General features: G+C 34.6%; 5 protein-coding genes across 14 annotated transcripts in view; 1 reads left to right on the top strand and 4 right to left on the bottom strand.

The window, feature by feature from the left end:
* The window catches only part of LOC140179413 (uncharacterized), a 2587-nt gene extending 674 nt beyond the window's left edge, over positions 1-1913 (bottom strand). The window contains exons 1-3 of the mRNA XM_072218290.1: positions 1042-1913; positions 470-947; positions 1-370 (exon numbers count right to left, since the gene is read on the bottom strand). The exon at positions 1-370 is cut by the window's left edge and continues 674 nt beyond it. Coding sequence (XP_072074391.1) covers positions 1-370; positions 470-947; positions 1042-1913 — 1720 coding nt within the window. The remainder of the gene's footprint in view (positions 371-469; positions 948-1041) is intronic.
* A 22876-nt stretch (positions 1914-24789) lies between these two features.
* On the top strand, positions 24790-25585 carry LOC112751253 (lachrymatory-factor synthase). Its single transcript, XM_025800331.3, has one exon. It carries the CDS (start codon positions 24876-24878, stop codon positions 25389-25391), a length of 516 nt encoding a protein of 171 aa, XP_025656116.1. The 5' UTR covers positions 24790-24875; the 3' UTR covers positions 25392-25585.
* Positions 25586-26764: 1179 nt separating this feature from the next.
* LOC112751252 (SNW/SKI-interacting protein A) lies at positions 26765-31503 on the bottom strand. Its single transcript, XM_025800330.3, has 3 exons — positions 31136-31503; positions 29512-29610; positions 26765-28913 (listed from the first exon to the last, which is right to left on the bottom strand). The coding sequence occupies exon 3, from the start codon at positions 28907-28909 to the stop codon at positions 27083-27085; it is 1827 nt and encodes a 608-aa protein (XP_025656115.1). The 5' UTR covers positions 28910-28913; positions 29512-29610; positions 31136-31503; the 3' UTR covers positions 26765-27082.
* A 1576-nt stretch (positions 31504-33079) lies between these two features.
* LOC112751251 (protein unc-13 homolog) lies at positions 33080-38212 on the bottom strand. Of its 2 annotated transcripts, none has more exons than XM_025800325.3 (5): positions 37493-38212; positions 35626-36477; positions 34805-35260; positions 34427-34616; positions 33080-34335 (listed from the first exon to the last, which is right to left on the bottom strand). In XM_025800325.3, exons 1-5 carry the CDS (start codon positions 37910-37912, stop codon positions 33407-33409), a joined length of 2847 nt encoding a protein of 948 aa, XP_025656110.1. In that variant the 5' UTR covers positions 37913-38212; the 3' UTR covers positions 33080-33406. The 2 variants fall into 2 exon arrangements, with proteins under 2 accessions (XP_025656110.1, XP_025656112.1); XM_025800327.3 differs by having other exon boundaries at positions 35626-36496; positions 37493-38043.
* A 30087-nt stretch (positions 38213-68299) lies between these two features.
* LOC112751249 (cell division protein FtsY homolog, chloroplastic) overlaps positions 68300-72089 on the bottom strand; it is a 4021-nt gene continuing 231 nt past the window's right edge. Inside the window, exons 1-13 of one of the 9 annotated variants that reach the window (XM_072217214.1) lie at positions 72056-72089; positions 71584-71941; positions 71347-71451; positions 71133-71206; positions 70971-71029; positions 70624-70661; positions 70407-70527; positions 70168-70236; positions 69991-70073; positions 69572-69640; positions 69261-69323; positions 69003-69141; positions 68300-68589 (exon numbers count right to left, since the gene is read on the bottom strand). The exon at positions 72056-72089 is cut by the window's right edge and continues 216 nt beyond it. In XM_072217214.1, coding sequence (XP_072073315.1) covers positions 69028-69141; positions 69261-69323; positions 69572-69640; positions 69991-70073; positions 70168-70236; positions 70407-70527; positions 70624-70661; positions 70971-71029; positions 71133-71206; positions 71347-71451; positions 71584-71910 — 1122 coding nt within the window. In that variant the 5' untranslated portion in view covers positions 71911-71941; positions 72056-72089 and the 3' untranslated portion in view covers positions 68300-68589; positions 69003-69027. The other 8 variants (XM_072217212.1, XM_072217216.1, XM_072217213.1 and 5 more) reach the window with 8 other exon arrangements.

Genomic DNA, 72089 nt, shown 5'->3' with positions numbered 1-72089 from the left:
CAAATTTTCTGAGAAACGGATGAAGTACAGTGTTCATGAGAGCTTGAAAAGTGGATGGAGCGTTTGTGAGGCCAAAAGGCATTACAAGGAATTCGTAATGGCCGTCGTGGGTGCGAAAAGCTGTCTTATGAATATCCTCTTCCTTCATTCGAATTTGATGATATTCGGATTTGAGATCCAATTTCGAAAACACTGTTGCACCATCGAGCTCATCCAATAGCTCCTCTATAACAGGAATAGGAAATCTGTCCGGCACCGTGATCTTATTGAGGGCCCTATAGTCGAAGCAAAACCTCCACCCACCATCCTTTTTCTTTACCAGAATTACTGGGCTCGAGAAGGGACTTGTGCTGGGCCGAATAATCCCAATCTACAGCATTTCATCAATTATTTTTTTCATTTGTGCCTTCTGATAATGTGGATATCTGTAAGGTCTAATGTTTGGAATCTCTGCACTGTCTTTTAATACTATAGCATGATCGTGAGTTCTTTGTGGAGGAAGACCATATGGGAACTGAAAGATATCCTCAAATTGCTGCAAAATTGCCAAAGTTGCTGATGAAACAGATAGTTGGGCTTCTGTAGAATCGACAACGAACACAGGGGTTACGAGAAAGCCCTCTTCATTATTTCTCAGAGCATTTAAAGTCACTTTTGCACTAGCTCGACTTCTCCCTAAAGAGGGATCACCATGCAAAGTCACCTTCTTCCCATTCAACATCCAGCTCAAGGATAAGGCGTTATAATCCCCTTCAAATTTTCCAAAACTAGCAATCCACCCCGCACCCAAAACTACTTCAGAACGTCCCAATTCCATCACCAAGAAATCCTTCACAATAGAAAGTCCTTGTACCAATATTTCCACTTTTTCACAGCCACCTAACCCCTGCTCTATCGCTCTATTTCCAACCTCAATTCGGAAAGGAGGCAGGTGTACCAATGGCAAACTCAGTATGGAGACGAGAGAAGATGAGATAAAATTCGCCTCAGCCCCGGGTCAACCAACACGACCACCTCAACACCGTTTATAGTAGCTCGTACTTCAAAGTTTGGTGTGATGTAAGTCCCCAATAACTTAGAGAAGAGAGACGAAGAGAAAGACTGTTAATGGTTACTACAGGTTCCTCCGAGGCCAAATCTTCGCGATAATCCTCGGGTTGTTCCTCCTCCTCCCCCAAGAGAATGAGTTGTTGATGTCTGAACTTGCATGCGTGGCCAGGATTCCACTTGTCCCCGCATCGGAAATAGAGACCTTTGCGCTGTCTCTCACTCCATTCCTCATGTGAAATCCATCGTGATGAAGGCTTTGTTATATTAGTGGTGGAAGGAGCCGAGGAAGTATTGGATTCTGTTTTACTATGTGGGGTGGGTGTGGGCTGTTTAGTTATTGAGGGAGATTGTGAAGTGGGCCGAGCCCAATTATTGGATCTGGCACCGCTCCAGCCTAGACGGTTGGTATTTTCATTTCGTCTTCCTCCTGGGTGCTTTCCATCTTCACGCCACGCTTCATTCCTCGACTCTAACATCATGGCCCTATCCATCAGCGCCTTGAGGTTTTCAAACTCAGCAACTCTCATCTCCGCTTTAATTGACGGTTTGAGTCCTTCATGGAACATGCACAACAAAGTATCTCCGCCCAAATGTCTATGTGCCCTAGCCGCTATCTCAAAGTCTCTCCGATACTCCATAACCGACCCATGCTGTCTCACCTGCAATAATGGCGCAAGAGGATTCGCATCTGCACCTGGCTCAAATCGTTTGAGCAAATCTTGTTTAAAACGAATCCATGAAGGGAAGGTGGATTGAGACTCCCACCATTCAAACCACGTTAAAGCTTCCCCATGAAGTGCAAGCACCACGTACTCGAGTTTCTCTTCCACCTGAATCCTCGATATGCGAAAATAACGATCCATTCGAACTAACCACCCACTCGCATCTGAGCCATCAAAGGAAGGAATGTCCACTCTGCGATTGAGATCACCCCTGTTTGGAGTTGGATCTCGGTGACGCCCTCCACCCGGATTGTTGATGCGCGAGTTCCCACTGCTCGAATCCTGTTGTGGGATTCACATCACTAATTCATCCATCCTTTGCGTCATCGTTTCCATTATTCTGTTTTGTTCATATCGAAACTCATTCAACTGTTTCTCCAGACTCTCAACCCGATCCTCCATCGCACCTCCGCTGCGTGTGGAAACTATTCACAGGAAGAAGCCCAGATCGACCTTCTGTGTCAGTATCTGTACATCATAGATACAAATACATTTTTCTTTCTTCTTTTCTGCTTTAACCATTCGAATTTAGAAAAAATCAAATCTTATCAAATCCAAGTGGTTGCAAACTAGATACTGAAATAAACACAAGATAGTAGAATTCTAACAACAACTTCCACTAAATAAATAACTACTACTTATAATACTACAAGACTCATATGTCAAGTGTGTTTTCTAACCCTAACTAATACCTCAATTCAAGAGTAAGACATATCTAATTGAGCGTCAAATCTTTACATTTTACAATAGTATACACCTCATACCACACTACTTAATTAGAAGTTTGGAACTAGGCAAATTCTTTAGTGCTTTTTAATTTGGTACTGAATTTGTTGAAATTGTCTTTTAAAATAAATATTAAATATTTAGAAATTATTTATTTTTATATTTTAAAATTAAATATTTTTTTTGTAAATTAGATAATATCATTTAAGCGCCAATAATAACAATCATTTTGGAACTATCACATGGAGCAAAAGGATCAATGAGAGCCTTATACAATTATACAAATAAATACCATGCACTTATGCTAAGTTTTGATTATGACCAACAACACAACATGGTGACTTCTCTGGTGGCACAGCATAGCGTGCCTTACCATGGCCAAGTTTTGATCTGCAAATGGTGTCTTTACACGTAGCATAAAAAAAGTGGTATGTTAATGTGAAACGCAATAACATACATTTCTTGATGCAATGATATTTTAGAAAATTTGTCATTTAATAATTATTGTTTGTAACATGGGTTTAGGTTTTGGTTTGAAAAAAAAAATAAAACAAAAATTTTAGATTGTCCAAAAAAATTTACACAGACTTTTTTATATAAAACTCAATAATATCAAAATGGAGCAGACAATAAAAAAAAAGGTTAGCAGGTGTAAATTTAACTAACGTATAGGACTTATTTAAGTTTGATTAAAAAACAAAGATAAGGTTAAGTTTTTTTTTTTTTTTTGGTGACTAAGATAAGGTTAAGTTAAAAAAATACAACAAACGCAATTCATAATTAACATATTAATGAATTAGTTAATTATAGTCTTTATTAATTTAAAACTCTTAGAATTTGAGTTATATTTTTCAAATTAAATAGACGTGATAAAAAATGTTGGACTACAAATTAAAATTAAAATTTAATTTAACAGATATTAAAATACTGGCATATTACATTTCAAAAAAAAATTAGAACACATTATAAGCATTAATTTTAAATATTAGCGGCTCGTTGATAGTTATTAACGACTTTTCTACCATTTTAGGTATATTTTTTTAAAAATATTTATTTAAATAATTAATTTTTTTTTCAATAGTTATACAAGATAGATAAATTAAAGGAACAAAAGTTTATAAAAGATTAATAGAATTAGTATGTTTAATTTTAAGTGAATTTTTTACTCATCATATTACCGAACTATATCATTTTAGCTAAATAAATTTTATCTTTTTAATTAACTCAAATGTATTTAACCAAATTTTAATTTATCATTTTGTTAAGAATTTTAATTTATAGTAATTGTAATATAAGTAACAGAAATCCGATATTGTTTGGCTTTATTAGTAATTAAATATTTTAATTTTGAGATAATAGACTTAAAATATTCCATGTTTCTTTTTTGGAGTGGGCAGTTATGAATTTTTTTCTATAATTAAAAAAAATTAAAATATTTCACTAAAATTGCAATACTAATCTAAATTTGACAACGGAACAATGAAATATATATCAATGTAATTTTATAACCAAATTTTTCTCAATCAACAATACATAACGAATTTTGTTCTCAATTTCACCCCTATAATTAATCGACCTTAAATCTAGAGGTTGTTCCACTCTTTTTAAAATTCATTATAAAAGTATTTTTGGTCAAAATTTAAAAAGAGTATATTAGTATTCTAAAATAAACTAATATGGTATTTTAGTATCAAAAAATAAAATTTAAATTTCCAAATTCTAATATAATCAAATAATAGCAATTATTCATATAATAGTATTGTGAAAATTACTCATATAAAAAAAGGCCAAAATACTATTTAATTTGAAAAATATAACTCAATTTCTAAGAATTTTAAATTAATAACGACTATAATTAACTAATTATTGTGATAAAAATAGGATGTGGATGCCTATTTATTATGTGTACTTCATATTCTAAAAAATGAAGTACATTAAAAAAAGTATTAAAAAAATTTAAAAATATAAACATGTTAATTATACGTATATAAATAAGAAGTTAAAGTCCCAGAGAATATACACAACAATAAAACAATTTTCTCTCTTTCTTTATGTTACAACTATTTTAAATATTTCTCTCTCTCAATCTTTATAATATTAATAAATATATTATTTTTATTATATTAAGATAATAATTATAGTGAATCTTATTACTAGAGTTATCTAATTATATTTCTTTATTTTATATTTATCACTTCTTCTTTATTTATTTATTTTATAACACTAATTCATTAATACGTAAATTATGAATTACGTTTGTTGTATTTTTTTAACTTAACCTTATTTTTTCTTTTTGAAACTTAAATAAGCCTTATATGTTAATTAAATTTACACCTTCTAACCATTTATTTTCTTTTTTATTGTCTGCTCCATTTTGATATTATTTAGTTTTATATAAAAAAGCCCGTGTAATTTTTTTTTTGGACAATCTAAAATTTTTGTTTTATTCTTTTTTTTCCTCAAATCAAAACCTAAATCCATGTTACAAACTATAATTATTAAATGGCAAATTTCCTAAAATACTATTGCGTCAAGAAGTATAAGTTACCGCGTTTCACATTAACATACCACTTTCTTTATGCTACGTGTAAAGACATCATTTACAAATCAAAACTTGGCCATGGTAAGCCACCTTATACTGTGTTACCAGAGAAGTCACCAACATATTATACATAACATGTATATTCTAATTTTATTCTAATTATTTAACATCTAGAATATTTTTATACATGTCGATTGATATATCAATCGATGCAAAAGAATGAACACTTGATCGAGTTCTTGTTCATTTCACAAAAAATGAGGTGACTCTTAACTTAAACATTAAGACAATTCAATCGCCTTTCATATTATTAATTTGAGACAATGAAAATTCTCTATTAAAAAATATGCAAATACTAATAAAAATTAATTTTATAGTGAGTTTATTTATAATATGTGAGGTTTAATTATCATCATCATCATTATAACTTTTACTACTTCTATATATTGTGTTACCATATTTTATTACCATAATTATCTTATCTACCACCATTGCAACCATGACCACCACCACCACCATGCATCAACATTATCATTCTCTTATCTCATTAATTTCTTGTTCGACGCTATTTTTGAAAGTTTTTGTATTGCCTTACGGCATCATTTGTGACAATGATGATCATTTTCCACTAAACAATACCAATATAGTTTTTTTTTTTTTTTTTAATAAACTGATTAATAATTTATAAACTCCATATAAACCTCATATATTATAAATAAAACGACATAAAATCAAATTCTGTTAATATTTAACGAAATTTTTAACATAAAAATTGCGTGATCTCAAAATAATAAAATTAAGAGCGGTGTTATCCCTTTTTTTTTGGTTAAGGGTCATGTTATGTCTTTTGTGTGATGGACAAAAATGGAATTGAATGTTTACTCAATAAAAAACAATAAACATTAGTTGCTATATATTGTACACTCTTGAAAAGGATGAGCCTATTTATTTAAATGATTTAGATTAGCAAAAGTCAATTTGAAAGTCATAAGAAAATATTTTTAGTGAGATAATAAACAAATAGGTTAGTGTTGGCTTAGATATAAGAAAAGATAAATGTAAAAAGGGTTGATTATATATATATATATATATATATATATATATATATATATATATGTTCTAATTGATTTTTATGGTATGGTGTTTCTTAAGTTGTCAGGTTAATGATTAATTTGTTGTAGATTTGAATTCTATATAAAAATTTGTTGCTAATTAATATGTTGTTGTATGTATACACAAAGCAAGATTATTTTAATCTCCTGTCACTTATTTGAACAAGGGAGCGCGAGAATCACTTTATCAACTCAAGTAAATTAAGGCATTGACACGTTTATGGTTTGCTACCCTAAATCTCTTTTTTGGTCAAATTCTAAACTATTTTTTTTATCATACAACTTACATACACTCCAGGGCTCTCTTTTAATAAAGGTTCTCCACTGACGGGGTTTACGAGGCTAACAAATTTTCCACTAGCCTCGCCATCCTCCAAGAGACTCTCAGGGTCGTGGGTTAAGCCATCTTAATGCTCTAAGTATATTTTTAACGGTCTCCTCCTTTTGTTTAAGTCTTGGGCCAAACCCATAAACCCTACCCAAACCTGTACACCACCCCATCGGCTCGAACCTGAACCCGATTTCCTATCCTTCTTTATTACCTTCCTCAATTATTGGAAGTATTACTTTTTTTTTTTCAATTTCTCACTGAAAATTGTAGAAGGTTTAGAGAGGGGATTGACTCTATGACATTTTTTTATGTTACTGAATTAACTCTTTTAAGATAGACTTTCAATCTGAATCTATTTGAATTTAGCAGTAAAAAATTTATGAGATAATTTCATTTTGTCTCATGAATATCAGAAAATAGAACAGAACAGAGAAGAAAGAAGCTAACACCACCATGTATTCTGGTTCGTTTGTATTGTGCAGTACAACCTACATCCAGTCTCCACTACAACAGTGGTGGAATTTCCACTATAGTTAAAGTATTACATACACCAATTCATAGGATTGATACAATCCTTTCATACTCAAGTTCTAACCTAACTTGACTTGGCTATGCTAATACCTAACTCTTCACTCTTAGTGCTAACCCAACTAAGAAAGGAATACCTCACTGGTACAAGATACAAGACACTTAATCAACCTAAAAAAATCTGAAATAACTCTAGGCTTTTCACTCAGGTGTATCTCTTTGCCTTTTTCCACTCTTAGGCTCTTTCAATGACTCTCTCATTCAGCCTTTTACCTCAAGAAATTACAGAAAGATAAACATTGAAAAGTAAATTACAATCAATAAAACATGAAGGAGATTGACTTCTTCAACAGCCTCTTAGCTATGTGATAAACCAGATTTGTTAGCCTCTGATTCAGTTCTTCATTCTGGCGAAATGCTCCTTTGACTAGGAAGCACTGTCCAAGCAGATGAACTTCTTCAAAGAGCTTTTCTCAAAACATACACCTCAAGAACACTGGTTATCTCTCCTTGCTTCTGAATGGTGAACCAACTTCTTTTGTATCTCCTTGCATGTTGCTGAGTCACTCTCCCCTAGGTCAACCCTTGAGTTGTGTGCTTCACCAACCCAGCCGTTCACTTTCTTCTATTAATCCTCAATTTTGGTACTTTTGTTTTGACTTCCTTTGTTGACCGAAAGCCTCAAGACAGCAAACACAAAAAGTCTTTCAAAGGTGAACACATATCTTGGCCATTGAAAAAACTACTTGGTCCCTAAGACATAGTTTTAACCGTAGATGCACAGCAGTGAAGAACAGATATCAACTTTCCCATGTATCCCATTTTCGGATTGGCAGAGAGATGGAAAGAAGAGAAGAAGGCATAATGCATGCAATTGAAAATGGGTTACCTTTGACCTTTGCCTTAGCTTGATTTGGTTTGATATGGTTGATTAGACCTCAACCCCTTTTTGCTTAACCTTCTCTTTCTTGCTTCTTTAGTGAATAGCTTAGGGAAGAAGCTCTTTCTTACTTCTGTGGTTTCTGACCAAGATGAAAAGTGAACGTTGCTTTTGGTAAAAGCAAATGAGAGGGATCAGTTTGGAGTGATGGATACGGGCTTGGATTGGTTTTGATTCATGCAACCCGTTTGGCCCATCTGACTTCATTTCTTTGATTTCCTTGGGCTGTTGTTGTTTTTGTAGCCTACCAGCCTTGTTTATATTTTCCATTCACTTTGGGCTGCTGCTTTGTATATCAATTTTGGCCTGCAACATTTAATCATAAATAATTAACATTATTTAGATAATTGCCTAAAAATAATGTTTGTCATCATTAATTAATTTAGTTAATTTCTTAACTCAACAATCTCTCCCTTGATGACAAACATAATTAAAACAATGATCAAAGAAAAAAAATTATTTAAGTTAAGAAACTTCCCTTTGAATGATGTTACTTGCTTTTATGTTGCTCCCCTTTTCCTTTTCAAGAGTAGCTCTCCCTGGATTTATGCTCTCCCTTTTTGTTCTTATTTACATTGTACTGATAGAGAGCACAATAAAGAGCTACACAGCTTCATCTTGACTAAGGGAGTTTAAACAATCAGTACCATAAATTCAGCCGAATGCTGAACATATCATGTCCGCAACCAAAACAAAACATCAAGTTTAGTCAAAGGTAAACCAGCAACATATCATATATAGCAAGTTCCAATTTTCATGCCAAAAGAAAACACGGCAGTAGCAAAAAATTTCAAATCAATTTTTCATGCCCAAACCATTGTGGCACCAGCAATTAAATAACACAAAAAATCCAGTAGCAGCAATCAAAATAGCACAATTAAAATCACAAATTCACATGTTAATGCTATTCATGCTATTTATCATGCTATTTACTCCCCCTTTTGTCATCAAGGGCGGACAATAAGCAAGATCAATAAAAACAGCACCTTAAATCCTGCAAGAAAGTGTTAGAGTACAGTCCAAAATATCAAATAAAGTAAAATTAAGTGCAGCAGTAGTTAGAGTATTACAGTCATCCAAGACAACAAAAACTAGTTCAAAAGTAACAAAAAAACAGTTTTCATGAGACAAAAAGAGAGCAGACAGCAGCAGTTTCATGAGACAAATCTAGGCATCTAAACCATTCCCCTCCGAATCAGCTTCCTCATCAGCATTAGTGGCAGGATCTTCATCTTGTTGAAGATTATCAATGAACTTCATAAATACAGCCACTCTATCTCTTGATTTTCGGAGAAAATTTTCATGCTTGCTTACTAGCTTCCTTTGTTCCTTACTTATGGCAATCATGTGATTAGATTGGGAGACAAACTCCTGGACTACATCTTTGAAAACATTAAGCAGAGAAAATTTTTGTCCAGTAGAGATGGAAGTGCCCTCGATAGAAGGAGGAGGAGATTCCTCAGGAATGAACTCATCATCTTCATCATCTAGAACCACTCTCTCAGATCGAGTAGGTCCTTTTTGCTGTTTCACTGCACCACCTCCCTTTAGATATGAATGTCTATTTTCATAATCCTCATTGGACAAGTCAACATCAAAATGCTCAAAAATACAAGTTAGAAACATGCCATAAGGAAGGGCTTTCTCTTTCTCACTTCTAACAGAGTCAAACATGTATCTAACCATCAAATAAGTAAAAGAAATTTCCGTTTTAGTGAGCAGAGCATACAAACAAGTGTGTCTGTGTAAGAAACCCTTTGATATGAACCACTTTGAGGGAGAATGATGTAGTTGACAATACGGTACAACTGAGCACGTTCATATCCTAGGGCTTTGTGAGTGGGTGTAATGCCATCAATCAAGGAAATATGTTCACAAATATGAGCCAAAGCATTATTATAAGAAACACCAACTCCTTCATCCCACTTAACAGGAGTATAAGCACAAGACCCAACATCAGTATATTTCAATGAATCACTGATTGTTTCATTATTTAAAACCATGTCTCTGCCCTTAACATAAGAGTGAACAGTGCCCTCATGATATGTCATGTTTGCATAAAACTCTTTGACTAACAGAGGATAAACAGGTTTTTTTATATCAAAAAGGTGATTCCAATCTAAAAATTCCAAATTTTCAACATATGAAAAATCTTTTCTTTTCAGGTTAGGCAAATCAGCAAGAAAAGAGGGATACAGGATACGGTACTTGATAACTCCATCATAAAAGTAATTGTTCATGGCAGACCTAAATCTATAAGGATTATAGTTGGAGTGAGATGTCATGAAGTGGGATTTATGTGCAAAGGAATCAATGTCTGGTTCTCTAACTGATTTAAGGGGTATACGAGGATTACCTCTCTGTGAACGCAAGGGAACAGACCTTGTCATAGGTTGTGTAGGCTCAGAGGCAGGTTCAGGCGCTGCTGGTCGTTTCCCTTTCGATGAGCTCGGCTTTGATGACCCAGGCTTTGATTGAGGTTCCCTTGGAGGTGGCATTGCTTGGCTGAAGGTGGAACCCTGGAAGGATTCTTTGTGCGAGCCATAAGATCCAGATGAGGAGGTGGGGTTAGAGGAGAAGGAGAAGGAGTGAAGGTTCAGTCTTGGGAGCGAGATGAGGGTTTAGTAGGAAGCTTGTAAACCTTTTCACACAGAGGCCTTTTAGCTATGGTTTTCTTCCTCATTTGGTTGGTTTCAGGTTTTTGAGGGAAGAGAAGTAGTAAAGTTAGTGGGGGAGAAACCGAAAGGTTTGAGGAGGAGTTATGGAGGGAAGAGAAGGAGTGTTGGTAACCGTACCCAAAAGAAAGTTTCTCAAATCATGCAACTGCATCACCACTGATTTGACTTGAAGGGACTTGACATCATAAAAAGGAAAGATTTGATTTTATTTAAAAAAATAAAAAAAATTTAAAAAGAAAATCAATTTTAAAATTGAAAACTTTTGGACTAAATGACATAAAAGAAATAAACTAAAGCAAACAGGCCAACAAAAACAAAACAAAAAATATATATCATTCATATTGAGCCCAGAGATGGTTGGATTTAAGGAAACATATTGGACCACTCATGATCTGATATTTTTTTTAGGTTGGCCCAGATGATTTTGTTCAAGCAACAAGGCCTTAGAACGCTGATTAGAGGGAGGGTTCTTCACTTGTCCAGAATTGTCTCATACCTGTTTATGAGACAAAAACTCCAACAAACACATCAGTAATTTTCAAATAATGAATCATAACTTAAAATCCCTAGACTAGTCCTAAGCATGCAAAATTTATCCTCAACTAGTGGTTTAGTGAAAATATCAGCTAATTGCTCCTTTGATTTAACAAATTGAATGCTAATATCCCCTTTTTGAACATGTTCTCTTATTGAGTGAAATCTCACTTCAATATGTTTAGTCTTAGAGTGCAAAACTGAATTTTTAGAAATATTAATGGCACTCGTATTATCACATAACAAGAAAATATTTTCAGTATTTAATTTGTAATCGGCAAGCTGTGTTTTTAACCATAAAAGCTGAAAACAACAAGAAGAAGCAATTATATATTCAGCCTCTGCAATAGATAAAGCCACTGTTGGCTGCTTCTTACTTGACCAAACATTCAAGGACTTTCGAAGGAAGCAACATAAGCCTGATGTGCTTCTTCTATCAACTCTATCACCGGCAAAATCTGCATCACAATAACCAACTGAAGAAAAATCATCAATCTTAGGATATCAAAGACCAAAATTGGATGTGCCATGAACATATCTAATGATCCTCTTAATTGCAGAAAGATGAAACTCTTTTGGTTTAGATTGGAATCTTGAACACATTCTAACACTTTGCACAATATCGGGTCTAGAGGAAGTTAAGTACATAAGAGAGCCAATCATTCCTCTATACCTAGTCTCATCTACATCTTTCTCAGTTTCTCCTTTGTCTAATTTTGAATTAGGGTGCATGGGAGTTCCCATGGGTTTGACATTTTTCATACCAAATTTCTTAACTAGTTCCTTGGCATACTTCTTTTGATGAATGAAAATACCTTTTTCAATTTGTTTAATTTGTAGCCCAAGGAAAAAATTAAGTTCACCCATCATACTCATGTCAAATTTACTTGTCATGAGTTTTCCAAATTCAGTACAAAGAGATTCATTGGCTGATCCAAAAAAAATATCATCAACATATATTTGGACTAGAATGAAAGAATCATTAGAGTTCTTGATAAATAGAGTTGTGTCTGTGGTGCCTCTTTGAAAATCATTTTTCAAAAGAAAAATGCTAAGTCTCTTGTACCAAGCTCTAGGAGCTTGTCTTAAACCATAGAGAACTTTAGATAATTTGAAAACATGGTTGGAAAATTCTTTATTTTCAAAACCTGGTGGCTGCTCCACATACACTTCCCTATCTATCACACCGTTCAAAAATGCACATTTCACATCCATTTGATATAATTTAAAACCACAAAAGGCAGCATAAGCTAAGAGAAGTCTTATGGTTTCCATTCGGGCAACAGGGGCAAAGGATTCATCAAAGTCTATTCCTTCTTCTTGGCCATATCCTTGTGCCACTAGCCTTACTTTGTTTCTTGCAATGCTACCATCATCTCCTAACTTGTTCCAAAAAATTCACTTGGTGCCAGTCACTTTCTTTCCATTCGGCCTTGGAACCAATGTCCACACTTGGTTCTTCTCAAATTCAAGAAGCTCATCTTCCATTGCCTTTACCCAATAAGGGTCATTAAGGGCTTCTTTGACATTCTAAGGCTCTATTTGAGAGAGAAAGGCAATGTTTGTTCCTTCATTTGTCTTTCTAGTTGAGGACCGAGTTTTCATCCTATGAGAGACGTCCACAATAACAAATTCCTCATGATAATTCTTCAGAAATCTCTATTCACGAGGTCTGGTGAACTTTGAGGCAGATTTAGATACCAAGGGATTCTAGGTGCTGCTAGTTTTAGGGTCTCTTTCAGATTCATGAGACAAAATAGAATTGTCTCTTGAATTTTCAGGAGCTGTAGTTTCTGGTTCAACTTGTCCAGAATTTCCATTTTCATGATTTTGTGCAATCTCATCGTCCTTTTGAGCTTAATTCCCTGCATCACAATCTTCCAAAATACTTTGCACCAAGTTAGTATCACAAAATGTAACATGTATGGACTCCTCAATAATCCTAGCATCTTGATGATAAATTCTAAATACTTTACTAGTTGTGGAATATCCTACAAACAAGCACTCATACGCCTTTGGATCAAATTTATCCAAATTATCCTTGTTATTGATAACAAAATGTTTTCATCCAAAGATGTGCAAGTAGTCTAAGTTTGGTGGGTAGCCTTTCCAAAGTTCATAAGGGGTTTTCTTCAAAAATTTCCTTATGATAGTTCTATTCAAAATATGGCAAGCTGTGTTAGCCGCTTCAGCCCAAAGGAATTTTGGAACATTGCTTTCACAAAGTATAGCTCTTGTCATTTCTTGAATGCTTCTATTTCTTCTTTCCACAACACTATTTTGTTGTGGTGTCCTTGGACAAGAGAAGTTGTGAGATATTCCAAATTCCTCACAAAAGGATTCAAATAAATTGTTTTCAAATTCGGTTCCATGATCACTTCTTATAGAAGAGATCTTTAAATCCTTTTCATTTTGAATTTTCTTGCAAAAGATTTTAAAGGCCGAAAAAGTTTCATTTTTGTGTGTAAGAAATAAAACCCAACCAAACCTAAAATAGTCATCCACAATCACTAAACCATAATGTTTACCACCTAGGCTTTGAGTTCTTGTTGGACCAAATAAATTAATGTGGAGCAATTCAAGTGGCCTTTTAGTAGAGATGTCTTCCTTTGGTTTAAATGAACTTTTTGTTTGTTTTCCCATTTGGCAAGCATCGCAAGTGATGTCTTTGTCAAACCTTATCAAAGGAAGACCTCTTACTAATCCTTTCTTTACAAGTTTGTTTATTTGAAATATACTCGCATGGCCTAATCTCTTGTGCCATAGCCACTTTTCAGATTCTTTAGAATGAAAGCAAGTTACATTTTGATTCTTTAGTTCATCAAGGGTAAGTCCATACACATTATTACAACGCTTGGCAACAAAAAGCACTTCATTAGTCTTTTCATTTACAACACAGCATTCAAGTCTTTTGAAAGTCACTAAATATCCTAAATCACACAACTAACTTATACTCAAAAGATTGTGCTTCAATCCACATACCAAAAATACATCATCAATGAAAGTATAGTGTTCATTACCTACTTTTCCAACAGCAACTATTTTACCTTTACCATCATCTCCAAAAGTCACAAAACCTCCATCATACTTATTTAGTTTGATGAAGTAAGTTGACCTTCCAGTCATGTGCCTTGAGCATCCACTATCCAAGTACCACATATCCTTTTTGTTCTTGGATGCTAGGCAAATCTGCATGAAAAACTTCAAGTAACCTTAGGTATCCAAATTAATTTAGATCCTTTGAGGTTAATCCATCTTGGTTTCCCAAGTGCATTGAAATCACACACAACATTGTAAATTTGGTTTCCTATAATTCTTTTTTCAATGAAACATTGTGAATATGAATGACCAAATTTTTTGCAATTAATGCAATGATTTTCTGATGTATGTTGCTAAAATTGAGATGAGCTACCATGCTGGAAATGATTAAAGGGCTGAAATTTTCTGATTTTTGGAAGAGTTGCATTTCTTTTGACAAACTGGGCTTTGTTATAATTGTTCCTCTTTGCAAAAGTATTTTCACTAGAATTTTTGAAAACTTTTGGGCTTTTCGAAGATGAGGTTTTGTTGTGAAATGGTGGTTTATTGAAAGCAACTTCATTTTTCCAAATGTACCCCAGACCTAACCTATTTGAAGTAGGTTCGGTTCTTGGTGATGGCTTAGTTTCACTTGTGTAAACTTCATCAAATTTCTCCTCAAATGTGGGAACATATCCAATACCAGATTTATTGGATGTGGATTTAGTATTTGATGAAGAAGCCACAAATCTCATAAAGAAATCATTAAAAACTGCACTTTCCTTGGTTATATAACCTAAAACAGATTTTTCAAACAATGGTCTTTGGCTTGCAAGTAATTTGTCCAAGTTACTAGAACTTTGAGCAAATTTTGCTAAGTCACCATTCAGCCTTTTAATCATATCATTTAATCTTTTATTTTCAACAATTAACTCTTGAGAAGGATCCACAATGTGCTTTCCTTTTAATTTCTCAAGTTCAGATTTTAGAAATCTGTTTTCTTCAATAATATCAAAAGCACATTCAGTTTCCTTCACTTTTTCTTTTAAAAAATTATTTTCAGCTTTTAACACATCTTTTTTAGATCTGCACTTATTGTACTTATCTAGCAGTTTTGAGGTGTTTAGAGTAAGATCATCAATAATAGCATGTAAATCATCTATAGACAAGTCATAGTAATTTACCTCATCAAGATGATTATTTCCAGCCATGAAGCAGGCTTTATCTTCACCTTCAAAATCTTCTTCCTCATTAGAGTCGTTCTCAAGATCCTCCCAAGCTGCCATGAGCACTCTCTTCTTTTCTTTCTTTCCTTTGTCCTCCTTCTTGAGCTTCGGACAGTTTAGCTTGAAATGTCCAGCCTCCTTGCAATGATGACACGTCACTTTGCTCAAGTCCATCTTTTGTTCCTTTGAGCTTGAACCCTTGTACTTGCCCTTGTTCTTCATCATCCTTCTAAATCTCCTAACAAAAAACATAAGCTCCTCAACTGAAATACCATCACTAGACTCACTCTTTTTTTATTCTATTTTTGACTTGAGGGCTATTTCCTTTTTCTTTGAGTCCGGATTTTTGTGTGTGGTTTCATAGGCGAGGAGTTTTCCTCTTAGCTCATCAGAGGTTATAGGACTTAGGTTATTGCTCTCGGCTAGGACAGTGACAATGGTTTCCCATTCTTTTATGAGGCTTCTAAGGAATTTTCTCACTAGGGTTTGTTCTAAGTAGTTTGTACCCATAGCATCAAGGTTGTTGATTATGATTGAGAATCTCTCAAACATTTCATCAATGCTTTCTCCATCCTTCATATTAAACATTTTGTACTCTTTTTGCAGCATATCAATCCTCGTTTCTTTGACCTGTTTAGTGCCTTCGTGTGTAACCTGGAGTTTCTCCCAGATTTCTTTGGCTGTCTTGCATCTAGACACCTTTCGGTACTCTTCAAAGCTGATAGCACAGTGAAGAAGGTTGATGGCTTTAGCATTCAGCTCCATCTTCTTCTTATCGTTTTCATTCCACTCAGCTTCTTCTTTTAGAGTCACCACTCCATCAGCACTTATTTTTGTTGGAATCTTGGGACCGCTTACAACAATCTTCCAAATGTTGTAGTCAATGGATTGGATGAAGATCCTCATCCTCTCTTTCCAGTAGGCATAGTTCTTCCCGTTGAAGAAAGAAGACCGGTTGTTTGACTGGCTTTCAGTGAGGGTGTAGACAACTGTGGTTGTGCCCAAGTTGTTCGCCATTGGATCTTTGCGCGGTGAAGCTTGATTCTTGAGACCTTAGCTTCTGATACCAATTGAAGGTTGTAGAAGGTTTAGAGAAGGGGGGTTGAATCTATGACCTTCTTGTATGTTACTGAATTAACCCTTTTAAGACAGACTTTTAATCTGAATCTGTTTGAACTTAGCAGCGAAAAATTTATGAGACAATTTCATTTTGTCTCATGAATATCAGAAAACAGAACAAAGCAGAGAAGAAAGAAGCTAACACCACCATGTATCCTGGTTCGGTTGCCTTATGCAATACAACCTACATCCAGTCTCCACCACAACAGTGGTGGAATTTCCACTATAGTTAAAGTATTACATACACCAATTCACAGGATTGACACAATCCTTTCACACTTAAGTTCTAGCCTAACTTGACTTGGCTATGCTAATACCTAACTCTTCACTCTTAGTGCTAACCCAACTAAGAAAGGGATACCTCACTGGTACAAGATACAAGACACTTAATGAACCTAAAAAAATCTGAAATAACTCTAGGCTTTTCACTCATGTGTATCTCTCTGCCTTTTTCCACTCTTAGGCTCTTTCAATGACTCTCTCATTCAGCCTTTTACCTCAAGAAATTACAGAAAGATAAACATTGAAAAGTAAACTACAATCAGTAAAACATAAAGGAGATTGACTTCTTCAACAGCCTCTTAGCTATGTGATAAACCAGATTTGTTAGCCTCTGATTCAGTTCTTCATTCTGGCGGAATGTTCCTTTGACTAGGAAGTACTGTCCAAGCAGGTGAACTTCTTCAGAGAGCTCTTCTCAAAACATACACCTCAAGAACACTGGTTATCTCTCCTTGCTTCTGAATGGTGAACTAACTTCTTTTGTATCTCCTTGCATGTTGCTGAGTCACTCTTCCCTAGGTCAACCCTTGAGCTGTGTGCTTCACCAACCCAACCGTTCACTTTCTTCCATTAATCCTCAATTTAGGTACTTTTGTTCTGACTTTCTTTGTTGACCGAAAGCCTCAAGACAACAAACACAAAAAGTCTTTCAAAGGTGAACACACGCAGATCTTGGCCATTGAAAAAACTACTTGGTCCCCAAGACATAGTTTTAACCGTAGATGCACAGCAGTGAAGAATAGAGATCAACTTTCCCATGTATCCCATTTTCGGACTGTTAGAGAGATGGGAAGAAGAGAAGGCAGAATGCATGCAATTAAAAATGGGTTACCTTTGACCTTTGCCTTAGTTTGATTTGGTTTGATATAGTTGATTAGACCTCAACCCCTTTTTGCAAATTAAAAACAATAAAATCTTAAAGAAATCTAATATAAAATTACAAATAATATGATCATCAACTAGCTTAGTGATTATTTCAAGTTTTTATAAGAAGAAAATTGTGTGTATAAGATTCACTTTCTTCACTACATACATAACTTTTACATATATATATATATATATTATATAATATATTAAAAATGCAGATAGGGTAGGATAGGATATACCCTAAATTCGTACCATATCCTACCTGCAGGTAAATTTGTACCCTATCCTATTCTACCCGCAGCGGATAGGATAGACAACCTTATCCAAACGGGTTGGTCTGGATTAGATATCCGTGAGTAAGATATATATTGCAATCCCCAAGCAGAAAACCATCACATTTAATATAATGATAAAATAATTATCTAAATACAACAACTAAGATTCCTTTAAATTGTTTTAATTGTTTAAATAACATACACTTTTAAATCATGGAAAGATAATAAAAAATAGTTGTCACGTTAGCCACAAGCTTTTAAATTAATGTGTAATAACATGCAGGTGGTATTTTTGAAAATGTTTTATATGTAACTTTATAAAACCAGTCACCTAATACCAAGAAAAAAAAAAAAAAAAACAGTCACCACTATACAATTACTACTATATTTTAAATTTAAATATGTATTTTAATAAGGAATTTTTTGATATTGTAGAATTATTTCATATCCATATATAAGAAGTGATAGATTAATGGTTACTAATTTTGTAGCCTCTTATTTCTTGAATTTTCTCTGTGTGCACTTGTTTGCTTGTTCCCACTAAAGCACTAGCACTGTTCTTTCAATATCATCGTACTAGAAGTTAAATATTCATTCTTTGTTCTTTCATTATCGTGGAGGAAATTAAATATTCATGCATTATTTCTGGTAGTTCCCACAACAGCATTATACTAATGCATAGAGAAATGATTTTCAAACATTTAGACTTATTTGATTTGTGAAGACGTATTGTGATTTTTTTTTTATTTCAGTGTTTGTAATTTTATAATTTTTGGAAAGAAAAATAAAAATGATTTTATTTTTATTTTCAATTTCTTTAAAAAAAATTACAAACGATAAAATACTGAAAGCAAGAATAAAATATATATAAAAACACAAATAAAGCAAACTCTTAATTTCTCATATTCTATATTTTTATTAAAGAAAGAGAACCATTTGTACTCATGAATTTTACAAAATAAAAATATTCATCAAACAAAAAACTAATATTATATTTATGAAAGATGGGTTCTATGTGACAAAAGTACTAAAATTCTAATTTTTTGTTGATATTTTAATAAAATTATAAAAAAAATAAAAAATTTTAGATACTTTTATTGTACAGAATCCATCTTTCATGGATATAGCGTTAGTTTTCTTATTTGATGAGTACTTTTGTCAACGTTCGCAAAATTTATGAATATAAATAATTGTTTTTCCTATTATTAATATCATTTGAATTTACTATGACTCTCCATTTTAACATCTGATTTAATAAACAATTTTTTTATAAGTGAAACTCATATTTTCAATGTCAAACAAAATTTAAAAAACGATAGGATACTTAAAATAAAAACAAAATGCAAAAGCACAAACCAAACAAACTCTTAAAGTATCATATTCTATATTATCATCTAATATTAATATCAATTGAATTTACTATGATTCTCCATTTTAACATCTAAAATTTTTTATTTTTTTTATAATATTTTTTAGAATTTAATTTTAATATAGAACTGTATAAAGAATTTCAAAGGATAATCCAATTAGTTCTATAAATCATTTTTTAAATAATAAATTTAAAAATTAATTATTTTTACTGATATTATAATACATTATTAAATATCTTTGTGTACCTCTTTATACTATTAATCTATGAAATTTAATTTTTTTTATAAATGAACATATATATTCTCAATTTGAAACAAAATCTTAAAAATGATAAGATACTGAAAATAAAAATAAAATAACTCCTAAAATTATGATATTTTATATTATCGTCGAATATTAATATCATTTGAAGTTACTATGAGTCTATGACTCTCCATTTTGACATTTAAAGTCCTTTTTTTTTTTTTTTCATAAACACTCTCTTGTTTTGAAAGTGAAACACATTCTCAATGTGAAACACATTTCTCAATTTCCTAGTTGTCCGAACATGAAATTGTAGCCCATAATAAACGGACATTTTGACCCACAATTAATTAAATAAACACTCTCTTGTCTTGATGTTTGGAAGATGGTTAAGCAGGCATTCTCCGGTGTTACTCTTGATCCGAGAATGTTGGAGACTTTACTGGTTCTCATTCCAAAGGTTGAATCACCGGTATCTATGAAAGATTTCAGGCCGATTAGTCTCTGCAATGTAGTTTACAAGATCATCACGAAGGTCCTTGTTAATAGGCTTCGTCCTCATCTTGCGGAGATTGTTGGCCCGCTTCAAGGAGGATTTATTCCGGGACGAGGAACTCCTGACAACATCATTATTGCTCAAGAAGTCCTCCACTTTATGAAGAAGACTAAATCAAAGAAAGGCACACTGGCCTTTAAGATTGATCTGGAGAAAGCTTATGACAGAGTTGACTGGAGGTTTTTAGCTCATACCCTTAAGAGCTTTGGTTTTCCTATTCCTACACTTAATTTGATTATGAATTGTGTCACTGCTTCTTCCTTATCTATTCTTTGGAATGGGAGTCGGCTGAATGGCTTTACTCCTAGCCGAGGTCTTAGACAAGGAGACCCTATGTCACCCTATCTTTTTGTGTTGTGTATGGAGCGACTGGCATGCTTTATTAGTCATCAGGTTGATTTGGGCTTGTGGGAGCCGGTTGCTATTTCTAGAGGGGGACCAAGAATATCCCATTTAATGTTTGCGGATGACTTGCTTCTATTCTGTAAAGCTACAAAGAGACAAGTGCAAAATGTGATGTTGGTTTTAGAGACTTTTTGCAAAGCATCTGGGATGAAGATTAATGTGGAGAAGTCTAAAGCGCTTTGCTCCAAGAATGTCTCTACAACAAGGAAAGAGGTTTTCACTGGGGTATCCTCTATCAGATTTGTCCAGGATTTGGGCAAGTATCTTGGAGTTACCCTTAGCCATTCTAGAGTGACTCGTTCAGCTTTCAATAGTGTCCTGGATAAGATTCGGAGTAGGCTAGCAAGCTGGAAAGGGAGTTTACTCAATCGGGCTGGTAGACTCTGCTTGGTTAATTCTGTTGCCGCTGCTATTCCCACGTACCAGATGCAGGTCTCTATTTTTCCCAAAGGAATCATTAGTAAATTGGAGTCTATGATGAGGAATTTTCTTTGGAAAGGACAAGTTGATGGAAGAGGATTGAATCTTGTTAGTTGGAAGGTACTGGTTACTCCAAAAAAATATGGAGGTTTGGGGATTAGAGATCCTTATTGTGTAAATATTGCTCTTCTTGGGAAGCTAGTTTGGACTTTTTTCCAGCAGCCAAACAAGCTATGGGTCCAATTATTGGACGCCAAATACCGATCATCTCTATATGACTGTTTTAGTTATCCTAAGAACAAGGACTCTCCCATTTGGAGGTGTCTTTGCAAGGCTTGGAAAGTGTTGAAGGATGGGTTTGCTTGGTGTATTGGAGATTTGAACCAGAATTTTTGGTTTTCTAGCTGGAGGAGAGAAGGACGGTTATCTAATGAGATGGATTATGTCCACATTTCTGATTCGAATCTCCGGATACAGGATATTTGGTCGGTTGGTAGGTGGCATTTGGATACTCTTTATTCTCCTTTATCTCAAAATCTGAAAAATAATATTCTCTCTTACAATCCAGATGAACAAGCAGGTCCGGAAGTGGGTTGGTATTGGAGTGGGTCTGCTGCCAAAGTCTATGACTCACGCAATGGTTACTTGTGGTTGTGTAAGCAGCTGTTTGGTTGGGAGGAGAGGGAGAATTGGCTTTGGCTTTGGCGTCAGCTTGTTCCGGAAAAGCATAAGTTTTTGGCTTGGTTGTGTCTTAAGGAGGCTCTTCCTACTGCAAGTTTTCGCTTTAGAAGAGGGATGTCGTCATCGGATAGGTGTCCAAGATGTCTTTCTAGCCAGGAATCGGTTATACATTGTATTCGGGATTGTCCAAAAGCTCAGCTTGTCTGGTAAAGGTTGGATATTCCTTGTCATCCTTTGGATTTGAAGAACTGGTTCTTGTATCATAGCAGAGAGCACCCATTCAAGTTCTTTTCGGGACTTTGGTGGATATGGCGAGCAAGGAATAACGACATCTTTAATCCCCATGAAACTTGGCCTCCGGAAAAAGTCATTTGTCTGGCATTAACTTCAGAAAAGGAGCTTAGAAATATTTTTGAATTACAACGTATGTCCCTTCCCTCTACTCTAAATGGTTTTTGGAATCCCCCATCCATTGGTACTTTTAAGATTAATTGTGATGCTAGTTATTTTGGTTCGGGTGATAGTGTTGGTTTTGCTTGTGTTATTAGAGATTGTAATGGGAGCTGGCAAAGGGGGTGTTTGGGAATGATTGAGAGTAATAGTATTCTTCAAGGAGAATTGTTTGCTATTTGGAGAGGATATCTCTTAGCTTGGGATGTGGGTCAACGAGATGTTATTTGTGAGACGGATTGTGTGGAAGCATTTAATCTTGTTACTCAAGATGGTTTTGAGTTTATTGATCCACTGGTGCTCAAAATAAGAGATATCATGCATTGGAATTGGCGTGTTGACTTTCGTTTGATTATGAGAGATGCAAACACGGTGGCAGATACTATGGCAAAGATGGCGATGAAGTTACAACTTTCGCATGTGGAGCTTCTTTCACCTTGGGAGGAGTTTAAGAGTAGTCTTAAACGGGACTGTCCCTCTATTTAAGCAGTTCCTTGTTTTGTTTCTTTTGTTTTTCTTTGTTTAATTTATTTCAGTCACCAAAAAAAAAATTAAATAATCATACGGATTACATAATTAGATATGTTTCTTTTTTTTATAAACATTAGATATGTTTGTTTGCACCTTCAGAAATTCACTAAATCACCGACAGTGGCCCATCACTTTCAGTGACATCATATTTAAGTAATAATGAATTTTCTTGATCGAAAAAAAATTGAGCTGAGGAATTTTGATACATAATTGTCACACAGCATGAATCCCAATATTTGTTACCTCAGTTGACTGTTCCTCACAAATTTCGAGGATTTAATTAGCCACAGAATGTCAGATCAACTAGGCCGAAAAAAATTTATATAGGAGAAATTTGAGAGATATCCAACAAATAGGGTTTTTCGTGTTTTTCTAATATGGGAATTAAGAAGATGTTGGAGGCGAATTATAAAATTTTTTTATTAATTTTTAAAAAGTAAATTTGTTAGGCCGAATTGTATTTTTTTTAATTTAGAAAAACAATTTGTTATGCTGAATTGTATTTTTCTAAAACTTTTAAAAAATGAATTTGTCTGAAATGAATTGTAATTTAAAAAAAATGGAAAATAAATTCACTGTGAGTGAATTTTTTTCTAGAAAAAATATTTATAAATGAAATTTGTCAGAGACGAATTGTAAAAAAAGGAATATGTTAAAAGCGAATTTCAGACAGAATATATCCACGTAACTCACATTTTTTTACCATTTTCTGTAAAAACAAATCTTCCATAATCATATCAAAATTAAAAAAGACAACTTATATAATCTTCAGTATATTAGATAAAATTCAGATCATTTTATCTAATTATATTCATTTTTATCATTCTTTCTAAAAACCAAAAAGAAAAATGCATGTTAATATTTTCTTATAAAAAATGTATACACGATACACACATTTCTTAGTTTATTAATGATAGGCCGAATAAGTGACTAAAAAAATTAGGCCTAATAAAAAATCTTCTGTAATTCAAAATACTCTCACAATGTCAAGCATTATAATTAAATTAGGATGAAGTTCCTGTCCAAAAAAAAAATAGGATAAAGTTTAGACATGCCAATTAAAATTAATTATTTATAAGGGTTAATTTTTGAAATGGTTTTTGAAACATCTTTTATAAGTCAATTTGGTCACTTTAAATGTTTAATGTCTCAATTTGATTCCTGAAAAATATATGATATGAGTTAAGTAGGTCATTTCATTAACTTCTTGTTGATACGTCACACTAATATGTGAGATAAAAATATGTCGTGTATCACTTTCTTAATATGTCATATGGTACTTAACCATAACAAGTTAGAAAAATTAATTTCTCTTATGTTAATATTTTTTAAGAATCCAATTAAGGTGTTGAATTTTTTAATGATCAAATTGATTCCTAATGATCTTTTAAGGATTAGTTCGAAAACTACACTTTTTAATTTAGATATAGAAAGAGGAATGGTGTAGGACATAGTTATGGAGTGTATGGGTGCTTTACGCAGTTGTGGTGTCAAGAACAAATCGGACCCTCCGATTTGTGTTTAAAAAATTTAAAAAAATTGCATTACACAAATTGGACCGTCCGATTTGTATTTTAAACAATTAAAAAAATATTTAATATTGAAATCGGACCATCCGATTTTTGTTTTTAAAATAAAAAAAATTTAAAAGTACAAATCGGATCCTTCGATTTTCCCTTCCATCCGATTTGTGTTCATAATTTTTTTAACGAAGAAATCGGACAACACTTTATGGTTCAAAAAAAATTATCCCACATTCATGTCTAGCACCACCCACCTCCATACCCATGCACAACACATACAGAATTTGCATATCCAAAAAAATGAGCGCGAAAACTAACCTTTGTTTATCCATATATCTCTTTTTCTTATTATTTAAAAAAAAATCTACATGACCAGCAAATATTATTATGTTTGACCCATAATAATTTGCGCTCATTTTTACACGTTTTACACACAAAAAACATATAATTTGTATCTATATTTATCAAAATTTTGCATATATGAATCAATATAGTTTATAGTTATACATATACTTTTCAGAATTTATACACATAAACTAATAAAATTTATTTGTTAAAAATAATTTTGTGCTTGTGCTGGCCAAATAATGACACAAAATATTAAAAATTGCTATCCTCAAGAGTTTCTCTTAAAAAAAAGGAGAAAAAATTGATGGATTCTGATACATGTTATGTAATTAGGCCACTATCATGAGATTATAAATACAGAGCTTATCATACTTGTGTTTTGTGTGGAATTTGTAATATGATGGAAGCTTCAAATCAACAAGTTGAAAAATGGAAGGGCAAGGCCAAAACAGAAGTACTAGGATTCAAAGTAGAGCAAGTATGGCCTCTCTTGGAAGATTTCTTTGGCCTTGACAAGTGGTTCCCTACTCTCTCTACATGCCTTGCTGTCGAAGGCATCTCCGGCCGACCCGGCTGCGTGCGCTTCTGTGCCGGATTCAAGACCCCTGTGGATGAACAAGGCAAACAAACTATAAATTGGACTAAGCAGAAGCTTTTGTCCATTGACCCAACATTGCATACATTTAGCTACTCAATCATAGATGGAAATGTTGGATTCTGCTCCTACATTTCGACCTTGAAGGTGACACCTAAGGAAGATCAGGGCTGCGAGATTGAGTGGCTATATGAAGTTGAACCTGTCCAAGGGTGGCGGCCGGAAGATCTCGATCTTTTCATTGGTTCGGGTTTGCAGGTGATGGCTCAGAGGATTCAGGGAGCTTTGGAGACCATGCAAGAAGCAGTTAAAACTTGAAGTAATCATGTGAGTGGCTACCAAGAAATGCAATAAAGCTACTACTACTTCTTCAGTTGATGTATCCTTTGTGTGTTCTAGTGTATAACTTTGTTATGAATAAGTACTAGTAGTAATTAGTTGAACATGAATGATTTGGAATTTATGCTGTTTGTTTGAAAAGTTGCAACAATAAAATAGCTATTTGTTCTGAATTTCATATGGTGCTCATCTCTGGGTATAAGGTGCTACTTCACTGGAAACTCTCATTCTTTTTTATCCATCAATTTGAAGGAGTCCAAAGGTTGAGATTCCAATAAACACTTCCACTATGTTTGATGCTTTGATAGTTGGAAGTGAAACAGATTATTTGTGTCTTTTATTTTCTCTAATTTTTAAGAAAAAAAAATATAGAAAATTGACATAAACCTTAAAATTGAGCACATAATTCCTTGGTAAAAATAGTAATGGAAAATACTATACTATATAGTATATACATACTAAAACCAACCACCATGTATTTGTATTTGTATTTGTGTGTATTACTTTATATATTTTTAATGTGTATTCTATTTTCTAATATTTAATTTATATGAGTAATAATTCTTTATATGCATGCAACATGATTGAATTAAAATATTGAGTAATGCTAATAATAATAATTAATGTTGAATACACTTAGTAATGTGAAACGTCCTTTTAAACTGTCTATCCAAAAACCAAAATTATCCCCCGTATGCAAGACTTCGGAAATAGTGGGTATATAAGAACACTTTTGGCTGCTTGAACATAAAAATAATAACGACAATTGAATATGTCATAAACAAATTTCATCGTGAATTACTGATACAATTTGGTGATGTTAGACATCAAGATATATGGGATTTCAATAAAGATTTGTCTCACCAATTTGGTCTTTTAGATGAAATGGAGTAGGCATCAATGGGTCTGAAAACCCATTTCATATATGACGAAGTATTGTTTTAAACTTTTGGGATAAAAAAATAAAATAAAAAAAAGGAAATCCAAAATCAATCAAGATTAAGATCCAATTTAGTTACGATATAGTTACATGGATGATATTTTAATCATTATCAAGTTTGACTGATTCATAAAACGATGCACTCAAAACTTAATTCATGTGACGATGGAGAACAAAATTGAACATTAATCCAGCAAAAGAAAAAATCAGGAAGATTTTACTACCATTATTATTGTTTGTTTGGCAAAAAACCAGACTATTGCAGCAAACTTGCTGTGTCTGTCATCAGTGTATGACACTCAATAAGATACCTAAAACTAGGAGAACACACAAAATATTTGAACTTCAAAGAAATTTGTTATTCTGAAATGAATATTCAAGTGAAATGTATGAAATTGAAATAGAAAGGATATAAGAACTGAAATCAACATCTTTCATCTGGGTATATCTATATATTATGAAACCGTAGCAAATATTTCGATTCAACATCAAGGAGTCCAGATTTTTAAGAGACTACTTACCATCAATAGGCAAATATCTACTTTAAAACATTCCAATTCATGATTTCATTTGACATATAACTCAATCAAAAGCCATAAACATTTTAGAACCAGAGTACAGAGACATTTTAGAAAATTCCAAGTTCAAACACAACCTAAACCACCAGTTGGAATATGTAGGAGTGAACTGACCAGCCATCAGAAATTGACATCATTTGATAATAATCTACTTAGTGGCCTCTTTCGAATCCAATGCGAGTCCTACCAGAACCTCCCTCATAACCATCCCGCATTGAAGATCCGGCACTTGCTCTCATTGTTCCTCCACTACCAACATTTTCCATTGCTTTCTTACCACTCTTGACGTCTGTCAAGAACTGATCCAGACCAAATGGATCAGCTTCATCTTGATTCTCAAATTCAAGAGGCCTGTCCCTGGGTCCAGACCTTTCAGAAGTCCCCGCAAATCCTCTATCAGGCTTGAATCGATCCGTCTTCCTAATCTTCTCTAACTGCTCATCTGCACCGCCATAAGTCTCATTATCAACATCCTTCTTTGGCCTATAGAGGGTTGAGAGTGTTGGCTGTGCAGTGAACAAGCCTTGGTCATAAACATTGTACTGATCATCAGTGGCAAATCCAGATGATATTCCTTTTTCCTGGTTGAATAGCCTCTCATCATACATGACCTCAGTACCCGCCTTGGTAGAAGCCATACCAAGAGCAACTTTCTCACTTATATCACGATCCCTGTCTCTTGTGATCTTGCTTTTCTTTCCCATAGCAGCATCCTTAGCCTCTAATCGTCTCTCCCTTTCCCTTTCTCTTCGCCGTTCCTCACGGATTTTTTCCCTATGCAGCCGCTCCTCCCTTTCCTCCCTTGACTCCTTTGGATAGTTCTTCTCCCTTTCACCTCTTTCGCGTTCACGTGGTTGCTCATAATCATCTGCCATGTCAGCATCATCCATGGCGCTCCTCTCAGATGGAACAGGAATGGCAGCTGGAGGGGCTACACCAGTTCTCTCTGAACGTGCTTTCTGGGCCAAAGCCCTCAGCTCCTGTTCTTTCCTTTCCTTCTCCTTTAGAAGCATCTCCTTCTGAACCTTGGACCTCATTGCAACTGCTTCTCTAGCCTTCTGCTCTGCAACATATAATGCCTCTGAAAGCTTTGCAAAATTATCATTAATCTGAACATCCTGAAGACCTCTCCCATCAGCTGCAAGACGCTTGTCAAGAGGGATAGTATAACCTTTTGGATTCTTCCAATTAGAAATACAAGGAGGTATCTTCCAATCCTGCTGGTCTTTCACAGTAACTGGCCTCGGAGGCGAATGCATCACAGGCACTGGAGGGGAGCCGGATGCCTTGGGGACACGCTTATGCTTGAACTTTGGAGGCTCAAGTGGATCAACTGGCATCTCAACCATCCTAATAACCCTCTCTTTCGCCCCAGAATTGAAAGCCGCATTCTGCTGTGAAGGCTTATACTTAATATACTTTGTATCAGATGACTGCTTGGGAACATTTTTTGGCTGTGCTGCACTCAATCTCACATTAACTATCTTCTCAAGTGCAGCCTTAGTCTCCTGAGTTGTCTCCTCAATCTCATTTTGCTCATCCTCATCATCTTCCATGTCACTGTCCTCATCGTTCTTCAAAATCTTTGGTATCAGATCCTTCTGTTGTGTGTACACAATCTTCTTAGCATTCTCATTCTGCTTCACTATTGCATCATATGCAACATTCCCATGAGCATCAACTGTCACCGGAAGGATCTTTGAACCTGGTTTTGAGGACTTATTCCTTCCCATGTCAAGTGGGTACTGAGCAACATGGATCTCAGGAAAGGCACCACCATCTCCAAAATCCTCCACCTTGCGAGGAACAAAACCGGCACGCTTCATATAAGACGGCACTGGCTTGTGCTTGATGGCTGCGGCTTTTTCCTCCTCGGATGAAGAGGAGAATCTCTGCTTGAACCATGGATCGTTACTGTGATCATAGTAAGTTGTTGACGATGATTTTGCTGGAGGAAGAAGCTCCTTCAAAGCCACCATGATTCTGAGACAGAAAAATTACCAAAAGATTATCAACTTTAAAATTCAGATTCACGAGAAATTAAAACAAAATTTTTAAAACTCATCAAATTCACAATGGCATAGCCTCAAGGAAAAGAAAACAAAAGAGTACCCTTAAACAGCCTTAAAATTAGGTATAAATCAATAGATAATGCAGCAATACAGAGAATAGGTTTCGCAATTGAAATTCAATAACAAAACATAGCATCACTTAGTACACTAAGCAGAAGACAAAGTTGCAAGGAAAAAGAAATGACAAAAAAAATGAAGAATAAGCAACCAATAATTTCACAGAAACCACCAAAACAGAAAATTTTAAGAAGACGGATAGCTTTAGCGATTAGGACCAAAATCAAATAATCCTAGCTGTTTTATTTGCAACACCTTATTCCCCGCAACAAGAACGGAGCAATCACAGGTACAGTCCACAGCAAACAATTGAGAAGGATTGCTATGCCTTCTCCCTGCTTCATACTCTTCTCCAGTCCTACAACTTTCTCCTAATTAAAAATTTAAGTCTCTATCCTAATTACAAACATTTATTTCTTATTCTCAACAAAAATGAAAGAAAATTCACCAACCTCTTGGCGTGTAAACACTAATTCAAGAGAAAGCAAGTGCAGCAGCTTCTTGATCAGTCTGAATCCCTCTGCTCCAACAATGCAGCAAAAGCCAAGATTCTAAACAAAGTTGAGATAGAACATGAATAAAGTGATAAGCAATCTAGATTTTTGTCAAATATAAGTAACTATATGAGAGTGAAAAAAAAACTGCAGCTTCCCTCCAACTTAGTCAAACGCATATAACTTGGTAGCGAGGGCAATGAGGATGGATGGAGAAGGGGGTAAAAATCTCCCTATGGGGATGGTGATGGAGATCTCCCTGAGGGAGATTTTAGTGTGGGAATGGGACTACATCCCCCACCCCATGGAGATCCATATCCCGAAGATAATTATATTTATATTAATTAATTTAACTCATAGCAACAAATTTTTTTTATAAAGATGCTAATACTTGATGTTTGGAACGTGCTTCAAATGGAAATTGTACAACATCAACAACACTTGTTTTATCTTTAAAGTCTATTATACTTTGTTTAAAATTTGATCATTTCGCATTTAGACTTAATTTATAATGTTTTTTTTTTCAACCAAAGATAGGGAAACTCAAACCGCAACCTCTTAGGTGAGTATGGAGAGACTATGCCATTTGAGCTATAACTCATTGCCCTTAATTTATAATGTGTTATTATATGGGATAATTGAAAAAATATTAAATTTATTTTATCTTATTATACTAGATTTGATATTGTTTTTATTAAATAGGATAACCCCTATGGGATCCATGGGGTTATATATCGCCAGACGCCAAGAGGATTGGGGATGGCTGGACGGGGAGGAAACTTTTGCTGCAATGGGAACAGGGATGGGGATGTTGAGAATTTGTATGGTATGGGGTGGGAAGTGGGATTGTCCCCCGTCCCTGTTTCCTTACATTGCCATCCCTATAACTTGGCACAGAAAGTGGAGGCTAAATAGAATAAACCCTTAGTTAATCAAATCATTAGGTATGACTTAATTGACACACATCCTCTTCATCTATCATCATCAAAGGAGGACACATGAACATATTTGCAAGAGGAAATAAACTTGACAAAGGGAAATGAGATCAGTAGCATCAAATTGAGATAATGTTAACAAACTTATAGTTAGTTGCCACATATTCCATGCTAATTCCAATTTAAAGGCATTCCAACATAAGAAAAAGAAACTAATCAATGGCTCTCTTGGATAGTTTGGATGTCGAGGTTCACGTTCATAATCCTGGGGTACTCAGTAATCACATATAATAGCCAAAAAGACACACTAAAGAAATATTTTTAATGAAACTCTTTATCATTCAAAGCTACCATAGATTCGCTACTGTGGGAAAAAAAACATAATATTTCATGAGGGGCATCAAGTGGAATCAGCATCATGGCAAGAGCCCCTACCACATAAGCAAAAGGCACAAGCCATCCACCTATTGAAGCTAACATTAACACAATAAAAATACCCGAAAAAAAAAAACCCTAGATTGGCGAGATGCAATTGAATCAACAACTCAAAATCATAAATAAATAAAAACTACAACTTTAAAGTCAATAGCATACATTTGATTAATTAGATCAACTTAGCAGGTTATCAACAAAGTTAGTCTTGCTACCTCAAGGATGGTAGCGGCGAGCTGAGGAGGAGAGAGGATAGACGACGGGAGATGAGATCCAACGCAGAATCGGCGAAGGAGAGAGGAGAGACGACGACGACGGCAACGACGGAGCTGGGGTGGCTTTGCGGCGTTTGAAGAGGTAGAGCAGACCGATGCGTGGGTTTATGGAGAACAAAGCTAATCCACGACCACGAAGATACTGGATATTTGATAACCCTATTTAGTAGACGGATTTCTTTTAATTATTTGAGGGCAGAAGGCTGATCTGTAGATGGCGGTTCAACCGGTTTTTTTTTTTTTAAGTGAGGAGTGAGACTTGAATTCCTGAACTCTAAATAAAAATAAGAAATGATGTCATTTGAAGTAGGACTTGTACGCATGCTTCTCTTGTTACTACATTATTATTTTATAATTTATAATTATTAATTTTATATAAAAATAATTATATATAAATTTTTTTTAAATAAATTTAATCTTCATCTATTAAAAATATAAAACAGATTTATATAATTATTTAATTATATATTATTATATTATTAAAAATAATTAATTTTTTTAACTTATTATTTTAAAAATATTTAAATATATAAATTTAATTAAATAATTATATAAAATTCATTATCAGTATATCAAAAATAAATTTTTGAAAAATTCAGTTTCATCGAATACGCGTAGACCAGATTAGCAACCTTATTTTTACAATGATTTTCACTTTAAATTTATTTTGAAAATGGACGTGATTACAAGCACCGAAATAAGGAATTTGACTCCTCTGAAATTGTTCATTTATTTTAGAGAAAAAAGTAACGCAATTTAAACCCTTAATAATATAAATGGTTCTGATTCTCTTAGATAAATAAATACATTAAATATAGGCTCTTTAATAGAATTCGTTGAAAATCGTACGACAACTACAGCAGCTTCCAAGACTACGTAATTTCTTCTTTTTATTTATCTTCTCTCTTTTATTTAGTTTTTTCTTTCTTTTTCTTCAACAACAAAAATATCTTCGATTCTATTATTTCACAACATTTAATTTTCTTTTTATGTTTTATTATCATGTTCTTCTATGATATTGTTGTTGTTTTGGTTATCTTTTTCTTTTTTATTTTTGTTTTCTGTAACTTAAATTTAAAGTTTTATCATAAAAGAGATTAACAGTGATCACTAATAATTTTTCATCTTTTTAAAATCTTGAACAATTTTTTGAAAAATCTGATAAAAAGTATAAAATAAATTAATTTAAAATGGATCAAGAAATGTTTTTTTTATTTTTTATTTTAATATAAAAAAATATTCATATAAATGTACTCAATTTTTTTTAGATAAATGTACTCAATTTTTTTTTGTTTATACTTGAAATAAGAATGTAACTGAGAACAAATTAAAGAATGTTTAGAGTAACTAATGATATGATGTTGATTTAATAGATCTCTAATAAATTGATATTGATATACATTAAATTAATTTATTTATATTTTTATGTGTTTTTATGTGTTTATGATATTTGTTTCATGTCTAATGTTATAGTTTAAATTTAAATGTGTGAATGGTTAAAGAAAATATAGTAACTAAATGATAGAATGAACATATTTTTTTGTTGAAAAAAAAAAAAAACTAAATAAAAGAGAAAAGATAAATAAATAAAAGAAATCACGCGGTCTTGGAAGTTGCTACAGTATTTTCAACGAATCCTATTAAACAGTTTACATTTAATGTATTTATTTATCTAAGAGAATCAAAACCATTTATATTATTAAGGGTTTAGATTGCGTTACTTTTTTCGGGAGCCAAGTACTTGAAATATGAGGTTTTATTGGTAGAACAATAATCTATTTTAATTGCTTACTTTGACCATTAGATGAAGACCACAGCCCAACCTATAACTTCAATCATTAACATGGTCAAGCTCAAATCTTCAGAACAAGATAAGTGCTTTAATTTGCCAATAAAAAGACAATTCATTTAAAAAATAATTAAAGATAAATAATGACACAAATACAAATACTTCTCTGTATACAACCTCCATATCACAAATTGCATTTTTCACAAGCTGCAAACAGAACCGGAAGAAACTAACCTGTACAAGGTATATTGTTGTTATTGCAAGTACACTATGTCCTAAAGTTATTCCCTGATAGTGGTTAACAGTATTATGAATTCCAAGTTATACCTTGATCATACACTCAGCAATCGACAAGTGAGACTTTAAAACCACACAAAATGAAGCCACTAAAATTCCTAGCTAGAGGGGTTACTCATCAGTTGTTAGACTTTCTTAGACAAGTTGTAATTTTTCTTGAGGAACTTGGCGGCTACCTCATCATTCCTATGGCAAAGAACTCGCAAAAGGGTGTTTGGATCTCCCGGGCTCCATTGATCTGGTGTTGGAGGCATCGGGAGCCGGGATTTGACAGAAGAACCATACATTTCCATGGTGAGCTGAATGAATTGCTGAATTATGTGTTCAGTATCCGCATGGAACAAGGGAAGTATGGCTTGCACAGTAGCAGAATGTTTTTCTATCAATTCAACAGGCAATCCATCACCATTGGACCAGAATAACCCAGTCAAATACTTGAAATCTTCCTCTATTATGGCAGAATCTTGCAGAGAGAAAGCCCGTGGTGGCCCTCCGGCCAACAAAACCAACAAGAACCCATCAAAAGAAGCTTGCATTATGTCAACAATTACGCGCGTTCTAACTTTGTCGTGCACTGTTGATGATATGATCTCCAAGTATTGCTCAAGCTCATGAAGGAAAGGTTCAATCCTGGAGTATGAAACTTCTCCGACATATAGGCCATCCCATAGAACATGACCTAGATCATGGAAAACAATTTTGTATGCCATAAACTCACAGATTTGATGGATACCTTCTACAGCAGCAGCTGCTGAAAGCTTGAACTTCAAGTTCACCCCATAAATATCATCATTGTTAGAAGATTTAGAACTACTAAGATTGGCAAGTATCCTCTTTTCCAAAACTACCAACTCCAGGCGAACGCGCTGCATAGTATTGATGCGAACACACAACTGGGGTGTATCAAATGAGTTATCTCTTGTGGCTCCAACTTGAGCTTTTCTCCTCTGAGCTGATTGTAACTTCTCTTTTTTCCGGAACACACCGTGAAACTTTGATCCAGTTGAACACCTAGTCAAAGGAGGCAAAGTTGGGGCAAAAGTATTACGGTCCCCTGCAGATCATGCAAAACAGAAAGGATGGTAAGATGGGGATTAATAAATGAGTTGGTAAATCCAATATCATGCTATGCATTAAATATATACCACAGCCAGCTTTGGCTTTCAAAATGTATTGCTGGAGTGATTTGTCAAGACCAGACATCAATTCAGGAACCAAAACTGCATGCATGGATATAGGCAACAGAAAGAAAGCTTCAAGAGTGTCATCTACAACCCGTAGGACTTCAACAGCTGAAGGAGCCAACCCCTCTTTGTTTGCCTGTGGATTCCATACCTACAGAAAGATGGTGTAACAAATATATCAAAACTTGCCATTGTCAACAATCATGTTCCTTGGTAGTAAAGGAATGAAAGCTTAATAAGTTTTGGATGTCACAAAAGAAAATCATAATTGCTTTGTTCAGAAAAAAAGAAATACCATGCTAACTTGATTAATTTAGAAGCAACCAATATTTCACATACCTCATGTTGCAGATTTCTGTTGACCCATTCCCCTAGTCTTTCTACTCTAATCTTTATCCATGACTTAACCAAATTAGCAATTACAGCCTCAGCCTCATAAGGTTGCATCTCCCTAATAACGGATTTTCCACCATCTTCACTGTCAACAGAATCTGCCACCGCAATCTGCACCAGATCTTTCTCCAATTTGTCAGCGGCCATTAACACTTCTATAGCATCAGGTGTCAGCTCAGTAATACTCTTTACATATTTCTTCAGTTCATCTCCATAACATACATGAAGGGTAGCAACGGCAACACCAGCAGCAAGAGGATGCCATCTCTTTAGATTCGGACTGAACATTGCTTTCTCATTATAAGCCAGTTCAGTAACATGCTGGGCGAGGATAGAAAGAGTGGGAAAAGCTCTATTCTGTTTTCTCGATGAATGCTTGCTGGGATCCAGTTTATCTAATTTCTGCATTAAAGAGATTGAAAAGAGTTAGGATATGCTGATGGCCTCAAAAATACCTATTAGCTTTTTTGCAAATGATGTATGTATATTAAAACATGATACCTGAAGTGGTTGCTAAGGTTCTTGAGCTCCAATACCGTATAAAGATAATTAAATAGCAACATTCGAAATATAATGGAAAACTTGGTAAAGAGAATTTTCAGAAATTTTCACTATAATGGAGCATAACAGATGACTTTATCCTATTTCATTCAGCGGGTTCAAAATACACCAAATACGTTACAAATATGTCAAAAACTCAAAATTGACCACATGTAAATACTGCGATGGAGTAGTCATGTTTAGGGAGTTTCAAGGATGGAAATTACCTGAGCGAAAGCAGCCCGCAAAGATGATCTTATATAATTTTCAACTCTGGTATAGGCTACATCATGATCCCTCTTCTTCCGATTATACTCTGACAATATCTTTGCAGACAATACAGCAATAGAAACAATGCTTTCCATTGGTTCAATATTACCATCATGGAAAGTATCATGGTATGCAAGGAGCCTTTTCTCTGCCCAATTTAACATCAAACTCACTACATTGCTCACAACCTTCGAATAAAAAGGATCTTTCACAGTCTTAGCATCATTTTCAACTTCCGCTAACAGGTTACTGGATGCAAAAAGCAGATCATTTTCCAGTTGACCAGTGGCAACATACCGATGAAATAAGACCCATGAGAAACAAATATTATGCAGCATCTCGTTAATTCCAAGCATAACCCAGGTCTTCTTAATGAGCTCTAAGACCTCATCAACCTCTTCTATCACAGAAATTTCTTCATGTATATCAAAACAAGATCCTAAAAGAGTTTGATAGATCCAGAGGTTCAGCGGAAATCCGTCAGCCCAATGGCATGTCTCTGGAACAGATCCATCAAATGATCTAAAAGCAAGAGATAGAACAACATTTCGGAAGTTTTGCATTGATTCACCTGTCTTTCCAAGATCCATGGGTTTCTCAAATGCTTCACGGATTATACGGCGAAGGCTCTGCGAAGAAGTGTCTGCCTTATCTAATGGAAAGTGAGGATACAAGAGGAGTCCTGCTTCAAGAACCTTCAAATTTCTCCTCAGCCAAGCCTCATAATCTTGTTGACTCGGAAAATCTGAACACTTGAACTGTTGAATTAGTTCTAGTGGAAGAACCACTGATTCCATGCGTCTTCCAAGCTATTTCATGAACAAAGACCTAGTAAGCTATCATTAGTGATCAAATAACTGTAAGGATCCATAATACATATTCATATTTTAAATTTTTGTCCACATCTGAATCAGTTGATGAAAAACAAGCAAGCAATACAAAGAGTGAAATGGATCTTCACATGTCAAATCGACAATACACATAACCAATGAAATGTGCATAAATGTAGGCAACTCATGATGTATATTAGCTTCTTGTTTTTGTTCTTTCTTTTATCTTTTCGGAAATCATTAATCATACGTCATCAGGAAAATGCTTGGCTGTTCTTGTTGCCGTAATCAATCACATTGCTTTATTTAGGGTTGTGGTAATAGAGAAAGAAAAATTACCACTGTGGTTGCACTGCAATTACTACCACAGTTTACAGTTAAAATTACATTCTAGCCTGTTGACGACTTTTGACTAAAGGATTCAGTTATGAAAATATATTTTGCATAAGCAACTGTCCATGGTTAATTTTTGCATCTTATGTTAAAACTAGCAATAAAATCTAGATAATCCAACACCAATTGTTCCTCAAGACAAGTGGCCTGCAATCTTTTTTAGTGTCACATAGGGCTTCCTATGACTGTAATCCTTGCTCTTAACAGTGTTAGGCATGAACGAACTTCTTTTATTACATGTGACAACTTGCAAGCCACACCAGTTCAACCAATGAGTTAGAATCAAGTCGTTACTTCGGGCCATTCTCATGAACAGTATCAATATTATCAAAAGGTGCTATTCACCATTTGGTGAATATCACTCAGCAGTGTCACCATACATCAGATAGTGAAAAGAATAAACAATTAGTGATGAATGACGTGGATTTTAATACCATTTAGTCTAACCCAAGTTAGTCAAAATAAGTCTAAACGGTTTAAGCATAACTTTTCAGCTGCAAAAACAAGAACAACTATCACAGTATCATCAAACAAAAACCACACACATAACAATCTCTTTAATCCCTAAAAAAAATAACAAAAATCACAATTACAGAAATACCTGGCCTGCAGCAATTCTCAACAAGGCACGTCTAATCCTTGAATCACTCTGCTCCGAAATCTTCATCTGCACTCTCACCAACTCCCCTGTCGTAACCGCACGCTTCGCACTCCTCCCACCGCCGCCGCCGCCGCCGCCATCTTTCCTCTTCGTTTTAAGTCCCAACGCCTTCTTCACCTTGCTAGCCGCCGTCGACGTCAGCGACCGGTGCAGCGAGGGAGTCGCCGCAGCAGAAGACCGATCCCGATCCCGATCCCCTCCTCTGTCGGAACTGGATATGAAAGTGAGAGGCTTGGGGCCGGAGCTTCGGCATGCGCAGACGAGTACCTCGTATGCCGTTTCTCGGAGCTCTGATTCCGACCAATTGGAAGGCGGGTCTCCGAACGGTGATGGAAGATCCTCCATTGGGTGCACCGGCATGGAGGTTTTTGTTTTTCGTCCCTGAAAGTTGTGGAAATTGGTGAATAGTCCCTCCCTTCCTTAATGGAAAGAAAAGAATGAATGAAGATTGGGATAACAAACCGATAAAGGGAGCGAGACTTTGTCGTTGCAGGTGCGACCTTTATTTATTATTTATTTATATTTACTTTCTCTTTTTGTTTTTGGGTCCCTGTTGGATTATTCTTGCTTCGGTTTCAAGGTTTCAAGTGTCAAGAGCTTCAGTAATCAGTAGTGTAATGGGGTGCGAGGACAAAGGGAATCTAAATTGCTACTAACTTCTAACTAACTATTTTTCTTATGACAGTACTAATAATGATGGTAAATTGTTACTCTTATCAAAAATAATAATTATTAAATAATTTAATATATTTAATTAATTAAATTATTTAACATAATATATTAATATTTAATTTATTATCTTTATATAAAAAAAATTATGTGAATATTTTCCTCATAATAATAATAATATAAAGATATAATTAGATTTTATTAAAATGAACAACGAGCATTGAGAATAAATTCTTAGAGGAAATTATTTTGATATTTTTTTAAATTAGAGAATAAATTATATTATTGTATATTATCGTGTAATAATGTTAATTGTGCTGGTATTTAATATGCGAAATAAAACTTTTTGTATATTTTATTTGAACATAAAGTATTATATTTGTAAAAAATATAATTATTTAGTGTCTTTTTCAGTTTTTTTATTAATTTAAACTAAAAAAAATTATAACATAATATTAGAATTTTTATGACTAAAAGATTTAGAGTTTTATTTTATCCAAAAGAAATTTTTACTTAAAAAAATATGTTATTATAAATTAGAGAGTGAATTCTTTTAATTTTTTTTCAATTACTTGGTAAAATGTAATTTTTTATTATTTAATATTTTCTCTCACATGTATTCTCTTGATCATATTTAAAGAGTGTAAAGTGAGAGATCACACTTTACTAAATAATTAAAAAAAATTGAAAAATTATATTCTCTTATAACAAGACTATTTATATAATTCTTTATATCAATTTAAACTTTAAAAAAAAAAAATTTTAGGATAACATTTAAGTTAAACTCTACACAAATAACTTACTACATCATTTTTATATATTCTCACAGGACTATAAAACTTGATAAATCTTTGCATAATCTTATTTAATGAATGTTCCAAAAACTTATTTTATCCAAATTTTTAACTGTGTTAAATTGATTAAATGTGTAATTATTTAATGTATTAAACTGTTAATAGCATACAAAACAAAGCTTATATATATGTAACAAAGAAAATATAATTTACCATCTAAATAATAGAGTTAAATAATAGAGTTCTTAGATTTACACTTCTTTATATGTGTCTTTATTTTGTTGAACATTTACATCTTTGTTGTTAGATTAAACTTTTAATGATACAAATATATATCACATAACTGCATAAAACATTTGTGTATCATCAACAATTCCTTTTTTAATGCATTCAACATTAAGTATTTTATTTATAATTTTCTTTTATAGTATGCACATGATTTTGTCTTCCTTTTCATTTGTGTTATATGTTTTATAGGCTGCATTTAGAAAAAAGATTAAAACTGACAGAAACTAAAAAATACAAATTAAATTAAATTTTTATATTATATTTAATATAAAATGTATTGAAAAAAAATGTACTAAAATAAATTATATAGTCAGATCATATTTAATTTAAAATAAATATAAAAATTAAAAAATAAATTTAAAATTTAAAAAATTAAATAAAAATATTTTTTTAAAAAAATATTATTAAAATTTTAATTTTCCTTCCTAAAAATTAGAAAGCCATATGCCCATATTGTCTCTACTGGATGCCAGTGAATCTTACTAGCATAATAACCCAATAATAATTCTTATACGAGGTTTAATTCCTCTGACATGCATATGCATTGGCAATGGCATAATTTTTAGCTTATTTCAACTACAGTAGTTTAATATATGGTTTTGCCTTGTCTTTTATTCCAGGTCCTCATCAATAATTCAACTTTCTCTCTTCTTGTAGTTTTGTGGAGAATTTTGTCATTTACATATTCAAATATTTTATTATATGTTTAACACTTCAACCCTTAACTAATATATATACGCGTTTTCTTCTTTCCAGTTATGGTGTTGTTTAGTTTGTTGTTTACTTGGTAGATTTTGTAGTTAAAATATATTTGATAACAGAAATGATTAACAAAAATACTATATGTATATTAAAATTAGTCACTAAAATAATTATTTATTATATATTTATATATAAATATATATTATTTAATAGTTAATTTTAATATATATTTAATATAATTGATAAATTGTTAAATATATTGAGAGTAAATCAATTCCTCTATAATCTGATTAATTAATTGGGTATCAAATCAATATTATATAAATTCATTATTATTTTTATTTTAAAAATACAATACAAATTGACTTTAAACTAATAAAATAAAATACAGAATAAAAGCATTCATTTGCCTTTTTTTTTTTTTGGGTGACTTTTCATTTGCTTTTATAGTACACAGGAAATTTTCATTTGAGAATGGAACTTCTAATAAAATACAAGCAGCTAAGCTAAGATGAAGAAAGAAAGAATCAAAAGTTAAGTACAAATAGATATCATTAAATTCAGCAAATAGATAAGAACAGTTTATTATGATGAATAATACAAGATAACTTACTTCCAAATAATATATAAATATAATATCATTTTTTAATAGAAAAAAATACAAGAAATTATATTCCCGGTAGGCGGTAGCTAGGTTGGTTGTGTCAAGAAAAGTATTGGTACTTCAAAATAGTTGAGTGGGGTGCCTAATCATAAAGTTGCTATTGATTGATTAATCTCTCTCATTATTATAATGATGTCCAGCCTTGCAACCAACTAACCTATCAATTATTATAAACCAATTACCAAGTATATATATCTGCACTAACTTCAATATCCAAAAATAAATAAAATTTAATTTTAATATACTATAATTATAAAATAATTTTACACGTATACTTAATTATATAATATTACATCAGCAAAAATAATTATATTTTATATTAATCACGTAAATAATCATCTAAAAAAATAAATATAATTACATGATTGTATAAAATATTTTATACTGTCGTTATAACAAAAATATTTGCACTAATTTTTTCACATGGAAGGAAAGAACAAGCTACAACATGGATATATAACAAAGAAAATTAGAGATATGAACATGAAGGTAGAAAAAAGCCAAATTTTGCATGCTTCCACTACAAGAGAAACAGATAATTGCAGCAAAAAATTGTCGGTGTTTTCTCAAATGGCCGCAAATTCATTGAGTAGTTGCGATTCTTGATATGTTATTTGTTTTCGTCAAAGACTGCTCAAGATAGGGGCGGTTTTGTGTATCAACCGACGCAGATAATATGTTGCTCAAATTTATTTCATAATTGAAATTGGGTGAAGTTAGGGCCATTAATCTTCGTTTTTGCGTAAAACTAAAGGGGGACAAAGGTGCCAATCACCAGTTTCAAGACTCTTTGCTGCCGTATACCTTCTGTTCATCAGCTGCAGCCGTTACATCCTTCTTCGTCACGGATCTGCTCAAGTTCCCGCATAGCTCCCGCGCGCAAAAGAAAGATGGAGAGGCACATCCATTGTTTGTCCCTCTGCCGTGCAAGTTTCAATGTCGTCGTGTGGCTTCTCAACCGTCCCGGTATCGTCGTCTTCAACCTTCTTCCCTTGCTCTGTTGTGCGCCGCTCAAACACATCCTCTTTTTGCTTTTTGGTTTGTTTTCTCCCCCTTTTCTTGTTCTTTCAATTTCATCGTTTGTCTTCGTTCTTTTGTTTCAATTGAATCATTTTGATTATTGATGGAATCTCTTTGCACCAATTTAATTTAATTGCTTGTTCTCAATTTGGTTGCTATTTTGGGCAGTTAGCGGAGGTTAATTTCTTTGGATATTGGATAAAAATTGGTGTAATCCTTTAATATTAGAAGTTACGGTGTTTTACAAAATTCTAGGGGCTATAGAATTCGCAGGGTGCGAATTGTCAGATTATTTTTTTTTTAATTTATAAAGACAATACACAGACTGCGTATTGTATTATTTTAATATTAAATTACAATTTGTAAATACACAAACTGCGTATTGTCAATACAATACGTATTCTGCGTATTGTATTTGCACAGAACAACACTCCCAAAACATTGTAAAATTTTATTTTTTATAACATTAATGTAAAACTCTCTTCACTCTTTCATATTAAAATAAAAAATCCGCTGGTGGATGGTTGCTGGCTGCATAGAATCTTAAAAGTTATTAGATTAGATTATTTTGGGCTAAAAGAATAGCTAGAGATATAAAGGAACGTTTATTTATTTCCTATGCTAATACACATTTATTAATTAATAATTATAAAAATGTTATATGTTTGAGTGATGCCCTAATTACAATATTTTTTCTTTTATACTCATTTTAGACTCATTATTTTATCAGAATAAAGTAAAATGGTCGAACCTTATTTAAAATAGAAATTGTATTTTATTTTATTTTATTTTATTTTATATTATATTATATTATATTAATAAAATGACTATAAAAAACTACAATCTTACTTAAATGGTGGTTTCTCTTTCTCAATTTCCTTCGATTATATTTTTTGTTATAAAATTATGTATTTTATAAAAGATTAAATATTGATATTTTTTTTAAACGCTAAACAACAACTAGTTTAGGATAAGATTGATAATAACCTATAAAAATCCTAACTCTAAAAACTTATCACATGCTAGAAGTTATCACAAATTTAAAATCAAGTGAGAGAATATAAAATAAAAAAAATACTACATTCAACTCAAAATTTTAAATTAGTAAATTAAGGAATTTTTCATGTTATAAATTCTTACTATTTCTTATTTTTTTTTAATATGAGACTAATTTCATATATTCCTCACACTTTTAATATTAACAAAAACAACACACAAAATACAGAGATACAAAAATTAGTATTTTTGTATTTTGTTTAGTGATAAATTAAATACAAGATAAAATAAACAATAAAAAATTCAATTAATCTTATTTTTTATTTTTTTCTTCCCATAATTTAAAAAAATAGAATAATAAAAAATATAATTATAAAAAATTAATATTGACGATAAAAAAAATGTGTCTCCGCTTAATGTTTCTGTATTATTTCTGATAGAAAAAATACAAAATACATTAATTCAGTATTTCAAAATACAATATCTTTCTATTTATATCTTATTTGCTAAATATAATTTTATATCTCTATATTTATATTTTAGTGTTCTATGTTTATAAACAAACATACTAAAAAAAACACTAAGATTTGCCCCTAAACTAAAGTCTTGGCTGCTGTTTTTTTTTTTTGTTCTGTTTTTTTTCGTCTCCTCATGGGCTTCAATTATTTTTTCTCTTTTGGTCATGAGCTTCAATTCTTGATTATACAATTAAATAAAACTTGCTGACTCATTTATTGGGCTATTCATTTAGCATTTAGCAATTGCTATATATATATGTCAATACCCATTTTAACCAAAAGCTCATCCGGCCACGTTTTGATAATTCTTGCTGGACACCAAAAAATTAAAGACACGTGAAGACAATCAATTCTGTGAGAAACCATTTTGTATATCTATATTTAGTTATTTACCTCTCTATTTAAATAAGTTTGTATTCCTTTATCTCTCTATTTATGTTTTCGAATGCAGCCGTAGCTTGAGGTTCGGAAGCTTGACTTCAAAATTGATTTTGTTGATTCTTCTCTGAGCACAATTTTATATATATTTGCACAACTCGCTGATACACTACTGCGTATATATATTTTTTTATAATATATATTACTTTTAAATTCTAATACGAAAAAAATAAAAATTTTATACAACTCACAAGTTTTTTCCCCAATGTACCATAGTTCGATAAGTCAAGAATTAATCTGTTGTAAATCTGAATTTTATTTAAAAATTTGTTGTTAGCTAATAATAAATTGTTACATACATAAAAAGAGATTCTCATCCCTAATACTTGTATAAGCGAACAAGTAAGTTGACCACTTGATGAAGTTAAGTTAGTTACTCACAAGATCTTTTAACTATATATATATATATATATATATATATATATATATATATATATATATATATATATATATATATTAGTGTTAAATCCGTGCGATGCACGGGCTTATATTTAAATTTGATAAGTTAAATTAAAAATAATATTTTATAACCATATATTTTTTTAAATTTAGTATAACACTATCATCGTTGTTATATAATAAACGTGTTAAATATGTTGTTTTATCTTTATTCAAAGTAAAATATAAATAGAAGAGTTTGAAGTTTATAATATTTTTGAACCATAAGGAGGGAGACATAAAAAAATAAGAACATATATAACTGTAATAATAGCATATTAATTTTACCCTAAATTTTATATAAAAAAGTTAATAAAAATTTATCGATAACCTAGTATCTTACTAACTTCATTAGAAAAGCAATTGGCATAGGATGTTGTGCTCCTTGTTACACATTTCATTTCAAATTTGAAAAAAGAGTTATAGATAAATTAGTTATATCTATAGTAAATATTTGTACAAAAATGTAAATCATAACATGCTATTAAAATGAAAATAATATTATTCTTACCTAAATATTATTAAAAACCTCTTTGAACACGATATTTCTTGTTGATGACTTTGGATTGCCGTCTTCGTCTAGAATTAAAACCCTGAGGCCACTGTGACTCTTAACTCTTGACAAAGCAACATAAAGTTGTCCATGGGTGAACACTGATTTTGGCAAATAAAGCCGTACATGTGATAATGATTGAGCCTGACTCATGTTAATGGTTATTGCAAAGCATACTGTTAATGAAAATTGTCTCCGTTGGAACTTAAATGGCAATCCTGAATCTGAAGGGATCAAGTTCATTCTTGGAATGTACACTTTATCTCCAATATTTCTACTGGTCACTACCGTCGCTCCAATTACGTTGCTGCCAAGTTCGTTAACTATTAATCTTGTCCCGTTGCATAAACCTGAAGTCTGGTCTATGTTTCGCAGTAGCATTACAGCGACTCCTGGCTTCAAAGTCAACTTGTGATTGGGTAGTCCCGAACATTTGATGTCATTTAGGAACTCTAGTGTGAACCACTCTTGTTGTACATCTTCATTCTCATCAGCTTGACATGTTGTATCAGAGCTCAAATACTCCTTTTCCATCCCTGGAAAGATTGTCAAGACAAAATCGTTTACCTTCTCGACACTCTCAAGCGTGGGTGCAAGAATTACCCTACTCTGAAAATACCTGTAATCTAACATATTTTGCAACAAATTTGGATATGAAAAGTCTACCAAATGAAAGAGAGGGTCATCAGTAGTTGTAATCAATAGATCATCTGGAATTTCAACTTCTGATTCATCACCAACAACAGAGCCAATATTTCCATTTCCAACATCAAGTATCCAATTAGCAAATCTCTTCATTTCACCTTCATCTTGATCCGAAGAAGACATTAGAAGCCTCATATTCGTATGCAGTTTCAGAACCTTACAAAATGACCACAGATGGGATGAGTTAATAGCGGATGCCAATATATCGTGTCTACTTCCTTTCAGAATCACCGGAAGTATCTGTCTGAAATCACCTCCTAGAACAACAACCTTACCACCAAATGGTTGATGTGTCTTATGTTGATCAGTAACTGACATAAGATCCCTGAGCGTCCGATCAAGTGCTTCAAAATGGCAGTTGTACCTTTCCTCGCATACAACATATTGAGAACTCAAAATTGGATCCTGTTTTGGACTTCTCTGATCTCTCCTCATACCACATCATGGCGTCGCAATGCCGAAAAAAATTCTGGGTCACCAATATCTATCACATCTAATAATTACTAAGATAATAAATTATTTCAGTTATATCTGCAACAAATACTTTATATAAAAATATACCTTTCTTTCACAATGTTAAGTATAAAAATAATATTTATAAAAGATTATCGAAGAATACAATTTATGGATTAAAAAGATGAGATCATATAATACAATTTCATTATGCCAACCTCAAGATTTAAGTTTTACATGCACGTTAATCAAACAATAAGAATTACAATAAATCAATGTTCAAATACAAAAATTATAATATATAACCATATTTTAGTTCGAATTTTAAAACTTGAACACTAAACGATAATTTTTTGTTTATAAAAAGCATAACAATAGTAAATAATAAAGTGCTGATATTGCTACTTCTTAAATTACCTGCATTCTCAGCAACATCGAATATGGCTAGGTATTCAATTTGCACAGAATCATCTAATATAGTCGTGTTTTCAGTAATATCCTCAACTTCTTCAAAAAATTTTAAAAGATTTATAGTCAATTCCTTCAAGAATGTTTTTCTTTGTATCAGGTGTCTTTCTTTTTCAGCTATGCACACTTCTTCTAATTCTTTAGTATCTAAATTTGAATTAGATGTACTTGCTCCTGTAATCATTAGAGATAATACATCAAGTACTTTATATTATAAAAAAAGAAAAATGAATATATGTTAAATGTTTGAATCAGCTGAATTATGAATATATATTATGAAGATAGTATTAAAGATAAAAGAAGTAAAATTTTAGCTTTGTGATAATTACAATCTATCATGCTTATCTTACCATGTCTCTTTTGAAGTAGCATAGTCTTTCTATTCAGTCTTGCATCACTTTACAATCTAATTTGATTTGTGTACTCCAATGAATCTATAATAATTATTTAGCATATACCAAAGATTATTTTTAATAGACCAATTGAAAAGTTAAATGTTTGGTCTTTAAGTAATAAAAGCATATTAACATACGCTGGTTTTGTAACTGGTCGATATTGTTTGATGTTTGTTGAAGATGTTGCTGACTTGTTCTAATGACATGGGCTATCATATACTTCACGTGTGATACCCGAATTACTAATATCACTAATATTAGAATATCGTTCTTTTTCATCTACAGAGTGTAGATTAGTAGTTGGAGACCTTGATCGATATGGTGTTGGGTTATTACCTAATAAGATAACTCGAGATATTAGTTTTGAACATATTTTCTGTTAAAGTTTATAATTGAATAAATAGTAGAAAAATCAAAATACATAAAGTGCATGTACATTCACATAAGCAAGTTCCAAAAAAAATTCATCCAAAAATAAATCTGTATTAATGCTATTTGTAATATTCGACAACACCGATTGAAAATGCACACCATTGGAACTATCACTCGAATTTTTTGTAATTTTTTCATAAACAAATTTAGTAACATATTACAAAGACAATGTAAATTAATAATTTATTACTTGTCAATAGCTAAATAATATATAAAAAATATTGTATTTTATGGGCTTTCATACTGCCAAAATATATTATTCTAACCTAAAAACAAAAATGATAAAATAATTAATTTATTTTTTTATATGAAATCTACCTTGAATTGTGCTTCGCTTTGTATTTTCTTTGTCTTTTAATATCAATTTTCTCTTCAATATAATCTTGCTTCTCTTTGGACTTCTTGCATCTTTTAATATATACCTAAAAATATTAAATAAATAAATTTTTTAACCAATTAAAAATATATATACATTATACATAATACATTTTTATTATCAATTTTTTTATATTATTAAAAAATAAAGTAGTACACATATGACAGCGTTTGTTTTTGGTATACATGTCCATCAAAATATAGACACAGGAGTACATGTATAGTATTTGCTTACTGAGACAAAAATGATGAAAGACATAGTCATACACAAACACCCATTAAAAACATGTATTTTGTGTCTCTCTAAAATGCTGAAACACTAATTTTTAACTTGAGACACTAATTTTTTTACAATTTTTTCTCATGTCTAACTTACCAAATAGAATATGAAATTAGTGTCTTCTTATGTCTACGTAAAATCGCACATGTTTTATTTTCAATGGCTACTTTAATTTCTTTTTTATTCTCATTTATTTAGTTACGTAAACATATTTTACGAAAAATAATATATATTTTTTTACAAACGTATCTTTTTTAAAATAAATATAAGTTTAATCTCATGATCAAAAAATTCAACTTATAGTTAAATTTTTTTTTAATTTCCTTAAATAAAGAGATTGAAAATGAATAACTTATAAGTAAAAAGAGAGAAAAAGATGAAAGTACCTCTATTGTTGTGTTGAGATAATCTAAAAAATAACAATGTAAACGAAGTAAATAGAAAAAAATTATAAATGTGACAAAAAAAAATTTAAATTTAAAAATCAAAACGGTTAAGAAGCCACTTAATTAGGAATTATATTAGAATTTTAAATTTCAAAATTTTAAATAGAGTTCCTAATTAGCTAGTGCAAATTTAAAATTTTTAAATAAACTTTTTTAATTAAACATTTGTTATTCATTAAGAATCTAGAAATTTGTTAACTTAAAAATAATTTTTATTAGTTTCGTCATAAATAGTATCAATCCTATTATTTATCGATAAAAATAAATAAAATTAAATACAATATAAAAATTAATAACCTTATAAATTACGTAAATTTAGAAAAAATACTTAAAAAGAGAGAAAAAGATGAAAGTACTTCTACAATCTAAAAGATAATAATAAAAATTTATAAATGTGGCAAGTAAAAAAATTTAAATTTAAAAATCAAAATGGTTAAAAACTTAATTAGAAATTAGTATTAGAAATTCAAATTTAAAATTTTTAAATAGAATTTTCTAATTAGCTAGTATAAATTTTAAATTTTTAAATAAAATTTTCTAATCAAACGTCCGTTGTCTATTAGGAATATAGAAATTTGTTAATTTAAAAAAAAAAATTTAGTTTCATCATAAACAGTATTAACTTTATTATACTTTTTCTAAAATTTAAACAATATTATATTTTTTTTAAATAGTATAAATAACTTCACATCTTAATAAGATTGATAATTCTATTTACTTTATTATAATCCTTTGTAATTAGCATAGTAGCTTATAAATTATATAAATTTTTAAAAAATATTTTCAAATCCAATTGCTTACATAAAAATTTAAAAAAAAAGTATATTTGAATTTAAATTTAAAATTCTAAACATAATACTTTAATTAAAAATTATGATTAATTTTTTTTTTAAATAAGTATACATTAAGATTAATAACTAACTTAATTATATCAACAATAATTTAAAGAAGAAATTTATAACTTTATGACATTAAATATCAAATTAAAAATTATCAGAATATCAACGGTGAGAATCAAATTAAAAATAAAACCACAAGTAATAACCAAATAACTTCAATTTATATTTAAAAAAATTCTAAATTCCAAACATAAAAATCGAAAAAAACCAAAAGAAAAATAACAACTCAAGAAAAGATAATGTTTCCACCAAAACAAACATATGCTTGGCATTATTCTATTAGATAGACTCTAAAAGGGATTCCAAAACATGTGCATCCAAATTTTCAAGTTTCTTTCTCAATCTTGATCTTCTTGCAAGTTGAGGTATCTCCTTCCACCTTCGAATCTTCCGACTCCGAGGATAGTCGCTTACTTGGTGTAATAGCATTTTCCAACAATTCGGATTCATCATTAGCCGCAACTTCATTGGAATTCAAGCAATAAATTCTGTACAAAAAACCACGTTAAATTAAAGACTTCTTTCTATAACCTTTGATTTTATCTCACTAATATTTTTTGAATAAAATTAAGATCTAACTTTGAGAGAACAAAAAAAAATATTTTTTGAACAAATACCTTAGCACCTTCTACTTTCTCCCCTTCAATGATTGAGGATGTCTTTGAAATTGGAAGTAAACCATCGGTGTAGTCAACATCCTAAAATTATAATTAATTATTATTTATAAATTAGATACTACTAATGACCAAGGAAGTAAAAAATAAATTGATTTTTAATAGAAAGTATACTTATATATACTCACAATTTGAATAGAGTGAGCCTCTTTGAATTTATTTATGAGATCCACATTAATAAATAATATAAAAAATATAAAAAATACCAATAAAAATATCTTCACTAATGCTTTTAGAAATAAATATTGGTTAGATCTTACCAATAGGAATGGATCAAGTATCTCTACACAGCTCTTTCCCAAAACTTGTTTTGCCTCCTTGTCAAAGACTACATAACATGCACAGTCAGAATCATCAATGACACCAAGCTTTATTCGATACCTGCTTAAAAAAGAAAATAACATAAAAAAATTAAATATAGACTTATTCAATATCTAATCCAATATACATAGACTTTAATTTAAAAATTAAAGAGATCCACATTATCAGTCATCTTCTTAACTTTATAAGAAGGTGAAAAATGTGGATCATCAGATATTTGAACTTCAACGATGAATTACATAATATATCCTTTCTGCAGGTTGAATAAAAGTGTAGGTGTATCCGATAGATCTCCTTTCTGCAGGGTATTACATAATATATTAATAATAAATAATATAAAAGTACCAATAAAAATATCTTCACTAATGCTTTTAGAAATAAATATTGGTTAGATCTTACCAATAGGAGTGGATCAAGTATCTCTACACAGCTATTTTCCAAAACTTGTTTTGCCTCCTTGTCAAAGACTACATAATATGCACAGTCAGAATCCTCAATGACACCAAACTTTATTCGATACCTACTTAAAAAAGAAAATAACATAAAAAAAAAGTTAAATATAAACTTATTCAATATCTAATCCAATGTACATAGACTTTAATTTAAAAAAATAAATAAATAACCTTGGAGTCATGGATAAAAGGATATTAGTAGAAAACTCGCGTCTTCATCGAGCCAAACCATCTCAATTGAGTATGGCAATGGATAATTTTCGTAACTTGATAGTGTCCATAACCGTATCACTCATATACGTACATACAAATTGTCGATTGTAGGATTGATGTCAGCAATTTTGTGAATACCAGCCATTGGAATAAGTAGGGAGATTTTGGATATATGTAAAGAAAGGGATTGATGTACTTTAAATTGTGGTGCTTTACATCTCTCATAACTTATCCTTTTATAGTTGCATCATAACTAAATTTTTTTAAATTTGGTTGACTTTAATTTAAAATTTAAAAAATAAAACAACCCAAACTTAAAATTTGAAAATAACAACCTAAACAAATAATTATTTAAAAATTATAAACTAACATAAATCTTTATTTATAGTAATATTAGTATGTAACAACCGAAGAATAATTAACGTAAATTTTTTTAAAACTCTAAATTTCTTTAAAAGAATTTATGTAGCTGCAATTTAAAAAAAATCAACAAAATTTTAAAAAATAATGCTAAAAAATTAACAGATTTTTTAAAAATAGTGTTAAAATATAAAAAAGAACAACCTAAGTAAAATCTAAATAAAATTTAAAAAATAACAACTTAAATAAAATAATTTGAAATTAAAAAAAATAACAACCTAAGTAAAACAACTGTTCATACCCTGACCCAATAATAAAGGTCCAGGATCCAAGCAAAGAGGCCCAACCCAAAGGGTTGGCCTTCATCCAGTACCAGCCTTCATCCCAAGAAGTCGGTACTTAACACGACCTGCTCCAAAGAAGTCGGACACGAGGGTTAGCTGGCAGATAACACTCATTCGAATGAGTAACTGCCCCTAGAAACCCTCTAACCACTTCATAGAGCCATATCTTAACCTCCCTAAGATATGGGAACAGTTATCCACCTAAAAAGGTGGCACTACTTCAGCGGTGGTTATTGGTTCACCACTATAAATACACTGACACCATTCAGGTATCTCGAAGTCCCAATACTCTCTAACCTGCTCACACCCTTGCTAACTTAGGCATCGGAGTGTCTTTGCAGGTACCACCCCCCATTTTTTCACACGTACAAGTCGGACGGAGGAACACCGAATAACAGATCCACTCGAAAGCCACCTCCTTCATACGTTTGGGCCAACCAACGCCATCCAGCCCATTAATCTCCGGTTACCCACCGTAACATTGGCGCCGTTGCCGGGGACCCGAGAGATCAACCAGTGATGGCGGATAGATCCCCTGAAGAGGGTCATGTCGAGACAGATTCTGAACAAGAGAATCTGAACACTGGAAACAATGAGGCAGACCAGACCCTTCACCAGGAAGCCAATGATCAACACAGGGAAGGCACCTCCGGAATCAAAAACCCGAAGGTAAATTCCTCGGAGGGGCGCGAATCAGAAAAAGAAGGACCATCCCACGCAATTGAGCTCATGGGATTAGTCCACAGTCGCCTCGAGCAGTTAGAACAGGAACAGGAACGACAAAAGGAAACCGAAAAGAACCTAAAAGAGGAGATGGAGCGACGAAAAGAGTTAGAAAGAAAACTCTTAAAGTTAGAATCTTTCCTCAAAGGTCAGAACTCCCACGACGGTAGAGAAGATTCGCCCTTAGGGGAGAAAGATCCTTTTAGCAAGGACATAATGAGGGCAAAAGTTCCGAGAAACTTTAGAAGCCCCGATATGGACCTCTACGACGGAACCACTGATCCAAAGCATCATCTGAGCAACTTTAAAAGTCGGATGTATCTGGCTGACGCTTCTGACGCTACGCGATGCAAAGCTTTTCCGACAACCTTGTCAAAAGCAGCGATGAAGTGGTTCGACAGCCTCCCTCCGAGGTCGATTACCAGTTTTGAAGACCTCTCAAGAAAGTTCTTGATGAGGCTCTCCATCCAGAAAGACAAAGTAAAACATGCACCAAGTCTCCTGGGAATAAAACAGGAGGTCGGGCAGTCCTTACGGGCCTATATGGAAAGGTTCAACAAAGCATGTTTGGAGATTCAAGACCTGCCTACCAAGGCAGTCATCATGGGGCTAGTCAATGGTCTTAGAGAAGGTCCCTTCTCACAGTCCATATCAAAAAGACACCCCGCCTCTTTAAGTGATGTACAGGAAAGAGCTGAAAAGTACATCAATATGGAAGAAAATGCTAGGCTAAGAGACCCGAGTTGGCGACCTGGTCACCCTCCCTCAACGAAAGAGAGGGAGAGGGAAGCTAAGAAGAAGGAAGAACTCGGCCTCGATAGGCCAAGAAAATATCACTCTTATACTCCACTGAAAGTTCCTGTAGTGGATGTATACAGAGAAATTTGTAATACCGAAAGGCTGCCTCCTCCCAGGCCCATTAAAAATAAAAGAGGGGGAGCCGCGGTGATTACTGTGAGTACCATAAGATATATGGACACTCCACAAACGACTGTTACGACCTTAAAAATGTGATAGAAAAGCTGGCCAGAGAAGGTCGGCTTGACAGATATCTCATAGAAAGGTCAGACAGTCATGGAAAAAGAAAGCGAGATGATGTGGAGAGAAGAGATCCACCACCACAAACTCCGGAGAGACATATCCATATGATCTCAGGAGGGTTTGCGGGAGGGGGACTCACAAAATCTTCTCGCAAAAGACATCTCAAGAGAGTTTACCAGGTCGGAGAGGGGTCATCCGACCTTCCAACCATTTCATTCACAAAGGAAGATGGGCGAGGAATAATCCCTGGGCACGACGATCCAGTGGTAATTACCATGATCCTGGCAAATGCCCATCTCCACAGAACACTAGTAGACCAAGGAAGCTCAGCGGACATCCTCTTTAAGCCCGCTTTCGACAAACTAGGGTTAGATGAGAAAGAGTTAAGAGCCTACCCCGACACCTTGTACGGATTAGGCGACACGCCAATAAAGCCACTAGGATTTTTGCCCCTCCACACCACCTTTGGAAAGGGGGAAAAATCAAAGACTCTGAGTATAGACTTCATAGTCATCGACGTGGGGTCGGCTTATAATGCTTTAATCGGCAGAGCTACCCTTAATCGACTCGAAGCGGTGGTATCGACACCCCACCTCTGCATGAAATTCCCGACCTCAGCGGGGATAGCAACGGTGAAGGGAGATCAGAAGTTGGCAAGGAAATGCTACAATGAAAACCTAAACCTGAGAGGAAAAGGCAAAGAAGTTTACACAATAGAGCTTGGTGGAGCAAGGATTAAAGAAGAACTGCGACCACGACCCGGAGGAAAAACCGAGGAGATTCAGGTCGGAGAAGAGGAAGGAAAAAACACTCACATAGGAACCAACCTAGGGGAAACCCTAAGACAAGAGTTGACTAAGCTCCTAAGAGATAATTCCGATCTCTTCGCCTGGAAGGCCTCCGACATGCCTGGGATAGATCCCGAGCTCATGTCCCACAAGCTCTCGGTCTACTCGGGATCTCGACCTGTACAACAAAGAAGACGCAAGCTCGGCCCAGAGCGAGCTCTAATAGTAGAGGAGCAAGTACAAGCGCTCCTAGAAGCCGGTTTCATCAGAGAAGTCAAATATCCAACATGGCTAGCCAATGTAGTGCTAGTCAAAAAACAAAATGGTAAATTGAGAATGTGCGTCGACTATACCGACTTAAATAAGGCATGTCCCAAGGACCCTTATCCACTACCAAGCATTGACGCCCTAGTAGACTCTAGCTCGGGGTATCAATACTTGTCGTTCATGGACGCCTACTCGGGGTATAACCAAATCCCGATGTATGAACCAGACCAGGAAAAAACATCATTCATCACGCTCAGAGCTAACTTTTGCTACGTGGTCATGCCATTTGGATTGAAAAATGCAGGGGCCACATATCAGAGGCTGATGAATAAGGTGTTTGCCCCTCACCTAGGGAGCTTGATGGATGTGTACGTCGACGATATGCTGGTAAAGACCAAGAAAGAAGTCGACCTCTTGTCTGACCTTTCACGAGTCTTTGACACCATAAGGTTGCACGGGATGAGACTAAATCCTGCAAAGTGCGCCTTCGCGGTGGAGGCAGGAAAATTTCTAGGATTCATGCTAACACAAAGAGGGATCGAAGCCAATCCCGACAAGTGTAGAGCTATCCTGGAAATGAAAAGCCCGACTTGTTTGAGAGAGGTCCAACAGCTGAATGGCCGGCTAGCAGCTCTCTCCAGATTTTTGGCAGGATCAGCACTAAGATCCCTTCCACTATTCTCCCTATTGAGAAAGGGACACCAGTTTGAATGGACTCCCGAATGCGAGGAGGCGTTCCAGGAGTTCAAAAAGTTTTTGATCCAACCTCCTATTTTGACCCGACCTGTAGCCGGAAAAGACCTCGTCCTATACCTATCCGTGGCAGACAAGGCTGTCTCAGCAGCCTTGATAAGAGAAGACGAGGACGGTCAACACCCAATCTATTTCATCAGTAAAGTTCTACAGGGCCCTGAACTAAGGTATCACAAATTAGAGAAATTTGCCTACTCCTTAGTGGTAGCCTCTCGAAGGCTACGGCCTTACTTTCAAGCTCACACAATAAGAGTCCGCACGAACCAACCCATGAAGCAAATCCTCCAAAAGACGGATGTTGCAGGAAGAATGGTTCAATGGGCAATGGAGCTCTCCGAGTTCGACTTGAAGTACGAAACTCGAACGGCGATCAAAGCCCAGTGCCTCGCCGACTTCATTGCAGAATATGCAGGAGATCAAGGAGAAAAACCAACTACATGGGAACTCTATGTAGATGGATCCTCCAACAAAACAGGAAGCGGTGCAGGCATAATATTGGTAGATGAAAGGGGAACCCAGATAGAGATTTCCCTCAAGTTTGAATTCCCAGCTTCAAATAATCAGGCAGAGTATGAAGCCTTGATCGCAGGATTGAAGCTGGCAGAAGAAGTCGGTGCTACGAAGGTGATGATATACAGCGACTCCCAAGTGGTGACCTCCCAAATAAGTGGAGAATATCAGGCAAAGGACCCAAACATGAAGAGGTACTTGGAAAAAATTTTGGAGCACCTGGGGCGCTTTGCAGAAACCGAGGTGAAACACATAACTCGGGATCTAAACAGCAGAGCAGACGCCCTATCCAAGTTAGCAAGTACCAAGCCAGGAGGAAATAACAGAAGCCTGATTCAAGAGACTCTCCAGGAACCTTCAGTGGTAAAAATGGAAGACAAACAAGAAGTCTTTGAAGTGGTCGGATTAAACCTCGGATGGATGAACCCCTTAGTCGAATACCTGAAATTTGACATCCTCCCCAAGGAGGAAAAGGAGGCCAAGAAAATCCGAAGGGAAGCACAACACTATACCTTGGTGAAAAATATTCTCTATAGAAGGAGGATATCAACACCATTGTTAAAGTGTGTACCGACCTCAAGAGCCACCGAGGTATTAGAGGAGGTACATAGTGGAATCTGCGGGAACCATCTCGGAGCAAGATCATTAGCCAGAAAGGTGATCCGAGCTGGATTCTACTGGCCAACCTTGCAGAAAGATGCCACAGACTTTGTGAAAAAGTGCCAACCGTGTCAAATGCATGCAAATTTCCACGTGGCCCCCCCAGAGGAGCTCATTAGTATCACCTCCCCCATGGCCCTTTGTAAAATGGGGAATGGATTTGTTAGGTCCTTTTCTCCAGGCGCCACGACAAGTCAAATACCTAATAGTGGGAATAGATTATTTCACAAAGTGGATAGAAGCAGAACCACTGGCCACCATCACTGCACAAAGAAGTCGGAGGTTCCTCTACAAAAATATAATCACAAGGTATGGGATACCTTATTCCATTACCACAGATAACGGAACCCAGTTCACCGACTCCACTTTTAGAAGCCTAGTAGCCAGTATGAACATCAAACACCAGTTCACCTCAGTGGAACACCCACAAGCCAATGGGCAAGCCGAAGCAGCCAACAAAGTCATACTGGCAGGGCTGAAGAAAAGATTACAAGATGCGAAAGGAGCTTGGGATGAAGAGCTCCCACAAGTACTATGGGCTTACAGAACAACCCCCCAATCCGCCACTGGAGAAACACCCTTCCGACTAGTTTATGGCGTAGAAGCCATGATCCCAATAGAGGTCAATGAGCAAAGCCCAAGAGTGATTTTCCATGACGAGATCAGGAATATACAGGGGCACAAAGAGGAGCTCGACTTGCTTCCCGAAATCCGAGAAGAAGCCCAGATAAGAGAAGCAGCGTTGAAGTAAAGGATGACCGCGAGATACAACAAAAAGTCATTCGAAGGAGTTTCACCCCAGACGACTTGGTCTTAATCAGAAACGACATTGGAGTCAACAAATCTGGGGAAGGAAAGCTCGCTGCAAATTGGAAATGACCATACAAGATCAACGAGGTCTTAGGAAAAGGCTATTATAGGGTAACCGACCTTGACGGCAACGAGTTACCAAGATCATGGCATGCTTGTAATATGAAAAGGTACTACAGCTAAAAAGCGAACCCTACTCCCTGATGTACTCTTTTCCCAACTTCATGATTTTTTTCCAAAATTAAAGGGTTTTTTCTGGAGAAGGGTTTTTAACGAGGCATCATAGTAGGGGCTAAGGGAAAATAAATTATCAAAAGCCCTTAGTAGCAAGAAGGTACCTCCTCAATTAATAAAGATCTCTTTCATTTTAAATATCTCTTTTAAATTCCCTTTTTATTCTCTTTCTACGAAACACGCCGATTTAAGCTCGACAAAACGTGAAAATCCCATGAACCGACCTAGATGGTCGTCAGGATAAAACGACGAGGTACAAGTCGGCGTAAAGAGGCTATAGAAGTCGATCATGATAAACTCGGGAGCAGTCCGACTCATAAGTCGGAAAGCGAAGCCGAGTAAAATTAAAATGAATCGCAAAAGTAGCCTAAGTCACGAAAAACTCAATGAAACAAAATTGAGTACTAGGAATAACAAAAAGAGATAGGAAAAACTAAGAAAAAGTTATAAGGCTGCCTTGAAGATCAAAAAAGATTCAGAAAAGCAGGCAAGCCCCAAAGAAAAGGTTTTTTCCAGAAAAGATCAAAAAGTCAAAAGAACCACGAATAGAAAAGCATGCGCGCATAAGGTAACTCAAAACCCTTATCCAAAAAAGGGCATTTATTTAAACGCTAAATTAAACCCTTATTAAAAAGGGTATCGAAAATTTGTTTTGTTTACGGCCCTAAAAGGCAAAAAAATTGTTGCAAACATCAACAAATAAATATAAAAGAGTTTAAAAGAGGGGCCCACAGGCCGGGCCCCAATAGCCAAAATCACTTCTTAGCAAGAGGAGTAGAAGGAGCACCACTAGCAGAGTCGGAAGGAACGCCAGGAGCAAGGGCTGGAGAGGAAGTCGGAGAAGCAGTAGAAGAACCCGGAGCGTCCTTAGAGCGAGGAGGGGACTCTATGATCCTCTGCCCCCGAGTCTTCAAATCGGACTCGGACTCCACCACGGGGACAGGAGGATCCACGATGGCACCATCAATAACAATCTTATCAGGGTCCAAAGGAGAAAGGTCCAAGTCAGGAGCAATGACTCCGACCTGTTCCTTAAAAACCCGCCAAGCCTCATCAGCACCATCTGCAATAGAGTCCTCTAACTCGGTATAGGCCTTTCGGGCATTCAGCAAGTCATTCTTTACAGACACAAGATCATCAAATAAACTGTTGTAGCTGGCTTGCGCTGCCTTCCTCAAATCCACCTCCATGTTGCATTGGGATTGCAACTTCCTCCCACTCTCCCGGAGATTATCTCTCTCCTCCCTCAGCTTGGCAACTTCCTCCTTCAACTTCCCCTCATGCTCCTGATATATGAGAAGCCTTCCTTCCAGCTCTTCGACCCTCGAGGTCATCCCTAAAGAGCTAAGAGGGGCCTTCTCGAAAATATCCAAGAGTTTGCCACAAACCCCCGCCGCCTTCAGGCTCTCCTCAACCAGAGTGGTAAGGTGGCGCCGAACAGAAACATCATCCATGTTTATGCGAACGTTGGGATAGATGTTCTTTCGGACGAATGCAAGAGCATCCGCCTTCGCCTCACCAGAAGAGCCAGACTCTAAGGTCTTGCGCTTCTTATTATCTGGTTCAGAAGAAGGTCGAGCAGGGGGGTGGCTGAGAGAAAGTTGAAGAAGAAATTACAATGGGCTGAGAGGGAGTCCCAACATTCCGAGGAGGAGGAGGAGGAGAGATAACTGCCCTGACGCCACCAGTCCTGGCGCGAGACCTTGCTTTAGCCTCCTGGACCCTTTGGTAAGATTCTTGAGCGTTTGCCTTTACCATCTCTGAAAAAAGCAACAAATGATAGATTAGACAAGTCGGATAAGACAAGTCGGAAATCCAGCAAACAAATAAAAGCTACCTAGCTGTGCCTGGACAAAGGTCGGAGACCCCTGGAGAAACTTTTTTGTGTCCAAGTATGGGGCCCTCCCCCACACTTCTCGGAGGAACCCCACAATGGCTGCTTCTACCTCATTTAGGTCATCCAGACCATATTTCTCGCAGGGGGAGGCCTCCAGCCAATATAAAGGAAATCGGGAGAGGAATTATCATCCAGGAAAAAGGGGTGGTGACCCTCTACAGCTTGCACTTTGAAAAAGTAGTTCTTGAAGTCGTGAAAGGATTCGTCAAAAAGGGTGAAGATTCTCCGACCTTGTATGGCTCGGAACGACACCCACTGTTGTTTATTGTTTAGCCCACTGAAGGGTTTTGTCATATGAAAAAGATGGAAAAAAATCTTTAAAGAAGTCGGAAACTCTAAAGCCTGGCTGATGAATTGATAAATTTTCAAAAAACCCCAAGAGTTGGGGTGAAGCTGGGTGGGAGCGACTCGACAGTGACGCAAAACAGATATCTCAAAATTTGAAAAAGGAAGAAAAACACCCAAACGGGTGATCATGCACTCATACATAAAGAAAAAATGAGGGGCCGCCTCATTGACTCTTCCAAAACAAACCCGGTCTTCAGGACCCGGGACTACCAATTCATATTTTGGTTCGTCATCCTCAGAAGTACAAATTCTGTGATGAGTGCGAAGGTTGGTAATGAACTCAGAATCGACTGAGGGCTCCTCCCCTAAGACCGTGACATCAACCCAGTGAGAGAGAGCATCTACAGAAGCCATTTCTTTTTATAAAAAAGGGGGTAACAAAACCTACAAGGGGAAAAGAAAAATCACCAACACGGTCTCTAAAGGGAGGAGGATGCGAAACTAAAGTCTGCAAATCAAATTTATCTACAAGGGCATATTAAAGAACTAACCTTTATCCGGAAATAAGGGTTGGAAGCAAAAGCCTTCGAAAACGCAAGAATGCAGCACGAACGAATGCAAGGGAAATTTGAAAGATCGCAGAAACGAAACAACGAAAGAGAGGGAAAGTATTTATAAGAACGTTAGGGGCATAATGGTAAAATTGGGGCAATCATTAATGAAGATGCACCGTTACCAAGGCCATTAAATCCCTACGCACACCCCTAACGGACACGACGCTTGATTAGACGTAACTGTCAGAACCAAAAGGTCACGAAAAATCACGTCGGTTCTTAAACCATCACGTCGGTCCTCTTGCAAATCGGCTACGACCCCGAGTTGAATACTCGAACCCAAATCCTAAAAAGAAATTGGGCTCGAGTAGGGGCACTGTTCATACCCTGGCCCAATAATAAAGGTCCAGGATCCAAGCAAAAAGGCCCAACCCAAAGGGTTGGCCTTCATCCAGTACCAGCCTTCATCCCAAGAAGTCGGTACTTAACACGACCTGCTCCAAAGAAGTCGGACACGAGGGTTAGCTGGCAGATAACACTCATTCGAATGAGTAACTGCCCCTAGAAACCCTCTAACCACTTCATAGAGCCATATCTTAACCTCCCTAAGATATGGGAACGGTTATCCACCTAAAAAGGTGGCACTACTTCAGCGGTGGTTATTGGTTCACCACTATAAATACACTGACACCATTCAGGTATCTCGAAGTCCCAATACTCTCTAACCTGCTCACACCCTTGCTAACTTAGGCATCGGAGTGTCTTTGCAGGTACCACCCCCCATTCTTTCACACGTACAAGTCGGACGGAGGAACACCGAATAACAGATCCACTCGAAAGCCACCTCCTTCATACGTTTGGGCCAACCAACGCCATCCAGCCCATTAATCTCCGGTTACCCACCGTAACAACAACCCAAACAAATAAAACAATTTAAAATTTAAAAAATAACAACGTAACTAAAACAACCCAAATTTAAAATTTGAAAATAACAACCTAAGCAAATAATAATTTATAATTTATAAATATAAATCTAAAAATTTCTAGTGACGACACGTAAGCAAATAAACTCCCAGAATCAACGTATGAGCGCCACGTCAGCAAATGAGCTCCCTATTTGTATTACTATGAAGATTAGTCTTGGACTTTAATTGTTTTTAACACACTCTCCTTCATCAAAGGGTAGTTTTGTCTTTATATATATATATATTAGTCTTGGACTTTAATTGTTTTTAACACACTCTCCTTCATCAAATGGCAGTTTTGTCTTTGGACAGTCTTCGGCCAGGGCCAAAAGTATTGTGTTTTTTGGGCTTAAGTTTATAGGCCTTGTGGAGGTTTTATTTGGTCATAGAGTAACTCAATATCCGGTAATCAACTTGGGTTAGTCGAGTGGTCAGCTCACTCGTCCGTTTAAACAAGTGTCGGGGGTTCGAATCCTGCCTTGTGCACGCAGCAACCTATTGGCCAGCGACAAACCCTTAAATGGAGCTTCGATCCACGACGGATTAGTCCTTGGTCTATCGGGTTAAAAAATACCGTGGACAAAAAAAAAAAAACTCAATACCCAGTCAAAAACAAGTACTAAATCGTCTATTGGACAAACATGTTTTCATCATTGCATTAAATTTTGCCATAGACCAACTTACTTGAATGTAACACAAAGTCCTCCAAATTCAAACACAAGGATGCCTGTCCAAAAAAAAAAAAAAACTATCAGGATGAAAAACAATTAAAAATAAAATGCATTACCCCCAATAAAAAAAAAAGAAAAAGAAAGTGGCTGAGGCATGTAATGTAGCATCTGAAGATCTCTACTAGGGTTTTATTATCTCATTTGGAGAGCCAAATTTCTATTACTAAAGTTGCGTTTGTTTTTTTAGATTAAGACTGAAATTTGAGTATTGTATTTTGTGATAAAAAATTAAAACTAAAATTTAAATTTTAGAATATAAAATTTTAGTCTTTTTAATACTTTTAAAAAGTAGAAATACATGATGCTAAAATTTTTAAAAACAAAGACAAAAATTTTATTAATATTTTTTTAAAAAATAATTTTATTTAACTTTTTAAATTCTAAATCCACTCTCTAATATTTATATTTATACTAAACCAAACATGTTACTGAAACATAACTCGATTCAGTACATTTTATACCAAAATAATACAGAAACTTAATTTAATTTTTATTTTTCAGTCTTTCTCTCTTCTCAGTCTTCATTCTAAACGCAGTCTAAGATTATAATTTCTCAACCACCAAAGTCGCGTCGATTGCTGATCAACCAACAACGCCGACGACTACTCCCTTTTTGGCTTTGTGTTTTTTTTTCTTTTTTATTTTTTTGATATCCAATTCTTTCACATGAGTCTGCTACCAACATCTCATCTACTTTTCTTACTAAATCTCCACCATCTTATTCCATCGTCAACATTTTCATCGTGCTTCACCCTTCTTCTATGGCCTTCGTCTTGGTTCTCTACCATAGTCTCTTTTGCCTAGTTCCAAATGACCACAAGAACAAGGGTTGAGCTCCAAAAACCCTCAAGATAAAATTAGCAAATTTGAAATAGTGATAGATGTTATAGGTAAAAGTTAGTGCACTTCAAATAAAGTAGAGAGTGCAGCACTTTTTAAAAGTTAACTTACTATTAAAAGTTATCATGTAAATTAAATTTATTTATTATTGTTATTATTTTTTTGGTCATGGGCTGAACAAAAAATTAACACTGACAAAAAAAACTAATTCCTTCATTTAATACAGGACGACCTTTACACCACAAAAATACTCAAAAAAATTTATCGAATTCCTCTATTATTCTGTTATTACCGATGTGATGTCTTCAAGTATCTTTAGACGTTGTGGGCTTGTGGCTAGCTACAGATTTTGACGCTCTTGAATTCACTCCCTTCCAACTCTTCCATGAATAACTTTCAAAGTCCGAAAAATCGTTGCCATAGAGGAGGAAGAAGTCTGTCTGTGTCTGTCACCGCTGTTGATTGGCTAACTCTAAATGCAAAATCGATTTTGTAGAAGAACTCCAGTCTCTATGAAGGTGCCATGATTCTCAGATGACGACACATTCAAAGCACAAAATGCATGGCAGTTACAACAAGTCCATTATCTTTTATTTCAAATTATTCTCAACGTGTACGTAATAGAATAAAAAATTAAAATACAATTATATTTAAACAATTATTTGTATTACTTTTTTATTAATTTATTCAAAAAATAATTACACTTTGAAATTAATTGATATAAAATATTATATATATAAAACTAAGAGAAATTTTTATTTGTATAAGAATGAGTCTAATAAATAATTATTCTATTTAATATATAATTAAGAGTTTTTTTTTTGCAACCAGCTATAATTCGAACTTTAAATGGTATAGTCTTGCTATACTTACCTAAAAAGTCGTAAATTTGAGTCTTCCTATTTTTGGTTAAAAAAAGTACTTCTTTCTTTTATTAACTTATATAATATTTATTGAGTAATCGCAGTTATGTAAATTTTTTTGTCATAATATTTGAACCAAAAAAAAGAAAATTTTATTTTAAGAAAAACTAATAATATATTTTTAATAATATTCTTAACACAAAATAATAAATTTTAAATATTCTTTTAAATAATATATATTAACTAAAATAATATATTCCAAATAATATATTTTAAATATACCAAAGTAACATATTTCAATAAAAAATTTGTTAATAAAAAAATATATAAATATTTTTTAAATGAATTTTTGTTTCGCACTAAATAAAATTATTATTTGTTTGATTGCTTTTTACGTTGTATATATGTTTTTTTAAATTAAATTTATATAATACAAAATCTTTTATCATTCTGTTCATATTTAATGTTATAATTTTGTTTCCCACAAAATAAAATTATATATATATTAAATTTATATAACACAATTTATCATTGTGTTTATATTTAATATTATAATTTTGTTTCACACAAAATAAAATTTATTTAAATTTTAATATTATATACATAATATATATTTAATATTATTTTTTTTAAGATTCTAATATATCTTTTTTTTCTGAATTTAGTACATGGATTTTTAATTTATTTTTCATGTATTATTTATTTTAATTCTAAAGCCTAGTAACTTTTTTTTGTACAGACATAGTGCTTTTAATATTTATTATTTTTTTTATTTTGGACTTCAGTCCAATATCTGAATCTTATAAAAAAATCTAAAATTTATAAAAAAACTAGTTAACCTGATTAATAGGTTATCTTTTTAAATCTAGACCATTCAAATAAAATATAATAAATGAAGAGTTTAGATTTAACGAATTAATAAGGTGTGCAGCACTTCAAACTTAGTAAGGAGCGTTTAAGGATGAGCCTTATAAGTCATTGTAAGATAATAAAAAAAGCTAAGAAGGAAAGAGATGCATAACTTGTAATAATAATTCTCAATATGGACTGATTCAATTTCATCTTTTAATTATATTATATTAGAAAAAAGGATAATGCTACATGTATATCAAAATTAGCTACTAAAATCAGTCACTCGTATAAAATACATGTTGGAATATAAATACACATTAAAAATAAATTAAATCACACATGTATTTATATACGAATATATTGGTGACTGATTTTAGTGACTAATTTTAGCGTACAAATAGCGTTTTTGTAGAAAAAAAGGTTATGAAACTTTTAACAAAATATAAAACTAACAAACATAAATCATATAAAAAATTAATCATTATATTATATATTGTTCCGGGCCGGCCCGGCTGGGTCATTGTCCGACCCGACCCGATTAGCCGACCTAGCGGACCCCACGCCCGGATTTTGACCCGGGCACCTACCTCCTGATAGCCAGCTATGCGACAGCTGGGAGAGGAAGCTTCTAGGAAAGAGACCTCTCCTGTGGGACCCACCCTACTGACAGTGTATATATGGGGAGGGCCCTACCCCTCCCCCACGGTACGTCACTACCACCTTTACTCTCACTGCCATCTGTACCATTTTTGACTTGAGCGTCGGAGTGTCATTGCAGGTGGCACCTCCCTCACACCGCAGAAGCTCGGGAGGTCGTTACCCTTACGACTCGCTCACCAGACGCAGATCCAGGCCGATTCCCACCATCTCACCCGGAGAATATCTCCGACCCGTCCGGCACACGAAGCCCCGAACATTGGCACCGTCTGTAGAAACTGGCCTGAATGGACTTTCTGTTGGGTCCTGTGGAGGCGGATGACAGAGGCGAACCACGCGGGGGAGAGATGGCTCCCCGAACCGGTAGGGTGGCCTCTGTGGCTTCCTCCCGCGAACGTACAAGGTCCCCCCCGCGATGACCCGAGCTACTCTCGCGCTCTCAGGAGAGGCGCCCCTTTGGAGGAACAGGCAGTGACAACACCAGAATAATGCAGGAGCTGCGTCACAGGGTGCAGAACCTAGAACGCGAGCTAGCAAGCCGGGAGCGCTACCAACCAGCTCCTGGACAAGATCACTCCCGATCTCCTCAAAGGAGAGGAAGAAGCCCCCGAAGAAGTCATTCCAGACGCACCCCGAACCCCCGATCAGAATCAGAAAGCCAAGAGGAAAGCAGGGAGTTGCCAAGAAGACGGTGAGATCCCCTAATTTACATCCGACCTTCGACGAGACAAACCGCGGAGGAGAACCACGAAGATAGTAGAGAAAGACCAAGGAGAATGCGACGTCCCATAATCATGGGGGCAACCCCTTTCCATCATTCTATCCTCGAGGTTCGGCTACCGAAGCACTTCGATAAGCCAACGGACATGAGGTATGACGGGACCCAAGACCCCCAGGAACATCTAATGGCCTTCGAGGCCAGGATGAATTTGGAAGGGGTAGGTGATGAAGTGAGATGTCGTGCCTTCCCTATGACCTTGACGGGCCCGGAAATACGTTGGTTCAACGCCCTCCCCCAAGGCTCCATGATGACCTTTGCAGACATCACCCATGCCTTCCTAGCTCAGCTTACCGCCTTACCACACGTATGATAAAGCGAAGCACCCGATCAACTTGCTTGGGGTGACGCAAAGAAGCGGCAAACCGACCAGGAAGTACCTAGATAGGTTCAATGATGAGTGCTTGGAGATTGACGGTATGACCAACTCGGTGGCCAGTTTATGCTTGACGAACGGGTTGCTGAACGAGGATTTCAAGAAACACCTTACCACCAAGCCCGTATGGACAATGCAAGAAACAAAAAATGTGGCTAGGGAGTACATCAACGACGAAGAGGTTAGCTAGGTCATGGCAGCCAACAAGCGGCAGCCCACCTATAACCATGCTCGTCAGCCCGGTAACAGGGAAAGGCCTAGGGAGCACTCCAAGGACGGAGCTCCAGCTAAAACCTTCAAGCTGTTCCTCCGGGTAGGAAAGTTTACCAACTACACCCCCTGGCAGCCCCAATTGTCGAAATCTACCAGCAGATCACCGACAAAGGCATCCTGTCGAAGCCCCGACAACTCAAGGATAGAACTGGAGGGAACAAGAACCTCTACTGTGACTATCACAAGGGCTTCGGCCACAAGACACAAGATTGTTTCGACCTAAAAGATGCTTTGGAACAGGCGATCCGGGAAGGCAAGTTGGCAGAGTTCTTTTACCTCATAAGAAAACCCAAAAGGCGGGATCGTAATTGATCTGGCGATGACAAGAGTCGTGCCGTGAGACAGAGACAAGAACCCGAGGAGGACAATGAGCGCGGCCTCACCATTGTGAACGTTGTAGTCGGGAGAGATGTGGCTCCCAGGTCGAAGTCGGCATGCAGGAAGGATGCCAAAGTCTTGGCAGTGTCATCATCTAATCCCGTGCCTTCCTCCAGGAGGTTCCAGCCAATAGCATTCGGTCCAGAGGACCAATGGTTTGACGACATGCTGGAGAACCCTCCTATGGTGATCACAGCAAGGGTGGGGACTGGTCTGGTCAGGCGAATCCTCGTGGACACCAGAGCCGATTCGAACATCATGTTTCGTAACGTGTTTGATACTCTGGGCCTCCGACTCTCTGCCACTCCAATAGATGTAAGCTCTTTATTTCTTTATTTTTGTATGAGCCTTGCTAGGTGGTCAATAATTTTTTGGACAATATGTAACCAACACTCAAAAAGAGTGCAAAATATAATGATTTGTGTGTGCATGCTTTTTGTCAATCTATGTGTGCAAACTCTGTAATGTGGGTGCAAATTATACTATTCATGTTTGCATGTGTGTATGCAAAATCTGATAGAATGTCAAAAGTTTGGGGTGTTAGTGCCTCTAGAATTTCTGTTTTTGTATTTCATCGACTAACTACCTACCAGGTGACTTGTGGTTCACATTCTGCGCATCCTGAATTGAAAAAACAATTTGGATGCAAGATTTCTAGCGTAAAATTATCAGGAATGGAAAAGAAAATATGCGAACCACCCAGGGTAATTCTTGGCAAATAGTCACTTAAGTCACAACCTCAATGCAATGTTGGGTGTCTTGGTGATGGTGACTTACATTGACATTTGCCATATGCCTCTTAACAGTTCATGTAATGTAACACTTGGATGAAGATCATATAAGCTGCAATGTGCAGTTTAAAGAAACAGCACATTAAATCATGGATTCATCATAATTGCCTAATTACTTTCTGATTGGTGGTTCGACCCTTTGAAATGTAAACGGTTTATGCAGGAAGCAGTGGTAGCTAATGCTTCAGTGGTGAAGAGTGGAAGAAATTTGACTGTAGTTGCACTTGACTTCAAGCTCAAGAAAACTGAAAATTCTGTCTATATTTGTCATTCTACCTACTATAACATGCCAGCTTCTAGTCTATGATTATGAACATATAGCTTTCAGATGCAAGTGGCTCTAGATTCATATTGATTGTCATACCAAAATTCTTAAGATGAATTAGCCTATTCATAATGTTCTACTTCCCTCTGTTAATTCCAATGGGGTTATCCTCTTTTAGTGATAATTTACAAAACAAATATGAAATATTGTCAAACATATGATGTGGCAACCTAGAGTAGTAGTGTATTACACATAAAATTTTGTATTATAAAGTTTTTAACTTTGTTATTAACTGAGATGTAAGCACGTCATTGTAAAGACCATTCTAATCATATCAATAGTTTTTAAAATTTATATTAACTTTTTAAATAAATTTTAAATAACACCCACATCATTCATGTAGTAATATTTTACTTACCATTCAGTAATGTATGAACGTTACCAAAAAGGCAAAAACCAAACCTTTTAGATAATTATTATGGGTAAATTTCCTTTACAAGTGCAAATTTGCATAGATGATGAATTGATGATGGTTGAAACTGAAAAACCTGAGAAATCTAAGCAAGAAAAACATATCATTAATCAAACAGATATATTACAAACAATGGGGCACATGTTTACATGCACATCATATAAACACCTTTGTGTTGTCAAAAACTGAGCCACAGAGAATGAAAAATGTTTCTATACACCCTAACGTGCATCAAAAGCAATATCGTCTCTGCACCACAAAATCATTTACACAGTTTTGTAATGCCTTGATTGCCTTCCCTCTCCTAAGCATGGCTTCACTGCCAGTCTTTCCTATGACCTGGTATTGGCTCTTCATATCCATGCCAAGCTTTTCTGCTAATAAATGATCTTGAAGCAGAACATATACAACAATGGTATGGAAAAGTAAATTGAAATAGCCAATACAAGCAAGAAAATGTCCTACAAGCACAAGGCTACAATTCAAAGTGCTTCTGGTTTAACTAAAATGCTAATATTTCATTTTTCATAGAGTTCTACATTTTCAAGGTAGCATTTTATTACTGTCCATAGAAGAGAAAGAGAAGCTGGGGTAAAAAGTATGTTTGGATAACTGATATAAACAAAAGCTTAAATAGAGATATACAAGAGACATGTCTTGGACAGTTTTTTAGCCATTTTCTGTACTTTCAAAATGCGTGTAATTCCAGTTATACCATGACAAATTTGCAAAAAATTTCAATTTCAATTTTGAAAGGAATGACGAGAACAAATCATAATCCGCATACCATATTAACATAACCTAACATTGGTTTACGAAAAGATGGCATTGACAAAGGCCTCTGCATCAAAGGGTTGAAGGTCTTCTACACGTTCACCAACACCCACAAATTTAACAGGGATTCCAAGCTCATCAACAACACTGACCTGACAACAGATATCAGTGTCTTACAATTTCAACATGATCGCCCCAGCAAAAATAAATAATATTAGATTTGTTGAGCCCTAAAATAGTAGAGATCAGTAAGATGAAATGAAGAGAATACCACACAGCCGCCTCTTGCAGAACCATCCAGCTTGGTCAAAATTAAACCCGTAACACCTACAACCTGCACTTTGGAGGTTTTAGTGTTGAAACAGTTTAGGTAACAACTAACATCGAATTGATTTGGAAATATTAAGGGGCAATAATCACACTACACCCTAAAAAACTAATATGTGATAGACAATTCATTGGGTCACGGTTTGATAAAAGATGTAAGCACGGGAAGGGACAGAATGAAGTTTATTATTCCTATTAGTAGAACTTCGAACTGGTCAGACAAAAATCCAATTCAAAACATAAACTAGTGTTTACCTCATTGAACTCTCTTGCCTGTGGCAGCATATTCAAACCTGTAGTTCCATCCAGAACCAGTAGGATCTCCTGCAGACATCATCAATGCCAACTCAGGTAAGAAAGAAGTTATTGTTAGTGTCAGCCCATGAGGAATTAAAAATGTCAAAAGCGCACAATCTTGTTGAACAGGGATAAAGAAGTCATTTAGATGAACAGATTGTAAGAAAATACAGATATAGAGAGTTTTCGTACATTAACAAAGATTGTAAGTACTATAATGGCTCATCAAATTCTGTCTGGAAGTCTAAAAGCTTACCCCTCAGAGCCTCATATGAATAAAACTTGGGAAATCACTTTCAAATCATAAGTACATCTATCACCAGAAGTAAAATGCGTGTAAAAAGAGCAAAAAGTAACTGCCAAAAACTTGGACTTACATTAGGGGCACCAGCAACGACTTTGCTCACTGCCTTTTTACAAGAAATCAATTCTTCCATTAGGCTGTAATTAGTGTGTAAACCTGACAATTCAAAGTGATCAGCAGCGTTAGTATTACAAACAATAAAGTAGTTCATGAAAATACAAAATAGCTATCTGTAAAATTTCGCACTTACGTCCAGATGTATCGCATAAAACAATATCGAAACCTAGTTCTTTTCCCTTTTTCACAGCTTGTGTAAGCACTGCAAGTAATACAATATAGTAACAACTATAGATATAACAATAAAGACTAAAACAAATTTAATCGAATTTTTTAAAGAATAAAATCAAATAAAGTAAGAAATGAAGTTATGTGAAAAAGAATGAACAGAAGATCTGGTGGTAATTGAGTGAACTCTAACTTCATTTGTACCTGATGATGCTTTGGCTTTCTCTGATTCAGCCCTAACAATCTCACAATCAGTCCTTTCAGCCCATATCTCTAGCTGATCACCAGCAGCTGCTCTAAATGTATCACCAGCAGCCATCAGTATCTGGTTGATTTTTAAAGATACAAACAGAAAACCAGCATTAACCATCATATCCTAAGTAGTCATGGCATAAACCAAACTCAAGTAACATAATCTAACCTTTGCCCCTTCTTTCTTCAGTCTATACGCCAGCTTTCCTGCATGAAAGAGCTGTCATGTTCGCATGCTTTTAAATTTCTAAACTGTTTGCCTCTGCTTCATATCTTAAAAGAATTGGAGTTTTTAAGCACTAGTTACACTATAACAGCATCAACGACCAAACTTTAACCTATTAGTTACTCTATGCCATAAAAGTTTAATATTTTTCCAACCTCACCAAACACAATAAACTTAGATTATAAGTTTGTTCATAGGAGAGAAAGATAAAAGAAAATTGTGTTTCATAGCAATTTTTGGTTTCATTACAAGGCAAATAATAGGGTCAATTTCTTAAGTCTTTTTCTTACCCAGAGATGTTGTCTTTCCACCACCATTAACACCAACTATCATTATTACAGCTGGCTTCCTGAAGATAACAAATTAATCCAATATAAAGCACAAAATTGGCAACTAATAAAAATTGCTGTCTCATAACAATGTCAAAATCAAAAGTTAAATAGCCCTCTCACCTGAATCCAAGTTGAAGTTCAGTTTTACTCACCTTAGTCGTCAACAAATCCAAGACATTCTGTTTCAGTGCTTCCTAAAGCCATTCAAATCCATGCATAACATATTTCATGTCACAAAATTTGAAATTCCCTGGTATATTAAGTAATATAGATAAAATGATCAAAGTGCAAGGATTTTCTTCTATCAGAGTGTGTGTGCTGATTGAAATGATACCTTTATCTCAGTGCCTGATTTGAGCTTCCCTGACAATATATCCTCACGCAAATTCTCCACTATCTTAATAGTGATTTTTGGTCCAAAATCAGACACCAAAAGAGCCTGAACACAAAATGAACACATCAAATCATAAACTTAAATAGTAAATAATAAAAAACCATTTTCTTTTTCAAATAACATTACATTACGCATTTTATTATTTTAGGAGCTTTTCAATTTCGTAAGAAGCTAAACCTCTTCGAGCTCGTCGAGTACTCGATCGGTGTCGGAGAGATTCCAATAGAGAAGAAGCTCGTCGATGACGGCGAGGTTTTTCCGCGTCTTCGTGAACCCGCCGGAGAATATCTTCTCAACGTCGCTCTTCGCCTTCTCCTTTATTAGCCTCCCAAGCTTCGTGAAGAATCCGGTTTGACCAGCCATACACCTGAACCGCCCACCCGAATCGGGAACCGAACCGAGTTTCCCGGTACGGAAGAACGCGAATTGCGGTTGAGAATTATAAAAAGGTCTCGAGATTACTGAAGAGTAAGAAGCGCACATCGAAGAAGAAGAAGAAGCCATTTTTTTCCCTTCTTCACAGCGTTTCACTTCACTGAACCCAAACAAGTAACAAGAAAAAAGATAAAGTTAAACGGCGTCGTTTCAGTTTATTTTAGAGTGAATAAACTAATCACAACGAAATTATTTGGCACATGAAATAACGCACGCAGGTACTTGTTGGTAGATTTGTCTCTCGAATG

This window comes from Arachis hypogaea, chromosome 15, assembly GCF_003086295.3.
Source record: "Arachis hypogaea cultivar Tifrunner chromosome 15, arahy.Tifrunner.gnm2.J5K5, whole genome shotgun sequence".
NCBI classification, from domain to species: domain Eukaryota; kingdom Viridiplantae; phylum Streptophyta; class Magnoliopsida; order Fabales; family Fabaceae; genus Arachis; species Arachis hypogaea.
Note: the sequence above shows the minus strand (reverse complement) of the source record. Positions and strands in the feature narration are given on the sequence as shown.

Coding starts and splice junctions, on each gene's coding strand:
- LOC112751252 (XM_025800330.3), bottom strand. CDS start 28,909: ATGGTGGCTTTGAAGGAGCTTCTTCCTCCAGCAAAATCATCGTCAACA.
- LOC112751251 (XM_025800325.3), bottom strand. CDS start 37,912: ATGCCGGTGCACCCAATGGAGGATCTTCCATCACCGTTCGGAGACCCG. Junction 36,478..37,492: donor TGAGAATTGCTGCAGGCCAG/GTATTTCTGTAA, acceptor TTCATGAAATAG/CTTGGAAGACGCATGGAATC. Junction 35,261..35,625: donor TGCGGGCTGCTTTCGCTCAG/GTAATTTCCATC, acceptor TCTTTAATGCAG/AAATTAGATAAACTGGATCC.
- LOC112751253 (XM_025800331.3), top strand. CDS start 24,876: ATGATGGAAGCTTCAAATCAACAAGTTGAAAAATGGAAGGGCAAGGCC.